Raw genomic sequence first — 52,189 nt, forward strand, 5'->3', positions numbered from 1 at the left:
TGACCCCAGTCCCTTAGAAGTCACATGACCCCAGTACCTTAGAGGTCAAATGACCATGGCCAACCACAGTGGTTCACATGGCTGAGAGCACGTGAACTGAGGGTGAAGGGAAGCAGACAGTGCTAGCAGGCAGCTGTGTAGCAGAGCATCCAAGTCACCTCTAAGAGCAGGTGACAGACCACGGAACCCTTTACAGCACACAGTGTGACATCACTCGCCTGTCAGCACACTTACCTCACAGGAGCACACTTAGGTGAAGTGGGAAAATCAGGCCTGGGCCAGCTTATCCCACAATGGGGCCAGCACCCAGTCAACACCATTGTACAGCGCTCAGACAGGCTGAGATCAGAGGAGAGGCAGACTGTGCTGTCCCAGCACTGACTCCAGGGTTAACCATCAGTCACCACAAGTTACCCCAGGAGGGTCCTGGAGCAGAGCAGGAGGAAGCCAGCAGCCTGAGCCTGTCAGTGAGCAGAGCGCGGTTGTCTCCCTCCTCCCACTCTTGACCGTGACCCTCTCAGGTGTCCTGACTCCCCTGCAGGCCGCCTTCAGGTGATACTGAGCCTAGAGAGAAAGACCCTTGTCTTTGCCCCAACCTAGACTGCCATCCTATGTCACAGTGTGGGGCAGGGTCATTGGGTAGGGCAAGGACCAGTAGTAGGGACAGGAACCGGGAGCAGACTTTGGGGGCCTCAGGCCAGCAACAAACGCGTCACCTCAGGCCTGGTGACAGAGAGGTCAGCTGAGAAGGGGTGGCATGGGCAGCAGAGAGAGGAAGATCCAGTGTCCAGACCTTGCTATGGCTCCATGGTGTGCTCCCCCCTACCTTGCTCCTGCCTCTCTTCTCTTCTGCCTCACTGTAGGGGGCAGCAGAGAGCAAGAGCTGAGCCTGGCCTCCACTGGGACATCTGAGCCTTGATATTCAGAGGTCTGGATCCCCAGAGAGGACAGGGGCAGAACCTTGGCTGACTGCAGTGAGTGAGAGTGGGCACGTGCAGGGTGACCAGCAGTTGTCCTGAGTACATGTGCATTTTGCGTCATTTTTCTGTTTTCTTAATGGATTACATTGGCAGTAGCTGCCTTCCCCCACTGCCCCTCACTCACACACAGGCTGCAGCTGTCTTCCCCCACTGCCCCTCACTCACACACAGGCTGCAGCTGCCTTCCCCCACTGTCCCTCACTCACACAAAGACTGCAGCTGCCTTCCCCCACTGCCCCTCACTCACACACAGGCTGTAGCTGCCTTCCCCCACTGCCCCTCACTAACCACAGGCTGCATGTGTGGCACAACAGATAATTTTACTGCACAACATAATTGTCCACCTCAAAGCAGAGTCACCTGGATATACCCCCTCCATGTTCAGCCAGAAGAACCATTAAGTCAGCTCCTGGAAGGGACTCACTCTCTCTGGCTCCTCCCTACACTTGAACAAACAAAATTTGGCTGGAGCAGAGGACAAAGGGCAGCTCTGGCACTCCTTTATAAGGTAGCAGTATCCAACCTTGGGACTTCTGGTCCTAGGTGTCTGTGGTGAGCGTTGTCCCTTGTTCTTTAGGAAGCCTGGGGAGCAGTGGCGCGCAGCCATGGAGCTGCTGACTGGGACTGGCCTGTGGCCCGTGGCCATATTCACAGTCATCTTCATATTGCTGGTGGACCTGATGCACAGGCGCCAGCGCTGGGCTGCCCGCTACCCACCAGGCCCTGCACTGTGGCCTGTGCTGGGCAGCCTGCTGCAGCTGGACTTGGAGAACATGCCGTATAGCATGTACAAGGTGAGTGACTTAGTGCTGGGAGGTAACAGAGGATGCAGTGTCCATTGGAGCAGGTAGTGTAGTGGGAGTGGAGCCACAGGTTACACAGGGTATTGTGCCCCTGAGAGAACCACCCCTTCCTGGTGGTGGCACTTGGACTTTCTTGGGCAACAGTTTTGAGGCACAAAGTCCAGGAGGTGAGGCAGGATGTGACAGCAGGTTCAAGGGTGATTGGACAGGGCAGCAGTCATAGAGGTCCCAAGTCCCTATGATCCTGTCTGTCATAGGTGAGGTCTTAGCATGGTGCCAGGTCCCAGGTCTAGCACAGCCTGTCAGTCAGCACAGCAAATGGACAGAGGGCTGTGGCTGGTGACTCTTGCTGCTGTGTGCTCTGTGGCCTCACTGCCCATCTAGAGGAACCTGAGTTTCCTCATATGTCGTGAGATGCTAAGGGGCCCAGGACAGTGTTGGGGTCTGGGATGGTCTCAGCTGGGTGATCACATCTACTGTGAGTCCTTTGCTGAACTTAAACAATGAGATGCCAGGCCTGGAGGGTTGACTCTGCTGTTAAGAGCACTTGCTGCTCCTCCAGAGGTCCTGAGTTCAATGCCCAATAACCAAATGGTGACTCACAACTATCTGGAATATGATCTGTTGCCTTATGCTGGTAGGCAGGAAGACAGAGTACTTATTTACGAAAATAAAAACATCATGAAAAAGAAAGAAAAAAGAAAAGAAGGCACAGTTTTAAGATGCCAAGTCTCAAGCTAGGGATGAAAGTAAGAGGAAGAGCATTCTCCCAGGACATATGAAGACCAAACTTCAATAACAAGCAACACACACACACACACACACACACACACAAACTATGCCAATGCTAGTGCAGCGAGCCTGGTTCTAGGCCCCACAGGGACCTACACTTCCTAAGTGCTCTGTCCCTCTGCTTCAGCTTCGAAACCGCTATGGTGACGTGTTCAGCCTGCAGATGGCCTGGAAGCCTGTGGTCGTCATCAATGGACTGAAGGCCGTGCAGGAAGCTCTGCTGACCTGTGGAGAGGACACTGCTGATCGCCCTAAAATACCCATCTTTCAACACTTTGGCCATGGACACAAAGCTCAAGGCAATGGGCTGCTGGGTGGGGGAGGGGAGGCAGTCATAGCATCAGAGCCAGACATGGTGGGTACTGGGCAGAGGAAGGACAGGGCCTGATACAGGTGACAAGCAGTTAGCGACTCAACTAGCAGCCACTGAAATCCATCATGGAGCCTACGTAGCGGGCTAGGAGGTGGTAGACGTGGGTTTTGGAGGAAGGTAGGACGATATAAGTGATGCTCGTCCCAGAGCAGATGACTAATGGTGGGAGCAGTTGATGGCACAGCCAGGTGTCTTTGCTTACACACAGATGTGTCCACAGGTGTGGTCCTTGCACCTTATGGGCCCGAGTGGCGAGAGCAGCGGCGGTTCTCTGTGTCCACCCTGCGCAACTTCGGCCTGGGCAGGAAATCGCTGGAGCAGTGGGTGACAGAGGAGGCTGGCCACCTCTGTGACGCCTTAGCCGACCAGGCTGGTGGGTGACTGGTGGGGTGTGCGCATGGGCACAGCGAGATCGCACTGAGAACATGACTAACTGGCATCTCCGCTCCCAGGGCGTCCCCTCAGTCCCTACATGCTCCTCAGCAAAGCCGTGTGCAATGTGATCGCGTCCCTCATTTACGCCCGCCGCTTTGAGTATGGAGACCCTTCCCTCATCAACATGCTAACAACATTGGAAGAAAACATGGGAGAGAATATTGGCTTGCTTCCCGAGGTAGGGGGCTTGGGGCAGCCTGCGGAACCACTTCTGTGCCATCCATCCTCCCAGAGGAGCCTTAGGCAGGGGATTTGGAGAGCAAGACTTCTAGAAATGTCTACCACAGGAATAAAAGCATAGAGCTTGACAAACCTGGGACAAACGCAGGGAAAATGTGGGCCAAGGTCAGGTGTCCAGAACAGGGACAGCCGGCGCCCTCTGTCTATATGGAAGCTACAAAAGCCTGGGGAAGGTTCAGAGTAGAATATTCCTTCTGTTCACCCTGGGAACCAAGAGTCTGAGGCTGGAACTAAAGAGGAGACAGGAGATGAGAGGAGCGCACCGGGCCTTGTGGGAGAGGCTGGAAAGTGAGACTGCTTGAGATCAACATTGAGCAGAGGAACCCAGGGGCCAGAGAGATGCACAGTGGGTAAGGGAGCTGGCCAAGCAAGCCTGGCACTTGAGTGCAGTTGTAAGGACACAAGTGACTCTGTTTGTTTTCCTCTGACCGCAACATTCTTGTCGTGGCCACAACACTCTCCACATCATGCATATACAAGCACACATTGAAATAATAATGATTATCATTATTATCATTAATAGAAATCTTATTTACTTCACACATTAAATTAAAAGGCAACAATACCGCCCAGCACCTTGTCTGTGTGTGTTACAGGTTCTGAACACGATCCCAATTCTCCTGCGCATCCCGGGGTTGGCCGACAAGGTCTTCCCTGCACAAAAGACATTCATGACTATGGTGGATACGCTGCTAGCTGAGCACAGGAGGACCTGGGATGTTGACAAGCCACCTCAAAGCCTAACTGATGCCTTCTTGGCTGAGATGGAGAAGGTGAGAGATGGTGAGCTGTGGTGTCCAGCATGTCGTGGCTAACCCAGTGACCCCCAAGCGTGGCCTCCTGCAGACACTGGCTGGGTATCATGGGCCTTTTCCCTCTTTGCTCTGAGTCCACTGTCTCTCTCTGGCCCAGGCCAAGGGGAACCCTGAGAGCAGCTTCAATGATGCCAATCTACGTCTCGTTGTCTCTGATCTGTTTGGTGCTGGGATGGTGACCACGTCAACCACGCTGTCCTGGGCCCTGCTGCTCATGATCCTGCACCCGGATGTGCAGCGTGAGCCTGGCTGGGCTGGGAAGAAAGGAGGAGGAGGGACGAGGCAGTGTCCTTAAGCTTCCCTGGGACACTTGTGACTCCTGGCCCAGGATTGCCCCAGACTCCAGCCCGGGTGATGGCCATCTTTCTCTCATGGACCCAGCCCTTAGCAGAGAGGAAGTAGAGGGACAAGGGGAATCTCCCTGGGGCTCCTTCACTGAGGGGATGCTGTCCTTCCAGGTCGTGTCCAGCAGGAGATTGATGAAGTCCTAGGGCAGGCGCGGCGCCCAGAGATGGCTGACCAGGCCCACATGCCCTACACCAATGCTGTCATCCATGAGGTGCAGCGCTTTGCCGACATCATCCCATTGAATTTGCCACACATGACGTCACGTGACATTGAAGTACAAGGCTTCCGCATCCCGAAGGTAGGCATGGGCCCTCCTACCAATAGCATGGCCACTAGCAAACAAAGGAAGGAAAGGCCAAATCTCATGCGCCCTGGATTTCCATGTGGTGCTGCAACCATCCTGGGTGTGAGTATGCTGCAGCCGTTCCTGGGAGTCCTCGGGGAAACTGGGTGTCCAATGAGATGATCCACGGTGGAGAATGGGAGCAGACGTGGATGAAGCACTAGTTTCCAAGGTCACCCATCACCCATGAAGGAGCTGCGGTACTCTGACGAAGGGACTCAGTGTGTGGAGGTGGAAGAGGTTGTGCATGCAAATTAGGGGCCCCACCCCAGTCCATACTGACATAGTGTCTCCCGCCAGGGCACGATGCTCATCACGAACCTGTCCTCGGTGCTGAAGGACGAGACCGTCTGGGAGAAACCCCTCCAATTCCATCCTGAGCACTTCCTGGATGCCCAGGGACACTTTGTGAAGCCTGAGGCCTTCATGCCATTCTCCGCAGGTGCCCGCGGGGTGCCTGGCTCCCTGTGTCTTCCCAGGGTGCCTCTGAGGGTGGAGATCCTACCAGGACCCAGACTAACCAAGCCTCTCTCCCACCCTCAGGCCGCCGCATATGCCTGGGGGAGCCCCTGGCCCGCATGGAGCTCTTCCTCTTCTTCACCTGCCTCCTGCAGCGCTTTAGCTTCTCCGTGCCCGATGGACAGTCCAGGCCCAGCGACCAAGGCATCTTTGCACTGCCAGTTACTCCAAAGCCTTACCAACTCTGTGTAGCCCTGCGCTAGCAGGGCCAGTAGCTCCACCTTCTGCTCAGCTTGGGCTGATTGAATGTTCAATAAACAAGTTCTGTGGCTGCACCTCAGACTCCTGGTCCAATTCCCATCCTTGTCTCAACTGTGTCCCAAGTCTTCAGTCCACAGACAGACCTGCCCCTCTATCTGGTCAGCCCAACCTAGGAGCAACCTTAATGTTGTGAGAAGAGAGATTCTTGACACAGAACAGTGGCCTTCAGTATCCAGTGTGGGCGGATGAAGCAAGAAGGTTGCAAGTTCAAGGCCAGCATGGGCATTCTAGCCTAGACTACTTTGAGATGCTTTCTCATAAAGGGGGTGGGGAGCTAAATAGTCACAGGAAGTGATGAAGGAAGGAGGAGGAAATGAGAGGGAGGAGGCACGAACTAACCCAGACTCCAGCAACAATCAGAGACGAACTTTCTCGCTTGGACTCAATCCTTACTTTCGTTGTTACACAGAGGCAAAGGGCAGAGCTTCACTGAGGGGACGCTGTCCCTCCAGGCATAGTCCAATGAGAGATTGATGAAGTCAAAGGACAGGGGGGGGTGACCCGAGATGGCAGACCAGGCCCCCATGTCCTACACCAATGCTGCCATCCATGAGGTGCAGCGCTTTGGGGACATCGCTCCATTGATTTTTCCCCGCCACACATTCCGTGACATTGAAGTCCAGGACTTTCTCATCCCCAAGGTAGGCATGGGCCCCTCTGCTCTGCATCCCCAAGGTGATGTTCCTGCCACTGCCTCCTAAGGGCTAGGATTACAGGCATGCACCACCACACCTGGCATTAATGTCATCTCGGCTTTATTTTGTTAAGGCATCACTAATACCCACAAACCTTGCCATTATTGTTGTGCTTGGAATCGAACCCAAGGCCTTATGCATACTCAGCACACATCAGTGTACCACACTCCAGAGTGTATGTGTGCATGTTGATTTGTGTTCTATGTAGGCACATGTGTGTAGTGTAGGCTTAGGCATGTGTAAGGAGTGTTGGCATGTGTGTGGTGTTTAGGCAAGTGTGTGGTGTGTAGGCATGTGTGTGGTGTGTAGACATGTGTGTGGTGTGTAGGGTGTGGTGTGTAGGCATGTGTGTGGTGTAGGCATGTGTGTGGTGTGTTGGCATGTGTGTGGTGTGTAGGCACGCGTGTGGTGTGTAGGCATGTGTATGGTGTGTAGGCATGTGGGTGGTATGTAGGCATGTGTGTGGTGTGTAGGCATGCGTGTGGTGTGTAGGCATGTGTGTGGTGTGTAGGCGTGTGTGGTGTGTAGGCATGTGGGTGGTGTGTAAGCATGTGTGTGGTGTGTAGGCATGTGTGTGGTGTGTAGGCATGTGTTTGGTGTGTAGGCATATGTGTGGTGTGTAGGCATGTGTGTGGTGTGTAGGCATGTGGGTGGTGTGTAGGCATGTGGGTGGTGTTTAGGCCTGTGTGTGGTGTTTAGGCATGTGTGTGGTGTGTAGGCATGTGTGTGGTGTGTAGGCATGTGTAAGGAGTCTTGGCATGTATGTGGTGTATAGGCATGTGTGTGGTATGTAGACATGTGTGTGGTGTGTAGGGTGTGGTGTGTAGGCATGTGTGTGGTGTAGGCATGTGTGTGGTGTGTTGGCATGTGTGTGGTGTGTAGGCATGCGTGTGGTGTGTAGGCATGTGTATGGTGTGTAGGCATGTGGGTGGTATGTAGGCATGTGTGTGGTGTGTAGGCATGCATGTGGTGTGTAGGCATGTGTGTGGTGTGTAGGCATGTGTGTGGTGTGTAGGCATGTGGGTGGTGTGTAGGCATGTGTGTGGTGTGTAGGCATGTGTGTGGTGTGTAGGCATGTGTTTGGTGTGTAGGCATGCGTGTGGTGTGTAGGCATGTGTGTGGTGTGTAGGCATGTGTGTGGTGTGTAGGCATGTGTGTGGTGTGTAGGCATGTGTGTGGTGTGTAGGCATATGGGTGGTGTGTAGGCATGTGGGTGGTGTGTAGGCATGTGGGTGGTGTACAGGCATGTGTGTGGTGTTTAGGCATGTGTGTGGTGTGTAGGCATGTGTGTGGTGTGTAGGCATGTGTAAGGAGTCTTGGCATGTGTGTGGTGTATAGGCATGTGTGTGGTGTGTAGACATGTGTGTGGTGTGTAGGGTGTGGTGTGTAGGCATGTGTGTGGTGTAGGCATGTGTGTGGTGTGTTGGCATGTGTGTGGTGTGTAGGCATGCGTGTGGTGTGTAGGCATGTGTATGGTGTGTAGACATGTGGGTGGTATGTAGGCATGTGTGTGGTGTGTAGGCATGCATGTGGTGTGTAGGCATGTGTGTGGTGTGTAGGCATGTGTGTGGTGTGTAGGCATGTGGGTGGTGTGTAGTCATGTGTGTGGTGTGTAGGCATGTGTGTGGTGTGTAGGCATGTGTTTGGTGTGTAGGCATATGTGTGGTGTGTAGGCATGTGTGTGGTGTGTAGGCATGTGGGTGGTGTGTAGGCATGTGGGTGGTGTACAGGCATGTGTGTGGTGTTTAGGCATGTGTGTGGTGTGTAGGCATGTGTAAGGCGTGTTGGCATGTGTGTGGTGTGTAGGCATGTGTGTGGTGTGTAGGCATGTGGGAGGGATTTCGGCATGCGTGTGGTGTGTAGGCATGTGTGTGGTGTGTAGGCGTGTGTGGTGTGTAGGAATGTGGGTGGTGTGTAAGCATGTGTGTGGTGTGTAGGCATGTGTGTGGTGTGTAGGCATGTGTTTGGTGTGTAGGCATATGTGTGGTGTGTAGGCATGTGGGTGGTGTGTAGGCATGTGGGTGGTGTGTAGGCATGTGGGTGGTGTACAGGCATGTGTGTGGTGTTTAGGCATGTGTGTGGTGTGTAGGCATGTGTGTGGTGTGTAGGCATGTGTAAGGAGTCTTGGCATGTGTGTGGTGTATAGGCATGTGTGTGGTGTGTAGACATGTGTGTGGTGTGTAGGGTGTGGTGTGTAGGCATGTGTGTGGTGTAGGCATGTGTGTGGTGTGTTGGCATGTGTGTGGTGTGTAGGCATGCGTGTGGTGTGTAGGCATGTGTATGGTGTGTAGGCATGTGGGTGGTATGTAGGCATGTGTGTGGTGTGTAGGCATGCGTGTGGTGTGTAGGCATGTGTGTGGTGTGTAGGCATGTGTGTGGTGTGTAGGCATGTGGGTGGTGTGTAGGCATGTGTGTGGTGTGTAGGCATGTGTGTGGTGTGTAGGCATGTGTTTGGTGTGTAGGCATATGTGTGGTGTGTAGGCATGTGTGTGGTGTGTAGGCATGTGGGTGGTGTGTAGGCATGTGGGTGGTGTACAGGCATGTGTGTGGTGTGTAGGCATGTGTAAGGAGTGTTGGCATGTGTGTGGTGTGTAGGCATGTGTGTGGTGTGTAGGCATGTGGGAGGGATTTCGGCATGTGGGTGGTGTGTAGGGTGTCGTGTGTAGGGCGTGGTGTGTAGACATGTGTGTGGTGTGTACACATGTGTCATGTGTCAACATGTGTGCTGTTGTGTAGGTTTGTGTACATGGGCAGCAGGTAGTACAGAAGCCTCTGCAGAAGCAGTTCTCGCTGCTTCTACAACATGTCAGCCTGTGTGGTGGGGCTCACATCCCTGCATGCACCTCTTCAACACCACAGGAAGTCACAAAACCAAAGCCCATCTATTTGGGGAGATCTCTCATGACGGAACCAGCTCTAAGTGTGCTCAATGTCTCAAGGTGGTCTCCTCAAATAAGGTGAGGAGTTCTCCTTTGATGAATGTGAGGTGTCATTCCCCATTTCTTTTCATTAATTTTGGTAAAATGTGAGGAGTTTTAAAGCTCAGATCACGAATGCAAAATTGTTAGGATCAGGCGCCCCAATTCTTAGAAGAGATTCTTGTCTCTTCCAAGTCAGTTTCTGCCTGGGACCTGACTGATACACTGCTGTTGCACCTTGATTTCCTTTTCCATTCACTTTTGTCTTTTCAATATTTTTCTCATTTTTTTACTTGAGTTTTCAATCAAAAGAATTACAAATTCTGTGTTGCACACCAAGTGTGCATCATCTCAAGAAACAGTTCAGTGGCTTTGGATTGCATAGGTAACATCCTATCATAATTGCCCATAGTTCTGAGGAGGCCTCACACCATGAGGGGTACAGTAACCATCTGGGAAGGGAAGCTTCACCAACCCTAAGCAACCTCCAGTCTCCATTACCCAAACTAAGCCTTCCCAAGGCAGCACCCAGATGTCACTGTCCTCCCAGTGAGTGAGGTCATAGTACCCAGGCTGACTGGGTTAGCACTTCCCACCATGCCTAGGAAGAGGAGAAGAACCTGGGAAGGGCTCTTAGACTCACTGCTGGTCTTCACAATGAAGCCAGCACAGGGAAATGGCTCACAGGACAGAGTCCAGGAGACACCTGCCCAGGGTCCATTTGTCCAGTTCCTCTGGAGGACAGAGGACAGAGATTAAGTATGTGTTGCCTGTGTACAGAGAACTGCAAATCTGGGAGCACCAATGACCCCTGATGGCCAGGGACTCAGCTCCAGCTTCCTGTGGCAGAACTGGCTCACCAGTGCAGCTGGCATGAGAACAGAACCCAAGCCCCCTAGAAGTCACATGACCCCAGTACCTTAGAGGCCACATGACACTGGCCAACCACAGTGGGTCACATGGCTGAGGGCAAGTGGACTGGGGGTGAAGGGAAACAGACAGTGCTAGCAGGCAGCTGTGTAGCAGAGCATCGAGGTCACCTCCCAAGCGTAGGTGACATACTAGGGAACCCTTTACAGCTGAGGATTACATTGGCCCCAGCTGCTTTCACCCACTGCCCCTCACTCACCACAGGCTGCAGCTGCCTTCCCCACTGCCCCTCACTCACCACAGGCTGCAGCTGCCTTCCCCCACTGCCCCTCACTCACCACAGGCTGCAGCTGCCTTCCCCCACTGCCCCTCACTCACCACAGGCTGCAGCTGCCTTCCCCCACTGCCCCTCACTCACCACAGGCTGCAGCTGCCTTCCCCACTGCCCCTCACTCACCACAGGCTGCAGCTGCCTTCCCCCACTGCCCCTCACTCACCACAGGCTGCAGCTGCTTTCCCCCACTGCCCCTCACTCACCACAGGCTGCAGCTGCCTTCCCACACTGCCCCTCACTCACCACAGGCTGCAGCTGCCTTCCCCCACTGCCCCTCACTCACCACAGGCTGCAGCTGCCTTCCCACACTGCCCCTCACTCACCACAGGCTGCAGCTGCCTTCCCACACTGCCCCTCACTCACACACAGGCTGCAGCTGCCTTACCCCATGGCCCCGCACTCACCACAGCCTGCATGTGTGGCACAACAGATAATTTTACTGCACAACATAATTGTCCACCTCAAAGCAGAGTCACCTGGATATACCCCCTCCATGTTCAGCCAGAAGAACCATTAAGTCAGCTCCTGGAAGGGACTCAATCTCTCTGGCTCCTCCCTACACTTGAACAAACAAAATTTGGCTGGTGCATAGGACAAAGGGCAGCTCTGGCACTCCTTTATAAGGTAGCGGGATCCAATGCTGAGACCTGTAGTCCTAGGTGTTTGTGGTGAGCTTCTCACTTGTTCTTTAGGAAGCCTGGGGAGCAGTGGCCCGCAGCCATGGAGCTGCTGGCTGGGACTGGCCTGTGGCCCGTGGCCATATTCACAGTCATCTTCATATTGCTGGTGGACCTGATGCACAGGCGCCAGCGCTGGGCTGCCCGCTACCCACCAGGCCCTGCACCGTGGCCTGTGCTGGGCAACCTGCTGCAGCTGGACTTGGAGAACATGCCGTATAGCATGTACAAGGTGAGTGACTTAGTGCTGGGAGGTAACAGAGGATGCAGTGTCCATTGCAGCAGGTAGTGGGAGTGGAGCCACAGGTTACACAGGGAATTGTGCCCCAAGAGGGACCAGTTTCCTGCTGGCCTACACTGGGACTTTCTAAGGCATAAATTTGAGGAACAATGACCAGAGGGTGAGGCAGGATGTGACAACAGGTTCAGGTCTGGTTAGACAGGGCAGCAGTCATAGAGGTCCCAAGTCCCTATGATCCTGTCTGTCATAGGTGAGGTCTTAGCATGGTGCCAGGTCCCAGGTCTAGCACAGCCTGTCTGTCAGCACAGCAAGTGGACAGAGGGCTGTGGCTGGTGACTCTTGCTGCTGTGTGCTCTGTGGCCTCACTGCCCATCTAGAGGAACCTGAGTTTCCTCATATGTCGTGAGATGCTAAGGGGCCTAGGACAGTGTTGGGGTCTGGGATGGTCTCAGCTGGGTGATCACATCTACTGTGAGTCCTTTGCTGAACTTAAACAATGAGATGCCAGGCCTGGTGGGTTGACTCTGCTGTTAAGAGCACTTGCTGCTCCTCCAGAGGTCCTGAGTTCAATTCCCAATAACCAAATGGTGACTCACAACTATCTGGAATATGATCTGGTGCCTTATTCTGGTAGGCATGAAGACAGAGTACTTATTTACGAAAATAAAAACATCATGAAAAAGAAAGAAAAAGAAAAGAAGGCACAGTTTTAAGATGCCAAGTCTCAAGCTAGGGATGAAAGGAAGAGGAAGAGCATTCTCCCAGAATACAGGAAGACCAAACTTCAATAACAAGCAACACACACACACACACACACACACACACACACACACACACACACACAAACTATGCCAATGCTAGTGCAGGGAGCCTGGTTCTAGGCCCCACAGGGACCTCCACTTCCTAAGTGCTCTGTCCCTCTGCTTCAGCTTCAAAACCGCTATGGTGACGTGTTCAGCCTGCAGATGGCCTGGAAGCCTATGGTCGTCATCAATGGCCTGAAGGCCATGCAGGAAGCTCTGCTGACCTGTGGAGAGGACACTGCTGACCGCCCCGAAATACCCATCTTTCAACACATTGGCCGTGGACACAAAGCTCAAGGCAAAAGGCTGCTGGGTGGGGGAGGGGAGGCAGTCATAGCATCAGAGCCAGACATGGTGGGTACTGGGCAGAGGAAGGACAGGGCCTGATACAGGTGACAAGCAGTTAGCGACTCAACTAGCAGCCACTGAAATCCATCATGGAGCCTACGTAGCGGGCTAGGAGGTGGTAGACGTGGGTTTTGGAGGAAGGTGGGAGGATACAAATGATGCTCATCCCAGAGAAGACGAGGAATATGGGAGCAGTGGCCGGCACAGCCAGGTGTCCTTGCTTACGCACAGATGTGTCCACAGGTGTGGTCCTTGCACCTTATGGGCCCGAGTGGCGAGAGCAGCGGCGGTTCTCTGTGTCCACCCTGCGCAACTTCGGCCTGGGCAGGAAATCGCTGGAGCAGTGGGTGACAGAGGAGGCTGGCCACCTCTGTGACGCCTTAGCCAACCAGGCTGGTGGGTGAGTGGTGGGGTGTGCGCATGGGCACAGCGAGATCGCACTGAGAACCTGACTAACTGGCATCTCCGCTCCCAGGGCGTCCCCTCAGTCCCTACATGCTCCTCAGCAAAGCCGTGTGCAATGTGATCGCGTCCCTCATTTACGCCCGCCGCTTTGAGTATGGAGACCCTTCCCTCATCAACATGCTAACAACATTGGAAGAAAACATGGGAGAGAATACTGGCTTGCTTCCCGAGGTAGGGGGCTTGGGGCAGCCTGCGGAACCACTTCTGTGCCATCCATCCTCCCAGAGGAGCCTTAGGCAGGGGATTTGGAGAGCAAGACTTCTAGAAATGTCTACCACAGGAATAAAAGCGTAGAGCTTGACAAACCTGGAACAAACGCAGGGAAAATGTGGGCCAAGGTCAGGTGTCTAGAACAGGGACAGCCAGTGCCCTCTGTCTATATGGAAGCTACAAAAGCCTGGGGAAGGTTCAGAGTAGAATATTCCTTCTGTTCACCCTGGGAACCAAGAGTCTGAGGCTGGAACTAAAGAGTAGACAGGAGATGAGAGGAGCACACCGGGCCTTGTGGGAGAGGCTGGAAAGTGAGACTGAGTGAGATCAACATTGAGCAGAGGAACCCAGGGGCCAGAGAGATGCACAGTGGGTAAGGGAGCTGGCCAAGCAAGCCTGGCACTTGAGTGCAGTTCCAGTAATGACACAAGTGACTCCGTTTGTTTTCCTCTGATTGCAACATTCTTGTCGTGGCAACAACACTCTCCACATCATGCGTATACAAACACACATTGAAATAATGATTATCATTATTATTATTATTAGAAATCTTATCCACTTCACACATTAAATGAAAAGGCAACAAGACCGCCTAGCACCTTGTCTGTGTGTATTGCAGGTTCTGAACACGTTCCCAATTCTCCTGCGCATCCCGGGGTTGGCCGACAAGGTCTTCCCTGCACAAAAGACATTCATGAGTATGGTGGATACGCTGCTAGCTGAGCACAGGAGGACCTGGGATGCTGACAAGCCACCTCAAAGCCTAACTGATGCCTTCTTGGCTGAGATGGAGAAGGTGAGAGATGGTGAGCTGTGGTGTCCAGCATGTCATGGCTAACCCAGTGACCCCCAGACGTGGCCTCCTGCAGACACTGGCTGGGTATCATGGGCCTTTTCCCTCTTTGCTCTGAGTCCACTGTCTCTCTCTGGCCCAGGCCAAGGGGAACCCTGAGAGCAGCTTCAATGATGCCAATCTACGTCTCGTTGTCTCTGATCTGTTTGGTGCTGGGATGGTGACCACGTCAACCACGCTGTCCTGGGCCCTGCTGCTCATGATCCTGCACCCGGATGTGCAGCGTGAGCCTGGCTGGGCTGGGAAGAAAGGAGGAGGAGGGACGAGGCAGTGTCCTTAAGCTTCCCTGGGACACTTGTGGCTCCTGGCCCAGGATTGCCCCAGACTATGGCCTGGGTGATGGCCATCTTTCTCTCATGGACCCAGCCCTTAGCAGAGAGGAAGTAGAGGGACAAGGGGAATCTCCCTGGGGCTCCATCACTGAGGGGATGCTGTCCTTCCAGGCCGTGTCCAGCAGGAGATTGATGAAGTCCTAGGGCAGACGCGGTGCCCAGAGATGGCTGACCAGGCCCGCATGCCCTACACCAATGCTGTCATCCATGAGGTGCAGCGCTTTGCCGACATCACCCCATTGAATTTGCCACGCCTGACGTCACGTGACATTGAATTACAAGGCTTCTGCATCCCTAAGGTAGGCATGGGCCCTCCTACCGATAGCATGGCCACTAGCAAACAAGGGAAGGAAAGGCCAAATCTCATGCAGCCTGGATTTCCATGTGGTGCTGCAACCATCCTGGGTGTGAGTATGCTGCAGCCGTTCCTGGGAGTCCTCGGGGAAACTGGGTGTCCAATGAGATGATCCACGGTGGAGAATGGGAGCAGACGTGGATGAAGCACTAGTTTCCAAGGTCACCCATCACCCATGAAGGAGCTGCGATATTCTGACGAAGGGACTCAGTGTGTGGAGGTGGAAGAGGTTGTGCATGCAAATTAGGGGCCCCACCCCAGTCCATACTGACATAGTGTCTCCCACCAGGGCACGATGCTCATCACGAACCTGTCCTCGGTGCTGAAGGACGAGACCGTCTGGGAGAAACCCCTCCAATTCCATCCTGAGCACTTCCTGGACGCCCAGGGACACTTTGTGAAGCATGAGGCCTTCATGCCATTCTCCGCAGGTGCCCGCGGGGTGCCTGGCTCCCTGTGTCTTCCCAGGGTGCCTCTGAGGGTGGAGATCCTACCAGGACCCAGACTAACCAAGCCTCTCTCCCACCCTCAGGCCGCCGCATATGCCTGGGGGAGCCCCTGGCCCGCATGGAGCTCTTCCTCTTCTTCACCTGCCTCCTGCAGCGCTTTAGCTTCTCCGTGCCCGATGGACAGTCCAGGCCCAGCGACCAAGGCATCTTTGCACTGCCAGTTACTCCAAAGCCTTACCAACTCTGTGTAGCCGTGCGCTAGCAGGGCCAGTAGCTCCACCTTCTGCTCAGCTTGGGCTGATTGAATGTTCAATAAACAAGTTCTGTGGCTGCACCTCAGACTCCTGGTCCAATTCCCATCCTTGTCTCAACTGTGTCCCAAGTCTTCAGTCCACAGACAGACCTGCCCCTCTATCTGGTCAGCCCAACCTAGGAGCAACCTTAATGTTGTGAGAAGAGAGATTCTTGACACAGAACAGTGGCCTTCAGTATCCAGTGTGGGCGGATGAAGCAAGAAGGTTGCAAGTTCAAGGCCAGCATGGGCATTCTAGCCTAGACTACTTTGAGATGCTTTCTCATAAAGGGGGTGGGGAGCTAAATAGTCACAGGAAGTGATGAAGGAAGGAGGAGGAAATGAGAGGGAGGAGGCACGAACTAACCCAGACTCCAGCAACAATCAGAGACGAACTTTCTCGCTTGGACTCAATCCTTACTTTCGTTGTTACACAGAGGCAAAGGGCAGAGCTTCACTGAGGGGACGCTGTCCCTCCAGGCATAGTCCAATGAGAGATTGATGAAGTCAAAGGACAGGGGGGGGTGACCCGAGATGGCAGACCAGGCCCCCATGTCCTACACCAATGCTGCCATCCATGAGGTGCAGCGCTTTGGGGACATCGCTCCATTGATTTTTCCCCGCCACACATTCCGTGACATTGAAGTCCAGGACTTTCTCATCCCCAAGGTAGGCATGGGCCCCTCTGCTCTGCATCCCCAAGGTGATGTTCCTGCCACTGCCTCCTAAGGGCTAGGATTACAGGCATGCACCACCACACCTGGCATTAATGTCATCTCGGCTTTATTTTGTTAAGGCATCACTAATACCCACAAACCTTGCCATTATTGTTGTGCTTGGAATCGAACCCAAGGCCTTATGCATACTCAGCACACATCAGTGTACCACACTCCAGAGTGTATGTGTGCATGTTGATTTGTGTTCTATGTAGGCACATGTGTGTAGTGTAGGCTTAGGCATGTGTAAGGAGTGTTGGCATGTGTGTGGTGTTTAGGCAAGTGTGTGGTGTGTAGGCATGTGTGTGGTGTGTAGACATGTGTGTGGTGTGTAGGGTGTGGTGTGTAGGCATGTGTGTGGTGTAGGCATGTGTGTGGTGTGTTGGCATGTGTGTGGTGTGTAGGCACGCGTGTGGTGTGTAGGCATGTGTATGGTGTGTAGGCATGTGGGTGGTATGTAGGCATGTGTGTGGTGTGTAGGCATGCGTGTGGTGTGTAGGCATGTGTGTGGTGTGTAGGCGTGTGTGGTGTGTAGGCATGTGGGTGGTGTGTAAGCATGTGTGTGGTGTGTAGGCATGTGTGTGGTGTGTAGGCATGTGTTTGGTGTGTAGGCATATGTGTGGTGTGTAGGCATGTGTGTGGTGTGTAGGCATGTGGGTGGTGTGTAGGCATGTGGGTGGTGTTTAGGCCTGTGTGTGGTGTTTAGGCATGTGTGTGGTGTGTAGGCATGTGTGTGGTGTGTAGGCATGTGTAAGGAGTCTTGGCATGTATGTGGTGTATAGGCATGTGTGTGGTATGTAGACATGTGTGTGGTGTGTAGGGTGTGGTGTGTAGGCATGTGTGTGGTGTAGGCATGTGTGTGGTGTGTTGGCATGTGTGTGGTGTGTAGGCATGCGTGTGGTGTGTAGGCATGTGTATGGTGTGTAGGCATGTGGGTGGTATGTAGGCATGTGTGTGGTGTGTAGGCATGCATGTGGTGTGTAGGCATGTGTGTGGTGTGTAGGCATGTGTGTGGTGTGTAGGCATGTGGGTGGTGTGTAGGCATGTGTGTGGTGTGTAGGCATGTGTGTGGTGTGTAGGCATGTGTTTGGTGTGTAGGCATGCGTGTGGTGTGTAGGCATGTGTGTGGTGTGTAGGCATGTGTGTGGTGTGTAGGCATGTGTGTGGTGTGTAGGCATGTGTGTGGTGTGTAGGCATATGGGTGGTGTGTAGGCATGTGGGTGGTGTGTAGGCATGTGGGTGGTGTACAGGCATGTGTGTGGTGTTTAGGCATGTGTGTGGTGTGTAGGCATGTGTGTGGTGTGTAGGCATGTGTAAGGAGTCTTGGCATGTGTGTGGTGTATAGGCATGTGTGTGGTGTGTAGACATGTGTGTGGTGTGTAGGGTGTGGTGTGTAGGCATGTGTGTGGTGTAGGCATGTGTGTGGTGTGTTGGCATGTGTGTGGTGTGTAGGCATGCGTGTGGTGTGTAGGCATGTGTATGGTGTGTAGACATGTGGGTGGTATGTAGGCATGTGTGTGGTGTGTAGGCATGCATGTGGTGTGTAGGCATGTGTGTGGTGTGTAGGCATGTGTGTGGTGTGTAGGCATGTGGGTGGTGTGTAGTCATGTGTGTGGTGTGTAGGCATGTGTGTGGTGTGTAGGCATGTGTTTGGTGTGTAGGCATATGTGTGGTGTGTAGGCATGTGTGTGGTGTGTAGGCATGTGGGTGGTGTGTAGGCATGTGGGTGGTGTACAGGCATGTGTGTGGTGTTTAGGCATGTGTGTGGTGTGTAGGCATGTGTAAGGCGTGTTGGCATGTGTGTGGTGTGTAGGCATGTGTGTGGTGTGTAGGCATGTGGGAGGGATTTCGGCATGCGTGTGGTGTGTAGGCATGTGTGTGGTGTGTAGGCGTGTGTGGTGTGTAGGAATGTGGGTGGTGTGTAAGCATGTGTGTGGTGTGTAGGCATGTGTGTGGTGTGTAGGCATGTGTTTGGTGTGTAGGCATATGTGTGGTGTGTAGGCATGTGGGTGGTGTGTAGGCATGTGGGTGGTGTGTAGGCATGTGGGTGGTGTACAGGCATGTGTGTGGTGTTTAGGCATGTGTGTGGTGTGTAGGCATGTGTGTGGTGTGTAGGCATGTGTAAGGAGTCTTGGCATGTGTGTGGTGTATAGGCATGTGTGTGGTGTGTAGACATGTGTGTGGTGTGTAGGGTGTGGTGTGTAGGCATGTGTGTGGTGTAGGCATGTGTGTGGTGTGTTGGCATGTGTGTGGTGTGTAGGCATGCGTGTGGTGTGTAGGCATGTGTATGGTGTGTAGGCATGTGGGTGGTATGTAGGCATGTGTGTGGTGTGTAGGCATGCGTGTGGTGTGTAGGCATGTGTGTGGTGTGTAGGCATGTGTGTGGTGTGTAGGCATGTGGGTGGTGTGTAGGCATGTGTGTGGTGTGTAGGCATGTGTGTGGTGTGTAGGCATGTGTTTGGTGTGTAGGCATATGTGTGGTGTGTAGGCATGTGTGTGGTGTGTAGGCATGTGGGTGGTGTGTAGGCATGTGGGTGGTGTACAGGCATGTGTGTGGTGTGTAGGCATGTGTAAGGAGTGTTGGCATGTGTGTGGTGTGTAGGCATGTGTGTGGTGTGTAGGCATGTGGGAGGGATTTCGGCATGTGGGTGGTGTGTAGGGTGTCGTGTGTAGGGCGTGGTGTGTAGACATGTGTGTGGTGTGTACACATGTGTCATGTGTCAACATGTGTGCTGTTGTGTAGGTTTGTGTACATGGGCAGCAGGTAGTACAGAAGCCTCTGCAGAAGCAGTTCTCGCTGCTTCTACAACATGTCAGCCTGTGTGGTGGGGCTCACATCCCTGCATGCACCTCTTCAACACCACAGGAAGTCACAAAACCAAAGCCCATCTATTTGGGGAGATCTCTCATGACGGAACCAGCTCTAAGTGTGCTCAATGTCTCAAGGTGGTCTCCTCAAATAAGGTGAGGAGTTCTCCTTTGATGAATGTGAGGTGTCATTCCCCATTTCTTTTCATTAATTTTGGTAAAATGTGAGGAGTTTTAAAGCTCAGATCACGAATGCAAAATTGTTAGGATCAGGCGCCCCAATTCTTAGAAGAGATTCTTGTCTCTTCCAAGTCAGTTTCTGCCTGGGACCTGACTGATACACTGCTGTTGCACCTTGATTTCCTTTTCCATTCACTTTTGTCTTTTCAATATTTTTCTCATTTTTTTACTTGAGTTTTCAATCAAAAGAATTACAAATTCTGTGTTGCACACCAAGTGTGCATCATCTCAAGAAACAGTTCAGTGGCTTTGGATTGCATAGGTAACATCCTATCATAATTGCCCATAGTTCTGAGGAGGCCTCACACCATGAGGGGTACAGTAACCATCTGGGAAGGGAAGCTTCACCAACCCTAAGCAACCTCCAGTCTCCATTACCCAAACTAAGCCTTCCCAAGGCAGCACCCAGATGTCACTGTCCTCCCAGTGAGTGAGGTCATAGTACCCAGGCTGACTGGGTTAGCACTTCCCACCATGCCTAGGAAGAGGAGAAGAACCTGGGAAGGGCTCTTAGACTCACTGTTGGTCTTCACAATGAAGCCAGCACAGGGAAATGGCTCGCAGGACAGAGTCCAGGAGACACCTGCCCAGGGTCCATTTGTCCAGTTCCTCTGGAGGACAGAGGACAGAGATTAAGTATGTGTTGCCTGTGTACAGAGAACTGCAAATCTGGGAGCACCAATGACCCCTGATGGCCAGGGACTCAGCTCCAGCTTCCTGTGGCAGAACTGGCTCACCAGTGCAGCTGGCATGAGAACAGAACCCAAGCCCCCTAGAAGTCACATGACCCCAGTACCTTAGAGGCCACATGACACTGGCCAACCACAGTGGGTCACATGGCTGAGGGCAAGTGGACTGGGGGTGAAGGGAAACAGACAGTGCTAGCAGGCAGCTGTGTAGCAGAGCATCGAGGTCACCTCCCAAGCGTAGGTGACATACTAGGGAACCCTTTACAGCTGAGGATTACATTGGCCCCAGCTGCTTTCACCCACTGCCCCTCACTCACCACAGGCTGCAGCTGCCTTCCCCACTGCCCCTCACTCACCACAGGCTGCAGCTGCCTTCCCCCACTGCCCCTCACTCACCACAGGCTGCAGCTGCCTTCCCCCACTGCCCCTCACTCACCACAGGCTGCAGCTGCCTTCCCCCACTGCCCCTCACTCACCACAGGCTGCAGCTGCCTTCCCCACTGCCCCTCACTCACCACAGGCTGCAGCTGCCTTCCCCCACTGCCCCTCACTCACCACAGGCTGCAGCTGCTTTCCCCCACTGCCCCTCACTCACCACAGGCTGCAGCTGCCTTCCCACACTGCCCCTCACTCACCACAGGCTGCAGCTGCCTTCCCCCACTGCCCCTCACTCACCACAGGCTGCAGCTGCCTTCCCACACTGCCCCTCACTCACCACAGGCTGCAGCTGCCTTCCCACACTGCCCCTCACTCACACACAGGCTGCAGCTGCCTTACCCCATGGCCCCGCACTCACCACAGCCTGCATGTGTGGCACAACAGATAATTTTACTGCACAACATAATTGTCCACCTCAAAGCAGAGTCACCTGGATATACCCCCTCCATGTTCAGCCAGAAGAACCATTAAGTCAGCTCCTGGAAGGGACTCAATCTCTCTGGCTCCTCCCTACACTTGAACAAACAAAATTTGGCTGGTGCATAGGACAAAGGGCAGCTCTGGCACTCCTTTATAAGGTAGCGGGATCCAATGCTGAGACCTGTAGTCCTAGGTGTTTGTGGTGAGCTTCTCACTTGTTCTTTAGGAAGCCTGGGGAGCAGTGGCCCGCAGCCATGGAGCTGCTGGCTGGGACTGGCCTGTGGCCCGTGGCCATATTCACAGTCATCTTCATATTGCTGGTGGACCTGATGCACAGGCGCCAGCGCTGGGCTGCCCGCTACCCACCAGGCCCTGCACCGTGGCCTGTGCTGGGCAACCTGCTGCAGCTGGACTTGGAGAACATGCCGTATAGCATGTACAAGGTGAGTGACTTAGTGCTGGGAGGTAACAGAGGATGCAGTGTCCATTGCAGCAGGTAGTGGGAGTGGAGCCACAGGTTACACAGGGAATTGTGCCCCAAGAGGGACCAGTTTCCTGCTGGCCTACACTGGGACTTTCTAAGGCATAAATTTGAGGAACAATGACCAGAGGGTGAGGCAGGATGTGACAACAGGTTCAGGTCTGGTTAGACAGGGCAGCAGTCATAGAGGTCCCAAGTCCCTATGATCCTGTCTGTCATAGGTGAGGTCTTAGCATGGTGCCAGGTCCCAGGTCTAGCACAGCCTGTCTGTCAGCACAGCAAGTGGACAGAGGGCTGTGGCTGGTGACTCTTGCTGCTGTGTGCTCTGTGGCCTCACTGCCCATCTAGAGGAACCTGAGTTTCCTCATATGTCGTGAGATGCTAAGGGGCCTAGGACAGTGTTGGGGTCTGGGATGGTCTCAGCTGGGTGATCACATCTACTGTGAGTCCTTTGCTGAACTTAAACAATGAGATGCCAGGCCTGGTGGGTTGACTCTGCTGTTAAGAGCACTTGCTGCTCCTCCAGAGGTCCTGAGTTCAATTCCCAATAACCAAATGGTGACTCACAACTATCTGGAATATGATCTGGTGCCTTATTCTGGTAGGCATGAAGACAGAGTACTTATTTACGAAAATAAAAACATCATGAAAAAGAAAGAAAAAGAAAAGAAGGCACAGTTTTAAGATGCCAAGTCTCAAGCTAGGGATGAAAGGAAGAGGAAGAGCATTCTCCCAGAATACAGGAAGACCAAACTTCAATAACAAGCAACACACACACACACACACACACACACACACACACACACACACACACAAACTATGCCAATGCTAGTGCAGGGAGCCTGGTTCTAGGCCCCACAGGGACCTCCACTTCCTAAGTGCTCTGTCCCTCTGCTTCAGCTTCAAAACCGCTATGGTGACGTGTTCAGCCTGCAGATGGCCTGGAAGCCTATGGTCGTCATCAATGGCCTGAAGGCCATGCAGGAAGCTCTGCTGACCTGTGGAGAGGACACTGCTGACCGCCCCGAAATACCCATCTTTCAACACATTGGCCGTGGACACAAAGCTCAAGGCAAAAGGCTGCTGGGTGGGGGAGGGGAGGCAGTCATAGCATCAGAGCCAGACATGGTGGGTACTGGGCAGAGGAAGGACAGGGCCTGATACAGGTGACAAGCAGTTAGCGACTCAACTAGCAGCCACTGAAATCCATCATGGAGCCTACGTAGCGGGCTAGGAGGTGGTAGACGTGGGTTTTGGAGGAAGGTGGGAGGATACAAATGATGCTCATCCCAGAGAAGACGAGGAATATGGGAGCAGTGGCCGGCACAGCCAGGTGTCCTTGCTTACGCACAGATGTGTCCACAGGTGTGGTCCTTGCACCTTATGGGCCCGAGTGGCGAGAGCAGCGGCGGTTCTCTGTGTCCACCCTGCGCAACTTCGGCCTGGGCAGGAAATCGCTGGAGCAGTGGGTGACAGAGGAGGCTGGCCACCTCTGTGACGCCTTAGCCAACCAGGCTGGTGGGTGAGTGGTGGGGTGTGCGCATGGGCACAGCGAGATCGCACTGAGAACCTGACTAACTGGCATCTCCGCTCCCAGGGCGTCCCCTCAGTCCCTACATGCTCCTCAGCAAAGCCGTGTGCAATGTGATCGCGTCCCTCATTTACGCCCGCCGCTTTGAGTATGGAGACCCTTCCCTCATCAACATGCTAACAACATTGGAAGAAAACATGGGAGAGAATACTGGCTTGCTTCCCGAGGTAGGGGGCTTGGGGCAGCCTGCGGAACCACTTCTGTGCCATCCATCCTCCCAGAGGAGCCTTAGGCAGGGGATTTGGAGAGCAAGACTTCTAGAAATGTCTACCACAGGAATAAAAGCGTAGAGCTTGACAAACCTGGAACAAACGCAGGGAAAATGTGGGCCAAGGTCAGGTGTCTAGAACAGGGACAGCCAGTGCCCTCTGTCTATATGGAAGCTACAAAAGCCTGGGGAAGGTTCAGAGTAGAATATTCCTTCTGTTCACCCTGGGAACCAAGAGTCTGAGGCTGGAACTAAAGAGTAGACAGGAGATGAGAGGAGCACACCGGGCCTTGTGGGAGAGGCTGGAAAGTGAGACTGAGTGAGATCAACATTGAGCAGAGGAACCCAGGGGCCAGAGAGATGCACAGTGGGTAAGGGAGCTGGCCAAGCAAGCCTGGCACTTGAGTGCAGTTCCAGTAATGACACAAGTGACTCCGTTTGTTTTCCTCTGATTGCAACATTCTTGTCGTGGCAACAACACTCTCCACATCATGCGTATACAAACACACATTGAAATAATGATTATCATTATTATTATTATTAGAAATCTTATCCACTTCACACATTAAATGAAAAGGCAACAAGACCGCCTAGCACCTTGTCTGTGTGTATTGCAGGTTCTGAACACGTTCCCAATTCTCCTGCGCATCCCGGGGTTGGCCGACAAGGTCTTCCCTGCACAAAAGACATTCATGAGTATGGTGGATACGCTGCTAGCTGAGCACAGGAGGACCTGGGATGCTGACAAGCCACCTCAAAGCCTAACTGATGCCTTCTTGGCTGAGATGGAGAAGGTGAGAGATGGTGAGCTGTGGTGTCCAGCATGTCATGGCTAACCCAGTGACCCCCAGACGTGGCCTCCTGCAGACACTGGCTGGGTATCATGGGCCTTTTCCCTCTTTGCTCTGAGTCCACTGTCTCTCTCTGGCCCAGGCCAAGGGGAACCCTGAGAGCAGCTTCAATGATGCCAATCTACGTCTCGTTGTCTCTGATCTGTTTGGTGCTGGGATGGTGACCACGTCAACCACGCTGTCCTGGGCCCTGCTGCTCATGATCCTGCACCCGGATGTGCAGCGTGAGCCTGGCTGGGCTGGGAAGAAAGAAGGAGGAGGGACGAGGCAGTGTCCTTAAGCTTCCCTGGGACACTTGTGGCTCCTGGCCCAGGATTGCCCCAGACTATGGCCTGGGTGATGGCCATCTTTCTCTCATGGACCCAGCCCTTAGCAGAGAGGAAGTAGAGGGACAAGGGGAATCTCCCTGGGGCTCCATCACTGAGGGGATGCTGTCCTTCCAGGCCGTGTCCAGCAGGAGATTGATGAAGTCCTAGGGCAGACGCGGTGCCCAGAGATGGCTGACCAGGCCCGCATGCCCTACACCAATGCTGTCATCCATGAGGTGCAGCGCTTTGCCGACATCACCCCATTGAATTTGCCACGCCTGACGTCACGTGACATTGAATTACAAGGCTTCTGCATCCCTAAGGTAGGCATGGGCCCTCCTACCGATAGCATGGCCACTAGCAAACAAGGGAAGGAAAGGCCAAATCTCATGCAGCCTGGATTTCCATGTGGTGCTGCAACCATCCTGGGTGTGAGTATGCTGCAGCCGTTCCTGGGAGTCCTCGGGGAAACTGGGTGTCCAATGAGATGATCCACGGTGGAGAATGGGAGCAGACGTGGATGAAGCACTAGTTTCGAAGGTCACCCATCACCCATGAAGGAGCTGCGATACTCTGACGAAGGGACTCAGTGTGTGGAGGTGGAAGAGGTTGTGCATGCAAATTAGGGGCCCCACCCCAGTCCATACTGACATAGTGTCTCCCGCCAGGGCACGATGCTCATCACGAACCTGTCCTCGGTGCTGAAGGACGAGACCGTCTGGGAGAAACCCCTCCAATTCCATCCTGAGCACTTCCTGGACGCCCAGGGACACTTTGTGAAGCCTGAGGCCTTCATGCCATTCTCCGCAGGTGCCCGCGGGGTGCCTGGCTCCCTGTGTCTTCCCAGGGTGCCTCTGAGGGTGGAGATCCTACCAGGACCCAGACTGACAAAGCCTCTCTCCCACCCTCAGGCCGCCGCATATGCCTGGGGGAGCCCCTGGCCCGCATGGAGCTCTTCCTCTTCTTCACCTGCCTCCTGCAGCGCTTTAGCTTCTCCGTGCCCGATGGACAGCCCAGGCCCAGTGACCAAGGCATCTTTGCACTGTCAGTTTTTCCAAAGCCTTACCAACTCTGTGTAGCCGTGCGCTAGCAGGGCCAGTAGCTCCACCTTCTGCTCAGCTTGGGCTGATTGAATGTTCAATAAACAAGTTCTGTGGCTGCACCTCAGACTCCTGGTCCAATTCCCATCCTTGTCTCAACTGTGTCCCAAGTCTTCAGTCCACAGACAGACCTGCCCCTCTATCTGGTCAGCCCAACCTAGGAGCAACCTTAATGTTGTGAGAAGAGAGATTCTTGACACAGAACAGTGGCCTTCAGTATCCAACGTGGGGATGAAGCAAGAAGGTTGCAAGTTCAAGGCCAGCATGGGCATTCTAGCCTAGACTACTTTGAGATGCTTTCTCATAAAGGGGGTGGGGAGCTAAATAGTCACAGGAAGTGATGAAGGAAGGAGGAGGAAATGAGAGGGAGGAGGCACGAACTAACCCAGACTCCAGCAACAATCAGAGACGAACTTTCTCGCTTGGACTCAATCCTTACTTTCGTTGTTACACAGAGGCAAAGGGGAGAGCTTCACTGAGGGGACGCTGTCCCTCCAGGCATAGTCCAATGAGAGATTGATGAAGTCAAAGGACAGGGGGGGGTGACCCGAGATGGCAGACCAGGCCCCCATGTCCTACACCAATGCTGCCATCCATGAGGTGCAGCGCTTTGGGGACATCGCTCCATTGATTTTTCCCCGCCACACATTCCGTGACATTGAAGTCCAGGACTTTCTCATCCCCAAGGTAGGCATGGGCCCCTCTGCTCTGCATCCCCAAGGTGATGTCCCTGCCACTGCCTCCTAAGGGCTAGGATTACAGGCATGCACCACCACACCTGGCATTAATGTCATCTCGGCTTTATTTTGTTAAGGCATCACTAATACCCACAAACCTTGCCATTATTGTTGTGCTTGGAATCGAACCCAAGGCCTTATGCATACTCAGCACACATCAGTGTACCACACTCCAGAGTGTATGTGTGCATGTTGATTTGTGTTCTATGTAGGCACATGTGTGTAGTGTAGGCTTAGGCATGTGTAAGGAGTGTTGGCATGTGTGTGGTGTTTAGGCAAGTGTGTGGTGTGTAGGCATGTGTGTGGTGTGTAGACATGTGTGTGGTGTGTAGGGTGTGGTGTGTAGGCATGTGTGTGGTGTAGGCATGTGTGTGGTGTGTTGGCATGTGTGTGGTGTGTAGGCATGCGTGTGGTGTGTAGGCATGTGTATGGTGTGTAGGCATGTGGGTGGTATGTAGGCATGTGTGTGGTGTTTAGGCATGTGTGTGGTGTGTAGGCATGTGTGTGGTGTGTAGGCGTGTGTGGTGTGTAGGCATGTGGGTGGTGTGTAAGCATGTGTGTGGTGTGTAGGCATGTGTGTGGTGTGTAGGCATGTGTTTGGTGTGTAGGCATATGTGTGGTGTGTAGGCATGTGTGTGGTGTGTAGGCATGTGGGTGGTGTGTAGGCATGTGGGTGGTGTACAGGCATGTGTGTGGTGTTTAGGCCTGTGTGTGGTGTTTAGGCATGTGTGTGGTGTGTAGGCATGTGTAAGGAGTCTTGGCATGTGTGTGGTGTATAGGCATGTGTGTGGTGTGTAGACATGTGTGTGGTGTGTAGGGTGTGGTGTGTAGGCATGTGTGTGGTGTAGGCATGTGTGTGGTGTGTTGGCATGTGTGTGGTGTGTAGGCATGCGTGTGGTGTGTAGGCATGTGTATGGTGTGTAGGCATGTGGGTGGTATGTAGGCATGCGTGTGGTGTGTAGGCATGTGTGTGGTGTGTAGGCATGTGTGTGGTGTGTAGGCATGTGGGTGGTGTGTAGGCATGTGTGTGGTATGTAGGCATGTGTGTGGTGTGTAGGCATGTGTTTGGTGTGTAGGCATATGTGTGGTGTGTAGGCATGTGTGTGGTGTGTAGGCATGTGGGTGGTGTGTAGGCATGTGGGTGGTGTACAGGCATGTGTGTGGTGTTTAGGCATGTGTGTGGTGTGTAGGCATGTGTAAGGAGTGTTGGCATGTGTGTGGTGTGTAGGCATGTGTGTGGTGTGTAGGCATGTGGGAGGGATTTCGGCATGTGGGTGGTGTGTAGGGTGTCGTGTGTAGGGCGTGGTGTGTAGACATGTGTGAGGTGTGTACACATGTGTCATGTGTCAACATGTGTGCTGTTGTGTAGGTTTGTGTGCATGGGCAGCAGGTGGTACAGAACCCTCTACAGAAGCAGTTCTCGCTGCTTCTACAACATGTCAGCCTGTGTGGTGGGGCTCACATCCCTGCATGCACCTCTTCAACACCACAGGAAGTCACAAAGCCAAAGCCCATCTATTTGGGGAGATCTCTCATGACGGAACCAGCTCTAAGTGTGCTCAATGTCTCAAGGTGGTCTCCTCAAATAAGGTGAGGAGTTCTCCTTTGATGAATGTGAGGTGTCATTCCCCATTTCTTTTCATTAATTTTGGTAAAATGTGAGGAGTTTTAAAGCTCAGATCACGAATGCAAAATTGTTAGGATCAGGCGCCCCAATTCTTAGAAGAGATTCTTGTCTCTTCCAAGTCAGTTTCTGCCTGGGACCTGACTGATACACTGCTGTTGCACCTTGATTTCCTTTTCCATTCACTTTTGTCTTTTCAATATTTTTCTCATTTTTTTACTTGAGTTTTCAATCAAAAGAATTACAAATTCTGTGTTGCACACCAAGTGTGCATCATCTCAAGAAACAGTTCAGTGGCTTTGGATTGCATAGGTAACATCCTTCATAACTGCCCATAGTTCTGAGGAGGCCTCACACCATGAGGGGTACAGTAACCATCTGGGAAGGGAAGCTTCACCAACCCTAAGCAACCTCCAGTCTCCATTACCCAAACTAAGCCTTCCCAAGGCAGCACCCAGATGTCACTGTCCTCCCAGTGAGTGAGGTCATAGTACCCAGGCTGACTGGGTTAGCACTTCCCACCATGCCTAGGAAGAGGAGAAGAACCTGGGAAGGGCTCTTAGACTCACTGTTGGTCTTCACAATGAAGCCAGCACAGGGAAATGGCTCGCAGGACAGAGTCCAGGAGACACCTGCCCAGGGTCCATTTGTCCAGTTCCTCTGGAGGACAGAGGACAGAGATTAAGTATGTGTTGCCTGTGTACAGAGAACTGCAAATCTGGGAGCACCAATGACCCCTGATGGCCAGGGACTCAGCTCCAGCTTCCTGTGGCAGAACTGGCTCACCAGTGCAGCTGGCATGAGAACAGAACCCAAGCCCCCTAGAAGTCACATGACCCCAGTACCTTAGAGGCCACATGACACTGGCCAACCACAGTGGGTCACATGGCTGAGGGCAAGTGGACTGGGGGTGAAGGGAAACAGACAGTGCTAGCAGGCAGCTGTGTAGCAGAGCATCGAGGTCACCTCCCAAGAGTAGGTGACATACTAGGGAACCCTTTACAGCTGAGGATTACATTGGCCCCAGCTGCTTTCCCCCACTGCCCCTCACTCACCACAGGCTGCAGCTGCCTTCCCCACTGCCCCTCACTCACCACAGGCTGCAGCTGCCTTCCCCACTGCCCCTCACTCACCACAGGCTGCAGCTGCCTTCCCCACTGCCCCTCACTCACACACAGGCTGCAGCTGTCTTCCCCACTGCCCCTCACTCACCACAGGCTGCAGCTGCCTTCCCCACTGCCCCTCACTCACCACAGGCTGCAGCTGCCTTCCCCCACTGCCCCTCACTCACCACAGGCTGCAGCTGCCTTCCCCACTGTCCCTCACTCACCACAGGCTGCAGCTGCCTTCCCACACTGCCCCTCACTCACCACAGGCTGCAGCTGCCTTCCCCACTGCCCCTCACTCACCACAGGCTGCAGCTGCCTTCCCCCACTGCCCCTCACCACCACAGGCTGCATGTGGGGCACAACAGATAATTTTACTGCACAACATAATTGTCCACTTCAAAGCAGAGTCACCTGAATATACCCCCTCCATGTTCAGCCAGAAGAACCATTAAGTCAGCTCCTGGGAGGGACTCACTCTCTCTGGCTCCTCCCTACACTTGAACAAACAAAATTTGGCTGGAGCAGAGAACAAAGGGCAGCTCTGGCACTCCTTTATAAGGTAGCGGGATCCAACCTTGGGACTTCTGGTCCTAGGCTTTTGTGGTGAGCGTTGTCCCTTGTTCTTTGGGAAGCCTGGGGAGCAGTGGCGCGCAGCCATGGAGCTGCTGGCTGGGACTGGCCTGTGGCCCGTGGCCATATTCACAGTCATCTTCATATTGCTGGTGGACCTGATGCACAGGCGCCAGCGCTGGGCTGCCCGCTACCCACCAGGCCCTGCACCGTGGCCTGTGCTGGGCAACCTGCTGCAGCTGGACTTGGAGAACATGCCGTATAGCATGTACAAGGTAAGTGACTTACTGCTGGGAGGTAACAGAGGATGCGGTGTCCATTGGAGCAGGTAGTGGGAGTGGAGCCATAGGTTACACAGGGAATTGTGCCCCAGAGAAGAACCACCTCTTCCTGGTGGTGGCACTTAGACATTTTTGGGCAACAGTTTTGAGGCACAAAGTCCAGGAGGTGAGGCAGGATGTGACAGCAGGTTCAAGGGTGATTGGACAGGGCAGTAGTCATAGAAGTCCCAAGTCCCTGTGATCCTGTCTGTCATAGGTGAGGTCTTAGCATGTTGCCAGGCCCCAAGTCTAGCACAGCCTGTCTGTCAGCACAGCAAGTGGACAGAGGGCTGTGGCTGGTGACTCTCTTGCTGCTGTGTGCTCTGTGGCCTCACTGCCCATCTCAAGGAACCTGAGTCTCCTCATATGTCCTGAGATGCTAAGGGGCCCAGGACAGTGTTGGGGTCTGGGATGGTCTCAGCTGGGTGATCACATCTACTGTGAGTCCTTTGCTGAACTTAAACAATGAGATGCCAGTCCTGGTGGGTTGACTCTGCTGTTAAGAGCACTTGCTGCTCCTCCAGAGGTCCTGAGTTCAATTCCCAATAACCAAATGGTGACTCACAACCATCTGGAATATGATCTGGTGCCTTATGCTGGTAGGCATGAAGACAGAGTACTTATTAATGGAAATAAAAAATCATTAAAAAGAAAAGAAGGCACAGTTTTAAGATGCCAGGTCTCAAGCTAGGGATGAAAGTAAGAGGAAGAGCATTCTCCCAGGACATATGAAGACCAAACTTCAATAACAAGCAACACACACACACACACACACACACACACACACACACACACACACACACACACACACAAACTATGCCAATGCTAGTGCAGGGAGCCTGGTTCTAGGCCCCACAGGGACCTCCACTTCCTAAGTGCTCTGTCCCTCTGCTTCAGCTTCGAAACCGCTATGGTGACGTGTTCAGCCTGCAGATGGCCTGGAAGCCTATGGTCGTCATCAATGGCCTGAAGGCCGTGCAGGAAGCTCTGCTGACCTGTGGAGAGGACACTGCTGACCGCCCTAAAATACCCATCTTTCAACACATTGGCCATGGACACAAAGCTCAAGGCAAAAGGCTGCTGGGTGGGGGAGGGGAGGCAGTCATAGCATCAGAGCCAGACATGGTGGGTACTGGGCAGAGCAAGGACAGGGCCTGATACAGGTGACAAGCAGTTAGCGACTCAACAAGCAGCCACTGAAATCCATCATGGAGCCTACGTAGCGGGCTAGGAGGTGGTAGACGTGGGTTTTGGAGGAAGGTAGGAGGATACGAGTGATGCTCGTCCCAGAGCAGACGAGGAATATGGGAGCAGTGGCCGGCACAGCCAGGTGTCCTTGCTTACGCACAGATGTGTCCACAGGTGTGGTCTTTGCACCATATGGGCCCGAGTGGCGAGAGCAGCGGCGGTTCTCTGTGTCCACCCTGCGCAACTTCGGCCTGGGCAGGAAATCGCTGGAGCAGTGGGTGACAGAGGAGGCTGGCCACCTCTGTGACGCCTTAGCCGACCAGGCTGGTGGGTGAGTGGTGGGGTGTGCGCATGGGCACAGCGAGATCGCACTGAGAACCTGACTAACTGGCCTCTCCGCTCCCAGGGCGTCCCCTCAGTCCCTACATGCTCCTCAGCAAAGCCGTGTGCAATGTGATCGCGTCCCTCATTTACGCCCGCCGCTTTGAGTATGGAGACCCTTCCCTCATCAACATGCTAACAACATTGGAAGAAAACATGGGAGAGACTAATGGCTTGCTTCCCGAGGTAGGGGGCTTGGGGCAGCCTGCGGAACCACTTCTGTGCCATCCATCCTCCCAGAAGAGCCTTAGGCAGGGGATTTGGAGAGCAAGACTTCTAGAAATGTCTACCACAGGAATAAAAGCGTAGAGCTTCACAAACCTGGAACAAACGCAGGGAAAATGTGGACCAAGGTCAGGTGTCCAGAACAGGGACAGCCAGTGCCCTCTGACTATATGGAAACTACAAAAGCCTGTGAAAGTTTCAGAGTAGAATATTCCTTCTGTTCACCCTGGGAACCAAGAGTCTGAGGTTGGAACTAAAGAGGAGACAGGAGATGAGAGGAGCGCACCGGGCCTTGTGGGAGAGGCTGGAAAGTGAGACTGGGTGAGATCAACATTGAGCAGAGGAACCCAGGGGCCAGAGAGATGCACAGTGGGTAAGGGAGCTGGCCAAGCAAGCCTGGCACTTGAGTGCAGTTCCAGTAAGGACACAAGTGACTCCGTTTGTTTTCCTCTGACCGCAACATTCTTGTCGTGGCCACAACACTCTCCACATCATGCGTGTACAAGCACACATTGAAATAATAATGATTATCATTATTATTATTATTAGAAATCTTATTTACTTCACACATTAAATGAAAAGGCAACAAGATTGCCTAGCACCTTGTCTGTGTGTGTTACAGGTTCTGAACACGTTCCCAATTCTCCTGCGCATCCCGGGGTTGGCCGACAAGGTCTTCCCTGCACAAAAGACATTCATGAGTATGGTGGATACGCTGCTAGCTGAGCACAGGAGGACCTGGGATGTTGACAAGCCACCTCAAAGCCTAACTGATGCCTTTTTGGCTGAGATGGAGAAGGTGAGAGATGGTGAGCTGTGGTGTCCAGCATGTCGTGGCTAACCCAGTGACCCCCAAGCGTGGCCTCCCGCAGACACTGGCTGAGTATCATGGGCCTTTTCCCTCTTTGCTCTGAGTCCACTGTCTCTCTCTGGCCCAGGCCAAGGGGAACCCTGAGAGCAGCTTCAATGACAAGAACCTGCGTGTGGTGGTGGCTGACCTGTTCATGGCGGGGATGGTGACCACGTCAACCACACTGTCCTGGGCCCTGCTGCTCATGATCCTGCACCCGGATGTGCAGCGTGAGCCTGGCTGGGCTGGGAAGAAAGGAGGAGGAGGGACGAGGCAGTGTCCTTAAGCTTCCCTGGGACACTTGTGACTCCTGGCCCAGGATTGCCCCAGACTGCGGCCTGGGTGATGGCCATCTTTCTCTCATGGACCCAGCCCTTAGCAGAGAGGTAGTGTAGGGACAAGGGTCATTTCAGGGCATCCTGAAATGAAGGGATGCTGTCCTTCCAGGCCGTGTCCAGCAGGAGATTGATGAAGTCCTAGGGCAGACGCGGCGCCCAGAGATGGCAGACCAGGCCCGCATGCCCTACACCAATGCTGTCATCCATGAGGTGCAGCGCTTTGCGGACATCGCCCCATTGAATTTGCCACGCCTGACGTCACGTGACATTGAATTACAAGGCTTCCGCATCCCTAAGGTAGGCATGGGCCCTCCTACCGATAGCATGGCCACTAGCAAACAAGGGAAGGAAAGGCCAAATCTCATGTGCCCTGGATTTCCATGAGGTGCTGCAACCATCCTGGGTGTGAGTATGCTGCAGCCGTTCCTGGGAGTCCTCGGGGAAACTGGGTGTCCAATGAGATGATCCACGGTGGAGAATGGGAGCAGACGTGGATGAAGCACTAGTTTCCAAGGTCACCCATCACCCATGAAGGAGCTGCGGTACTCTGACGAAGGGACTCAGTGTGTGGAGGTGGAAGAGGTTGTGCATGCAAATTAGGGGCCCCACCCCAGTCCATACTGACATAGTGTCTCCCGCCAGGGCACGATGCTCATCACGAACCTGTCCTCGGTGCTGAAGGACGAGACCGTCTGGGAGAAACCCCTCCAATTCCATCCTGAGCACTTCCTGGACGCCCAGGGACACTTTGTGAAGCCTGAGGCCTTCATGCCATTCTCCGCAGGTGCCCGCGGGGTGCCTGGCTCCCTGTGTCTTCCCAGGGTGCCTCTGAGGGTGGAGATCCTACCAGGACCCAGACTGACCAAGCCTCTCTCCCACCCTCAGGCCGCCGCATATGCCTGGGGGAGCCCCTGGCCCGCATGGAGCTCTTCCTCTTCTTCACCTGCCTCCTGCAGCGCTTTAGCTTCTCCGTGCCCGATGGACAGTCCAGACCCAGTGACCAAGGCATCTTCGCACTGCCAGTTACTCCAAAGCCTTACCAACTCTGTGTAGCCCTGCGCTAGCAGGGCCAGTAGCTCCACCTTCTGCTCAGCTTGGGCTGATTGAATGTTCAATAAACAAGTTCTGTGGCTGCACCTCAGACTCCTGGTCCAATTCCCATCCTTGTCTCAACTGTGTCCCAAGTCTTCAGTCCACAGACAGACCTGCCCCTCTATCTGGTCAGCCCAACCTAGGAGCAACCTGAATGTTGTGAGAAGAGAGATTCTTGACACAGAACAGTGGCCTTCAGGATCCAATGTGGGCGGATGAAGCAAGAAGGTTGCAACTTCAAGGCCAGCATGGGCATTCTAGCCTAGACTACTTTGAGATGCTTTCTCATAAAGGGGGTGGGGAGCTAAATAGTCACAGGAAGTGATGAAGGAAGGAGGAGGAAATGAGAGGGAGGATGCACGAACTAACCCAGACTCCAGCAACAATCAGAGACGACCTTTCTCGCTTGGACTCAGCCCTTGATTTGGTAGTAAGACAGGGGCAAAGGGGAGCCCCTGTGACTCTTTCACTGAGGGGATGCTGTCCCTTCAGGCTGAGTCTGACAAACAGAAGACTGATGAAGTCACAGGGCAGGCACGACAACCCAAACAGCAGACAATGGCAGACAAGGCCCACATGCCCTACAGCAATGCTGTCAACTGTGAGGTGCAGCACTCAACACCACAGGAAGTCACACGACCAAAGCCCCTTTGTTTGGTGATGTCTCTCATGACAGAACCAGCTATAAGCATGCCAGTAGTCTTAAGGTGGTTTCCTCAACTAAGGTGGGGAGCTCTCCTTTGTGAGTGTGAGGTGTCATTCTCCCTCCCCTTTTTTTTCATTAATTTTCAAAAAATGTGAAAATATTAAAGCTCAGATCACCAATGCAAAGATGGATTGTTGGGATCACAGTGCACAACTCTTTGAAGTGACTCTTTTCTCCTCCAAGTCAATTTTAGTCTGGGACCTGACTGATATACTGCTGTTGCACTTTGATTTCCTTTTCCATTCATTTTTGTCTTTTCAATATTTTTCCTTGAGTTTTAAATCCTGTTAATTACAAATACTGCATTTGATAGCAAAGATTCAGTGGCTTTGGATTGCATAGGTAACATCCTATCATATCTGCCCATAGTTCTGAGGAGGCCTCACACCATGAGGGGTACAGTAACCACCCGGGAAGGGAAGCTTCACCAACCCTAAGCGACCTCCAGTCTCCATTGCCCAAACTAAGCCTTCCCAAGGCAGCACCCAGAAGTCACTGTCCTCCCAGTGAGTGAGGTCACACTTCCCAGGCTGACTGGGTTAGCACTTCCCATCATGCCTAGGGAGAGAAGAACCTGGGAAGGGCTCTTAGACTCACTGTTGGTCTTCACAATGAAGCCAGCAGAGGGAAATGGCTCACAGGACAGAGTCCAGGAGACACCTGCCCAGGGTCCATTTGTCCAGTTCCAGTGGAGGACAGAGGACAGAGATTAAGTATGTGTTGCCTGTGTACAGAGAACTGCAAATCTGGGAGCACCAATCACCCTAGATGGCCAGGGACTCAGCTCCAGCTTCCTGTGGCAGAACGGGCACATATGTGCAGCTGGCATGAAAACATGACCCCAGTCCCTTAGAAGTCACATGACCCCAGTACCTTAGAGGTCAAATGACCATGGCCAACCACAGTGGTTCACATGGCTGAGAGCACGTGAACTGAGGGTGAAGGGAAGCAGACAGTGCTAGCAGGCAGCTGTGTAGCAGAGCATCCAAGTCACCTCTAAGAGCAGGTGACAGACCACGGAACCCTTTACAGCACACAGTGTGACATCACTCGCCTGTCAGCACACTTACCTCACAGGAGCACACTTAGGTGAAGTGGGAAAATCAGGCCTGGGCCAGCTTATCCCACAATGGGGCCAGCACCCAGTCAACACCATTGTACAGCGCTCAGACAGGCTGAGATCAGAGGAGAGGCAGACTGTGCTGTCCCAGCACTGACTCCAGGGTTAACCATCAGTCACCACAAGTTACCCCAGGAGGGTCCTGGAGCAGAGCAGGAGGAAGCCAGCAGCCTGAGCCTGTCAGTGAGCAGAGCGCGGTTGTCTCCCTCCTCCCACTCTTGACCGTGACCCTCTCAGGTGTCCTGACTCCCCTGCAGGCCGCCTTCAGGTGATACTGAGCCTAGAGAGAAAGACCCTTGTCTTTGCCCCAACCTAGACTGCCATCCTATGTCACAGTGTGGGGCAGGGTCATTGGGTAGGGCAAGGACCAGTAGTAGGGACAGGAACCGGGAGCAGACTTTGGGGGCCTCAGGCCAGCAACAAACGCGTCACCTCAGGCCTGGTGACAGAGAGGTCAGCTGAGAAGGGGTGGCATGGGCAGCAGAGAGAGGAAGATCCAGTGTCCAGACCTTGCTATGGCTCCATGGTGTGCTCCCCCCTACCTTGCTCCTGCCTCTCTTCTCTTCTGCCTCACTGTAGGGGGCAGCAGAGAGCAAGAGCTGAGCCTGGCCTCCACTGGGACATCTGAGCCTTGATATTCAGAGGTCTGGATCCCCAGAGAGGACAGGGGCAGAACCTTGGCTGACTGCAGTGAGTGAGAGTGGGCACGTGCAGGGTGACCAGCAGTTGTCCTGAGTACATGTGCATTTTGCGTCATTTTTCTGTTTTCTTAATGGATTACATTGGCAGTAGCTGCCTTCCCCCACTGCCCCTCACTCACACACAGGCTGCAGCTGTCTTCCCCCACTGCCCCTCACTCACACACAGGCTGCAGCTGCCTTCCCCCACTGTCCCTCACTCACACAAAGACTGCAGCTGCCTTCCCCCACTGCCCCTCACTCACACACAGGCTGTAGCTGCCTTCCCCCACTGCCCCTCACTAACCACAGGCTGCATGTGTGGCACAACAGATAATTTTACTGCACAACATAATTGTCCACCTCAAAGCAGAGTCACCTGGATATACCCCCTCCATGTTCAGCCAGAAGAACCATTAAGTCAGCTCCTGGAAGGGACTCACTCTCTCTGGCTCCTCCCTACACTTGAACAAACAAAATTTGGCTGGAGCAGAGGACAAAGGGCAGCTCTGGCACTCCTTTATAAGGTAGCAGTATCCAACCTTGGGACTTCTGGTCCTAGGTGTCTGTGGTGAGCGTTGTCCCTTGTTCTTTAGGAAGCCTGGGGAGCAGTGGCGCGCAGCCATGGAGCTGCTGACTGGGACTGGCCTGTGGCCCGTGGCCATATTCACAGTCATCTTCATATTGCTGGTGGACCTGATGCACAGGCGCCAGCGCTGGGCTGCCCGCTACCCACCAGGCCCTGCACTGTGGCCTGTGCTGGGCAGCCTGCTGCAGCTGGACTTGGAGAACATGCCGTATAGCATGTACAAGGTGAGTGACTTAGTGCTGGGAGGTAACAGAGGATGCAGTGTCCATTGGAGCAGGTAGTGTAGTGGGAGTGGAGCCACAGGTTACACAGGGTATTGTGCCCCTGAGAGAACCACCCCTTCCTGGTGGTGGCACTTGGACTTTCTTGGGCAACAGTTTTGAGGCACAAAGTCCAGGAGGTGAGGCAGGATGTGACAGCAGGTTCAAGGGTGATTGGACAGGGCAGCAGTCATAGAGGTCCCAAGTCCCTATGATCCTGTCTGTCATAGGTGAGGTCTTAGCATGGTGCCAGGTCCCAGGTCTAGCACAGCCTGTCAGTCAGCACAGCAAATGGACAGAGGGCTGTGGCTGGTGACTCTTGCTGCTGTGTGCTCTGTGGCCTCACTGCCCATCTAGAGGAACCTGAGTTTCCTCATATGTCGTGAGATGCTAAGGGGCCCAGGACAGTGTTGGGGTCTGGGATGGTCTCAGCTGGGTGATCACATCTACTGTGAGTCCTTTGCTGAACTTAAACAATGAGATGCCAGGCCTGGAGGGTTGACTCTGCTGTTAAGAGCACTTGCTGCTCCTCCAGAGGTCCTGAGTTCAATGCCCAATAACCAAATGGTGACTCACAACTATCTGGAATATGATCTGTTGCCTTATGCTGGTAGGCAGGAAGACAGAGTACTTATTTACGAAAATAAAAACATCATGAAAAAGAAAGAAAAAAGAAAAGAAGGCACAGTTTTAAGATGCCAAGTCTCAAGCTAGGGATGAAAGTAAGAGGAAGAGCATTCTCCCAGGACATATGAAGACCAAACTTCAATAACAAGCAACACACACACACACACACACACACACACACAAACTATGCCAATGCTAGTGCAGCGAGCCTGGTTCTAGGCCCCACAGGGACCTACACTTCCTAAGTGCTCTGTCCCTCTGCTTCAGCTTCGAAACCGCTATGGTGACGTGTTCAGCCTGCAGATGGCCTGGAAGCCTGTGGTCGTCATCAATGGACTGAAGGCCGTGCAGGAAGCTCTGCTGACCTGTGGAGAGGACACTGCTGATCGCCCTAAAATACCCATCTTTCAACACTTTGGCCATGGACACAAAGCTCAAGGCAATGGGCTGCTGGGTAGGGGAGGGGAGGCAGTCATAGCATCAGAGCCAGACATGGTGGGTACTGGGCAGAGGAAGGACAGGGCCTGATACAGGTGACAAGCAGTTAGCGACTCAACTAGCAGCCACTGAAATCCATCATGGAGCCTACGTAGCGGGCTAGGAGGTGGTAGACGTGGGTTTTGGAGGAAGGTAGGACGATATAAGTGATGCTCGTCCCAGAGCAGATGACTAATGGTGGGAGCAGTTGATGGCACAGCCAGGTGTCTTTGCTTACACACAGATGTGTCCACAGGTGTGGTCCTTGCACCTTATGGGCCCGAGTGGCGAGAGCAGCGGCGGTTCTCTGTGTCCACCCTGCGCAACTTCGGCCTGGGCAGGAAATCGCTGGAGCAGTGGGTGACAGAGGAGGCTGGCCACCTCTGTGACGCCTTAGCCGACCAGGCTGGTGGGTGACTGGTGGGGTGTGCGCATGGGCACAGCGAGATCGCACTGAGAACATGACTAACTGGCATCTCCGCTCCCAGGGCGTCCCCTCAGTCCCTACATGCTCCTCAGCAAAGCCGTGTGCAATGTGATCGCGTCCCTCATTTACGCCCGCCGCTTTGAGTATGGAGACCCTTCCCTCATCAACATGCTAACAACATTGGAAGAAAACATGGGAGAGAATATTGGCTTGCTTCCCGAGGTAGGGGGCTTGGGGCAGCCTGCGGAACCACTTCTGTGCCATCCATCCTCCCAGAGGAGCCTTAGGCAGGGGATTTGGAGAGCAAGACTTCTAGAAATGTCTACCACAGGAATAAAAGCATAGAGCTTGACAAACCTGGGACAAACGCAGGGAAAATGTGGGCCAAGGTCAGGTGTCCAGAACAGGGACAGCCGGCGCCCTCTGTCTATATGGAAGCTACAAAAGCCTGGGGAAGGTTCAGAGTAGAATATTCCTTCTGTTCACCCTGGGAACCAAGAGTCTGAGGCTGGAACTAAAGAGGAGACAGGAGATGAGAGGAGCGCACCGGGCCTTGTGGGAGAGGCTGGAAAGTGAGACTGGGTGAGATCAACATTGAGCAGAGGAACCCAGGGGCCAGAGAGATGCACAGTGGGTAAGGGAGCTGGCCAAGCAAGCCTGGCACTTGAGTGCAGTTGTAAGGACACAAGTGACTCTGTTTGTTTTCCTCTGACCGCAACATTCTTGTCGTGGCCACAACACTCTCCACATCATGCATATACAAGCACACATTGAAATAATAATGATTATCATTATTATCATTAATAGAAATCTTATTTACTTCACACATTAAATTAAAAGGCAACAATACCGCCCAGCACCTTGTCTGTGTGTGTTACAGGTTCTGAACACGATCCCAATTCTCCTGCGCATCCCGGGGTTGGCCGACAAGGTCTTCCCTGCACAAAAGACATTCATGACTATGGTGGATACGCTGCTAGCTGAGCACAGGAGGACCTGGGATGTTGACAAGCCACCTCAAAGCCTAACTGATGCCTTCTTGGCTGAGATGGAGAAGGTGAGAGATGGTGAGCTGTGGTGTCCAGCATGTCGTGGCTAACCCAGTGACCCCCAAGCGTGGCCTCCTGCAGACACTGGCTGGGTATCATGGGCCTTTTCCCTCTTTGCTCTGAGTCCACTGTCTCTCTCTGGCCCAGGCCAAGGGGAACCCTGAGAGCAGCTTCAATGATGCCAATCTACGTCTCGTTGTCTCTGATCTGTTTGGTGCTGGGATGGTGACCACGTCAACCACGCTGTCCTGGGCCCTGCTGCTCATGATCCTGCACCCGGATGTGCAGCGTGAGCCTGGCTGGGCTGGGAAGAAAGGAGGAGGAGGGACGAGGCAGTGTCCTTAAGCTTCCCTGGGACACTTGTGACTCCTGGCCCAGGATTGCCCCAGACTCCAGCCCGGGTGATGGCCATCTTTCTCTCATGGACCCAGCCCTTAGCAGAGAGGAAGTAGAGGGACAAGGGGAATCTCCCTGGGGCTCCTTCACTGAGGGGATGCTGTCCTTCCAGGTCGTGTCCAGCAGGAGATTGATGAAGTCCTAGGGCAGGCGCGGCGCCCAGAGATGGCTGACCAGGCCCACATGCCCTACACCAATGCTGTCATCCATGAGGTGCAGCGCTTTGCCGACATCATCCCATTGAATTTGCCACACATGACGTCACGTGACATTGAAGTACAAGGCTTCCGCATCCCGAAGGTAGGCATGGGCCCTCCTACCAATAGCATGGCCACTAGCAAACAAAGGAAGGAAAGGCCAAATCTCATGCGCCCTGGATTTCCATGTGGTGCTGCAACCATCCTGGGTGTGAGTATGCTGCAGCCGTTCCTGGGAGTCCTCGGGGAAACTGGGTGTCCAATGAGATGATCCACGGTGGAGAATGGGAGCAGACGTGGATGAAGCACTAGTTTCGAAGGTCACCCATCACCCATGAAGGAGCTGCGGTACTCTGACGAAGGGACTCAGTGTGTGGAGGTGGAAGAGGTTGTGCATGCAAATTAGGGGCCCCACCCCAGTCCATACTGACATAGTGTCTCCCGCCAGGGCACGATGCTCATCACGAACCTGTCCTCGGTGCTGAAGGACGAGACCGTCTGGGAGAAACCCCTCCAATTCCATCCTGAGCACTTCCTGGATGCCCAGGGACACTTTGTGAAGCCTGAGGCCTTCATGCCATTCTCCGCAGGTGCCCGCGGGGTGCCTGGCTCCCTGTGTCTTCCCAGGGTGCCTCTGAGGGTGGAGATCCTACCAGGACCCAGACTGACCAAGCCTCTCTCCCACCCTCAGGCCGCCGCATATGCCTGGGGGAGCCCCTGGCCCGCATGGAGCTCTTCCTCTTCTTCACCTGCCTCCTGCAGCGCTTTAGCTTCTCCGTGCCCGATGGACAGTCCAGGCCCAGCGACCAAGGCATCTTTGCACTGCCAGTTACTCCAAAGCCTTACCAACTCTGTGTAGCCCTGCGCTAGCAGGGCCAGTAGCTCCACCTTCTGCTCAGCTTGGGCTGATTGAATGTTCAATAAACAAGTTCTGTGGCTGCACCTCAGACTCTTGGTCCAATTCCCATCCTTGTCTCAACTGTGTCCCAAGTCTTCAGTCCACAGACAGACCTGCCCCTCTATCTGGTCAGCCCAACCTAGGAGCAACCTTAATGTTGTGAGAAGAGAGATTCTTGACACAGAACAGTGGCCTTCAGTATCCAGTGTGGGCGGATGAAGCAAGAAGGTTGCAAGTTCAAGGCCAGCATGGGCATTCTAGCCTAGACTACTTTGAGATGCTTTCTCATAAAGGGGGTGGGGAGCTAAATAGTCACAGGAAGTGATGAAGGAAGGAGGAGGAAATGAGAGGGAGGAGGCACGAACTAACCCAGACTCCAGCAACAATCAGAGACGAACTTTCTCGCTTGGACTCAATCCTTACTTTCGTTGTTACACAGAGGCAAAGGGCAGAGCTTCACTGAGGGGACGCTGTCCCTCCAGGCATAGTCCAATGAGAGATTGATGAAGTCAAAGGACAGGGGGGGGTGACCCGAGATGGCAGACCAGGCCCCCATGTCCTACACCAATGCTGCCATCCATGAGGTGCAGCGCTTTGGGGACATCGCTCCATTGATTTTTCCCCGCCACACATTCCGTGACATTGAAGTCCAGGACTTTCTCATCCCCAAGGTAGGCATGGGCCCCTCTGCTCTGCATCCCCAAGGTGATGTTCCTGCCACTGCCTCCTAAGGGCTAGGATTACAGGCATGCACCACCACACCTGGCATTAATGTCATCTCGGCTTTATTTTGTTAAGGCATCACTAATACCCACAAACCTTGCCATTATTGTTGTGCTTGGAATCGAACCCAAGGCCTTATGCATACTCAGCACACATCAGTGTACCACACTCCAGAGTGTATGTGTGCATGTTGATTTGTGTTCTATGTAGGCACATGTGTGTAGTGTAGGCTTAGGCATGTGTAAGGAGTGTTGGCATGTGTGTGGTGTTTAGGCAAGTGTGTGGTGTGTAGGCATGTGTGTGGTGTGTAGACATGTGTGTGGTGTGTAGGGTGTGGTGTGTAGGCATGTGTGTGGTGTAGGCATGTGTGTGGTGTGTTGGCATGTGTGTGGTGTGTAGGCACGCGTGTGGTGTGTAGGCATGTGTATGGTGTGTAGGCATGTGGGTGGTATGTAGGCATGTGTGTGGTGTGTAGGCATGCGTGTGGTGTGTAGGCATGTGTGTGGTGTGTAGGCGTGTGTGGTGTGTAGGCATGTGGGTGGTGTGTAAGCATGTGTGTGGTGTGTAGGCATGTGTGTGGTGTGTAGGCATGTGTTTGGTGTGTAGGCATATGTGTGGTGTGTAGGCATGTGTGTGGTGTGTAGGGATGTGGGTGGTGTGTAGGCATGTGGGTGGTGTTTAGGCCTGTGTGTGGTGTTTAGGCATGTGTGTGGTGTGTAGGCATGTGTGTGGTGTGTAGGCATGTGTAAGGAGTCTTGGCATGTATGTGGTGTATAGGCATGTGTGTGGTATGTAGACATGTGTGTGGTGTGTAGGGTGTGGTGTGTAGGCATGTGTGTGGTGTAGGCATGTGTGTGGTGTGTTGGCATGTGTGTGGTGTGTAGGCATGCGTGTGGTGTGTAGGCATGTGTATGGTGTGTAGGCATGTGGGTGGTATGTAGGCATGTGTGTGGTGTGTAGGCATGCATGTGGTGTGTAGGCATGTGTGTGGTGTGTAGGCATGTGTGTGGTGTGTAGGCATGTGGGTGGTGTGTAGGCATGTGTGTGGTGTGTAGGCATGTGTGTGGTGTGTAGGCATGTGTTTGGTGTGTAGGCATGCGTGTGGTGTGTAGGCATGTGTGTGGTGTGTAGGCATGTGTGTGGTGTGTAGGCATGTGTGTGGTGTGTAGGCATGTGTGTGGTGTGTAGGCATATGGGTGGTGTGTAGGCATGTGGGTGGTGTGTAGGCATGTGGGTGGTGTACAGGCATGTGTGTGGTGTTTAGGCATGTGTGTGGTGTGTAGGCATGTGTGTGGTGTGTAGGCATGTGTAAGGAGTCTTGGCATGTGTGTGGTGTATAGGCATGTGTGTGGTGTGTAGACATGTGTGTGGTGTGTAGGGTGTGGTGTGTAGGCATGTGTGTGGTGTAGGCATGTGTGTGGTGTGTTGGCATGTGTGTGGTGTGTAGGCATGCGTGTGGTGTGTAGGCATGTGTATGGTGTGTAGACATGTGGGTGGTATGTAGGCATGTGTGTGGTGTGTAGGCATGCATGTGGTGTGTAGGCATGTGTGTGGTGTGTAGGCATGTGTGTGGTGTGTAGGCATGTGGGTGGTGTGTAGTCATGTGTGTGGTGTGTAGGCATGTGTGTGGTGTGTAGGCATGTGTTTGGTGTGTAGGCATATGTGTGGTGTGTAGGCATGTGTGTGGTGTGTAGGCATGTGGGTGGTGTGTAGGCATGTGGGTGGTGTACAGGCATGTGTGTGGTGTTTAGGCATGTGTGTGGTGTGTAGGCATGTGTAAGGCGTGTTGGCATGTGTGTGGTGTGTAGGCATGTGTGTGGTGTGTAGGCATGTGGGAGGGATTTCGGCATGCGTGTGGTGTGTAGGCATGTGTGTGGTGTGTAGGCGTGTGTGGTGTGTAGGAATGTGGGTGGTGTGTAAGCATGTGTGTGGTGTGTAGGCATGTGTGTGGTGTGTAGGCATGTGTTTGGTGTGTAGGCATATGTGTGGTGTGTAGGCATGTGGGTGGTGTGTAGGCATGTGGGTGGTGTGTAGGCATGTGGGTGGTGTACAGGCATGTGTGTGGTGTTTAGGCATGTTTGTGGTGTGTAGGCATGTGTGTGGTGTGTAGGCATGTGTAAGGAGTCTTGGCATGTGTGTGGTGTATAGGCATGTGTGTGGTGTGTAGACATGTGTGTGGTGTGTAGGGTGTGGTGTGTAGGCATGTGTGTGGTGTAGGCATGTGTGTGGTGTGTTGGCATGTGTGTGGTGTGTAGGCATGCGTGTGGTGTGTAGGCATGTGTATGGTGTGTAGGCATGTGGGTGGTATGTAGGCATGTGTGTGGTGTGTAGGCATGCGTGTGGTGTGTAGGCATGTGTGTGGTGTGTAGGCATGTGTGTGGTGTGTAGGCATGTGGGTGGTGTGTAGGCATGTGTGTGGTGTGTAGGCATGTGTGTGGTGTGTAGGCATGTGTTTGGTGTGTAGGCATATGTGTGGTGTGTAGGCATGTGTGTGGTGTGTAGGCATGTGGGTGGTGTGTAGGCATGTGGGTGGTGTACAGGCATGTGTGTGGTGTGTAGGCATGTGTAAGGAGTGTTGGCATGTGTGTGGTGTGTAGGCATGTGTGTGGTGTGTAGGCATGTGGGAGGGATTTCGGCATGTGGGTGGTGTGTAGGGTGTCGTGTGTAGGGCGTGGTGTGTAGACATGTGTGTGGTGTGTACACATGTGTCATGTGTCAACATGTGTGCTGTTGTGTAGGTTTGTGTACATGGGCAGCAGGTAGTACAGAAGCCTCTGCAGAAGCAGTTCTCGCTGCTTCTACAACATGTCAGCCTGTGTGGTGGGGCTCACATCCCTGCATGCACCTCTTCAACACCACAGGAAGTCACAAAACCAAAGCCCATCTATTTGGGGAGATCTCTCATGACGGAACCAGCTCTAAGTGTGCTCAATGTCTCAAGGTGGTCTCCTCAAATAAGGTGAGGAGTTCTCCTTTGATGAATGTGAGGTGTCATTCCCCATTTCTTTTCATTAATTTTGGTAAAATGTGAGGAGTTTTAAAGCTCAGATCACGAATGCAAAATTGTTAGGATCAGGCGCCCCAATTCTTAGAAGAGATTCTTGTCTCTTCCAAGTCAGTTTCTGCCTGGGACCTGACTGATACACTGCTGTTGCACCTTGATTTCCTTTTCCATTCACTTTTGTCTTTTCAATATTTTTCTCATTTTTTTACTTGAGTTTTCAATCAAAAGAATTACAAATTCTGTGTTGCACACCAAGTGTGCATCATCTCAAGAAACAGTTCAGTGGCTTTGGATTGCATAGGTAACATCCTATCATAATTGCCCATAGTTCTGAGGAGGCCTCACACCATGAGGGGTACAGTAACCATCTGGGAAGGGAAGCTTCACCAACCCTAAGCAACCTCCAGTCTCCATTACCCAAACTAAGCCTTCCCAAGGCAGCACCCAGATGTCACTGTCCTCCCAGTGAGTGAGGTCATAGTACCCAGGCTGACTGGGTTAGCACTTCCCACCATGCCTAGGAAGAGGAGAAGAACCTGGGAAGGGCTCTTAGACTCACTGTTGGTCTTCACAATGAAGCCAGCACAGGGAAATGGCTCGCAGGACAGAGTCCAGGAGACACCTGCCCAGGGTCCATTTGTCCAGTTCCTCTGGAGGACAGAGGACAGAGATTAAGTATGTGTTGCCTGTGTACAGAGAACTGCAAATCTGGGAGCACCAATGACCCCTGATGGCCAGGGACTCAGCTCCAGCTTCCTGTGGCAGAACTGGCTCACCAGTGCAGCTGGCATGAGAACAGAACCCAAGCCCCCTAGAAGTCACATGACCCCAGTACCTTAGAGGCCACATGACACTGGCCAACCACAGTGGGTCACATGGCTGAGGGCAAGTGGACTGGGGGTGAAGGGAAACAGACAGTGCTAGCAGGCAGCTGTGTAGCAGAGCATCGAGGTCACCTCCCAAGCGTAGGTGACATACTAGGGAACCCTTTACAGCTGAGGATTACATTGGCCCCAGCTGCTTTCACCCACTGCCCCTCACTCACCACAGGCTGCAGCTGCCTTCCCCACTGCCCCTCACTCACCACAGGCTGCAGCTGCCTTCCCCCACTGCCCCTCACTCACCACAGGCTGCAGCTGCCTTCCCCCACTGCCCCTCACTCACCACAGGCTGCAGCTGCCTTCCCCCACTGCCCCTCACTCACCACAGGCTGCAGCTGCCTTCCCCACTGCCCCTCACTCACCACAGGCTGCAGCTGCCTTCCCCCACTGCCCCTCACTCACCACAGGCTGCAGCTGCTTTCCCCCACTGCCCCTCACTCACCACAGGCTGCAGCTGCCTTCCCACACTGCCCCTCACTCACCACAGGCTGCAGCTGCCTTCCCCCACTGCCCCTCACTCACCACAGGCTGCAGCTGCCTTCCCACACTGCCCCTCACTCACCACAGGCTGCAGCTGCCTTCCCACACTGCCCCTCACTCACACACAGGCTGCAGCTGCCTTACCCCATGGCCCCGCACTCACCACAGCCTGCATGTGTGGCACAACAGATAATTTTACTGCACAACATAATTGTCCACCTCAAAGCAGAGTCACCTGGATATACCCCCTCCATGTTCAGCCAGAAGAACCATTAAGTCAGCTCCTGGAAGGGACTCAATCTCTCTGGCTCCTCCCTACACTTGAACAAACAAAATTTGGCTGGTGCATAGGACAAAGGGCAGCTCTGGCACTCCTTTATAAGGTAGCGGGATCCAATGCTGAGACCTGTAGTCCTAGGTGTTTGTGGTGAGCTTCTCACTTGTTCTTTAGGAAGCCTGGGGAGCAGTGGCCCGCAGCCATGGAGCTGCTGGCTGGGACTGGCCTGTGGCCCGTGGCCATATTCACAGTCATCTTCATATTGCTGGTGGACCTGATGCACAGGCGCCAGCGCTGGGCTGCCCGCTACCCACCAGGCCCTGCACCGTGGCCTGTGCTGGGCAACCTGCTGCAGCTGGACTTGGAGAACATGCCGTATAGCATGTACAAGGTGAGTGACTTAGTGCTGGGAGGTAACAGAGGATGCAGTGTCCATTGCAGCAGGTAGTGGGAGTGGAGCCACAGGTTACACAGGGAATTGTGCCCCAAGAGGGACCAGTTTCCTGCTGGCCTACACTGGGACTTTCTAAGGCATAAATTTGAGGAACAATGACCAGAGGGTGAGGCAGGATGTGACAACAGGTTCAGGTCTGGTTAGACAGGGCAGCAGTCATAGAGGTCCCAAGTCCCTATGATCCTGTCTGTCATAGGTGAGGTCTTAGCATGGTGCCAGGTCCCAGGTCTAGCACAGCCTGTCTGTCAGCACAGCAAGTGGACAGAGGGCTGTGGCTGGTGACTCTTGCTGCTGTGTGCTCTGTGGCCTCACTGCCCATCTAGAGGAACCTGAGTTTCCTCATATGTCGTGAGATGCTAAGGGGCCTAGGACAGTGTTGGGGTCTGGGATGGTCTCAGCTGGGTGATCACATCTACTGTGAGTCCTTTGCTGAACTTAAACAATGAGATGCCAGGCCTGGTGGGTTGACTCTGCTGTTAAGAGCACTTGCTGCTCCTCCAGAGGTCCTGAGTTCAATTCCCAATAACCAAATGGTGACTCACAACTATCTGGAATATGATCTGGTGCCTTATTCTGGTAGGCATGAAGACAGAGTACTTATTTACGAAAATAAAAACATCATGAAAAAGAAAGAAAAAGAAAAGAAGGCACAGTTTTAAGATGCCAAGTCTCAAGCTAGGGATGAAAGGAAGAGGAAGAGCATTCTCCCAGAATACAGGAAGACCAAACTTCAATAACAAGCAACACACACACACACACACACACACACACACACACACACACACACACACACACACAACTATGCCAATGCTAGTGCAGGGAGCCTGGTTCTAGGCCCCACAGGGACCTCCACTTCCTAAGTGCTCTGTCCCTCTGCTTCAGCTTCAAAACCGCTATGGTGACGTGTTCAGCCTGCAGATGGCCTGGAAGCCTATGGTCGTCATCAATGGCCTGAAGGCCATGCAGGAAGCTCTGCTGACCTGTGGAGAGGACACTGCTGACCGCCCCGAAATACCCATCTTTCAACACATTGGCCGTGGACACAAAGCTCAAGGCAAAAGGCTGCTGGGTGGGGGAGGGGAGGCAGTCATAGCATCAGAGCCAGACATGGTGGGTACTGGGCAGAGGAAGGACAGGGCCTGATACAGGTGACAAGCAGTTAGCGACTCAACTAGCAGCCACTGAAATCCATCATGGAGCCTACGTAGCGGGCTAGGAGGTGGTAGACGTGGGTTTTGGAGGAAGGTGGGAGGATACAAATGATGCTCATCCCAGAGAAGACGAGGAATATGGGAGCAGTGGCCGGCACAGCCAGGTGTCCTTGCTTACGCACAGATGTGTCCACAGGTGTGGTCCTTGCACCTTATGGGCCCGAGTGGCGAGAGCAGCGGCGGTTCTCTGTGTCCACCCTGCGCAACTTCGGCCTGGGCAGGAAATCGCTGGAGCAGTGGGTGACAGAGGAGGCTGGCCACCTCTGTGACGCCTTAGCCAACCAGGCTGGTGGGTGAGTGGTGGGGTGTGCGCATGGGCACAGCGAGATCGCACTGAGAACCTGACTAACTGGCATCTCCGCTCCCAGGGCGTCCCCTCAGTCCCTACATGCTCCTCAGCAAAGCCGTGTGCAATGTGATCGCGTCCCTCATTTACGCCCGCCGCTTTGAGTATGGAGACCCTTCCCTCATCAACATGCTAACAACATTGGAAGAAAACATGGGAGAGAATACTGGCTTGCTTCCCGAGGTAGGGGGCTTGGGGCAGCCTGCGGAACCACTTCTGTGCCATCCATCCTCCCAGAGGAGCCTTAGGCAGGGGATTTGGAGAGCAAGACTTCTAGAAATGTCTACCACAGGAATAAAAGCGTAGAGCTTGACAAACCTGGAACAAACGCAGGGAAAATGTGGGCCAAGGTCAGGTGTCTAGAACAGGGACAGCCAGTGCCCTCTGTCTATATGGAAGCTACAAAAGCCTGGGGAAGGTTCAGAGTAGAATATTCCTTCTGTTCACCCTGGGAACCAAGAGTCTGAGGCTGGAACTAAAGAGTAGACAGGAGATGAGAGGAGCACACCGGGCCTTGTGGGAGAGGCTGGAAAGTGAGACTGAGTGAGATCAACATTGAGCAGAGGAACCCAGGGGCCAGAGAGATGCACAGTGGGTAAGGGAGCTGGCCAAGCAAGCCTGGCACTTGAGTGCAGTTCCAGTAATGACACAAGTGACTCCGTTTGTTTTCCTCTGATTGCAACATTCTTGTCGTGGCAACAACACTCTCCACATCATGCGTATACAAACACACATTGAAATAATGATTATCATTATTATTATTATTAGAAATCTTATCCACTTCACACATTAAATGAAAAGGCAACAAGACCGCCTAGCACCTTGTCTGTGTGTATTGCAGGTTCTGAACACGTTCCCAATTCTCCTGCGCATCCCGGGGTTGGCCGACAAGGTCTTCCCTGCACAAAAGACATTCATGAGTATGGTGGATACGCTGCTAGCTGAGCACAGGAGGACCTGGGATGCTGACAAGCCACCTCAAAGCCTAACTGATGCCTTCTTGGCTGAGATGGAGAAGGTGAGAGATGGTGAGCTGTGGTGTCCAGCATGTCATGGCTAACCCAGTGACCCCCAGACGTGGCCTCCTGCAGACACTGGCTGGGTATCATGGGCCTTTTCCCTCTTTGCTCTGAGTCCACTGTCTCTCTCTGGCCCAGGCCAAGGGGAACCCTGAGAGCAGCTTCAATGATGCCAATCTACGTCTCGTTGTCTCTGATCTGTTTGGTGCTGGGATGGTGACCACGTCAACCACGCTGTCCTGGGCCCTGCTGCTCATGATCCTGCACCCGGATGTGCAGCGTGAGCCTGGCTGGGCTGGGAAGAAAGGAGGAGGAGGGACGAGGCAGTGTCCTTAAGCTTCCCTGGGACACTTGTGGCTCCTGGCCCAGGATTGCCCCAGACTATGGCCTGGGTGATGGCCATCTTTCTCTCATGGACCCAGCCCTTAGCAGAGAGGAAGTAGAGGGACAAGGGGAATCTCCCTGGGGCTCCATCACTGAGGGGATGCTGTCCTTCCAGGCCGTGTCCAGCAGGAGATTGATGAAGTCCTAGGGCAGACGCGGTGCCCAGAGATGGCTGACCAGGCCCGCATGCCCTACACCAATGCTGTCATCCATGAGGTGCAGCGCTTTGCCGACATCACCCCATTGAATTTGCCACGCCTGACGTCACGTGACATTGAATTACAAGGCTTCTGCATCCCTAAGGTAGGCATGGGCCCTCCTACCGATAGCATGGCCACTAGCAAACAAGGGAAGGAAAGGCCAAATCTCATGCAGCCTGGATTTCCATGTGGTGCTGCAACCATCCTGGGTGTGAGTATGCTGCAGCCGTTCCTGGGAGTCCTCGGGGAAACTGGGTGTCCAATGAGATGATCCACGGTGGAGAATGGGAGCAGACGTGGAGGAAGCACTAGTTTCCAAGGTCACCCATCACCCATGAAGGAGCTGCGATATTCTGACGAAGGGACTCAGTGTGTGGAGGTGGAAGAGGTTGTGCATGCAAATTAGGGGCCCCACCCCAGTCCATACTGACATAGTGTCTCCCGCCAGGGCACGATGCTCATCACGAACCTGTCCTCGGTGCTGAAGGACGAGACCGTCTGGGAGAAACCCCTCCAATTCCATCCTGAGCACTTCCTGGACGCCCAGGGACACTTTGTGAAGCCTGAGGCCTTCATGCCATTCTCCGCAGGTGCCCGCGGGGGCCTGGCTCCCTGTGTCTTCCCAGGGTGCCTCTGAGGGTGGAGATCCTACCAGGACCCAGACTAACCAAGCCTCTCTCCCACCCTCAGGCCGCCGCATATGCCTGGGGGAGCCCCTGGCCCGCATGGAGCTCTTCCTCTTCTTCACCTGCCTCCTGCAGCGCTTTAGCTTCTCCGTGCCCGATGGACAGCCCAGACCCAGTGACCAAGGCATCTTTGCACTGTCAGTTTTTCCAAAGCCTTACCAACTCTGTGTAGCCGTGCGCTAGCAGGGCCAGTAGCTCCACCTTCTGCTCAGCTTGGGCTGATTGAATGTTCAATAAACAAGTTCTGTGGCTGCACCTCAGACTCCTGGTCCAATTCCCATCCTTGTCTCAACTGTGTCCCAAGTCTTCAGTCCACAGACAGACCTGCCCCTCTATCTGGTCAGCCCAACCTAGGAGCAACCTTAATGTTGTGAGAAGAGAGATTCTTGACACAGAACAGTGGCCTTCAGTATCCAACGTGGGGATGAAGCAAGAAGGTTGCAAGTTCAAGGCCAGCATGGGCATTCTAGCCTAGACTACTTTGAGATGCTTTCTCATAAAGGGGGTGGGGAGCTAAATAGTCACAGGAAGTGATGAAGGAAGGAGGAGGAAATGAGAGGGAGGAGGCACGAACTAACCCAGACTCCAGCAACAATCAGAGACGAACTTTCTCGCTTGGACTCAATCCTTACTTTCGTTGTTACACAGAGGCAAAGGGGAGAGCTTCACTGAGGGGACGCTGTCCCTCCAGGCATAGTCCAATGAGAGCTTGATGAAGTCAAAGGACAGGGGGGGGTGACCCGAGATGGCAGACCAGGCCCCCATGTCCTACACCAATGCTGCCATCCATGAGGTGCAGCGCTTTGGGGACATCGCTCCATTGATTTTTCCCCGCCACACATTCCGTGACATTGAAGTCCAGGACTTTCTCATCCCCAAGGTAGGCATGGGCCCCTCTGCTCTGCATCCCCAAGGTGATGTCCCTGCCACTGCCTCCTAAGGGCTAGGATTACAGGCATGCACCACCACACCTGGCATTAATGTCATCTCGGCTTTATTTTGTTAAGGCATCACTAATACCCACAAACCTTGCCATTATTGTTGTGCTTGGAATCGAACCCAAGGC

General features: G+C 53.6%; 6 protein-coding genes across 6 annotated transcripts; all 6 read left to right on the top strand.

Annotated features, from left to right (window-relative positions):
* Nucleotides 1–1,402: 1,402 nt before the first annotated feature.
* On the top strand, nt 1,403–6,312 carry LOC311578542 (cytochrome P450 2D3-like). The gene is made up of 9 exons (XM_084748450.1): nt 1,403–1,774; nt 2,703–2,889; nt 3,157–3,321; nt 3,401–3,561; nt 4,220–4,396; nt 4,536–4,677; nt 4,897–5,084; nt 5,430–5,571; nt 5,673–6,312. Exons 1-9 carry the CDS (start codon nt 1,586–1,588, stop codon nt 5,849–5,851), a joined length of 1,530 nt encoding a protein of 509 aa, XP_084604576.1. The 5' UTR covers nt 1,403–1,585; the 3' UTR covers nt 5,852–6,312.
* Nucleotides 6,313–11,315: 5,003 nt separating this feature from the next.
* Nucleotides 11,316–15,798, top strand: LOC311579780 (cytochrome P450 2D3-like). The gene is made up of 9 exons (XM_084750623.1): nt 11,316–11,635; nt 12,574–12,832; nt 13,039–13,191; nt 13,256–13,431; nt 14,090–14,266; nt 14,406–14,547; nt 14,767–14,954; nt 15,300–15,441; nt 15,543–15,798. Exons 1-9 carry the CDS (start codon nt 11,447–11,449, stop codon nt 15,719–15,721), a joined length of 1,605 nt encoding a protein of 534 aa, XP_084606749.1. The 5' UTR covers nt 11,316–11,446; the 3' UTR covers nt 15,722–15,798.
* Nucleotides 15,799–23,120: 7,322 nt separating this feature from the next.
* On the top strand, nt 23,121–25,668 carry LOC311579182 (cytochrome P450 2D3-like). The gene is made up of 6 exons (XM_084749501.1): nt 23,121–23,301; nt 23,960–24,136; nt 24,276–24,417; nt 24,637–24,824; nt 25,170–25,311; nt 25,413–25,668. Exons 1-6 carry the CDS (start codon nt 23,161–23,163, stop codon nt 25,589–25,591), a joined length of 969 nt encoding a protein of 322 aa, XP_084605627.1. The 5' UTR covers nt 23,121–23,160; the 3' UTR covers nt 25,592–25,668.
* A 3,937-nt stretch (nt 25,669–29,605) lies between these two features.
* On the top strand, nt 29,606–34,084 carry LOC311579180 (cytochrome P450 2D3-like). The gene is made up of 9 exons (XM_084749499.1): nt 29,606–29,916; nt 30,859–31,030; nt 31,324–31,476; nt 31,556–31,716; nt 32,378–32,554; nt 32,694–32,835; nt 33,053–33,240; nt 33,586–33,727; nt 33,829–34,084. The coding sequence occupies exons 1-9, from the start codon at nt 29,728–29,730 to the stop codon at nt 34,005–34,007; spliced, it is 1,503 nt and encodes a 500-aa protein (XP_084605625.1). The 5' UTR covers nt 29,606–29,727; the 3' UTR covers nt 34,008–34,084.
* Nucleotides 34,085–36,977: 2,893 nt separating this feature from the next.
* Nucleotides 36,978–41,443, top strand: LOC311579181 (cytochrome P450 2D3-like). The gene is made up of 9 exons (XM_084749500.1): nt 36,978–37,351; nt 38,282–38,453; nt 38,748–38,900; nt 38,980–39,140; nt 39,799–39,975; nt 40,115–40,256; nt 40,476–40,663; nt 41,009–41,150; nt 41,252–41,443. The coding sequence occupies exons 1-9, from the start codon at nt 37,163–37,165 to the stop codon at nt 41,428–41,430; spliced, it is 1,503 nt and encodes a 500-aa protein (XP_084605626.1). The 5' UTR covers nt 36,978–37,162; the 3' UTR covers nt 41,431–41,443.
* Nucleotides 41,444–48,836: 7,393 nt separating this feature from the next.
* Nucleotides 48,837–50,722, top strand: LOC311579179 (cytochrome P450 2D3-like). The gene is made up of 4 exons (XM_084749498.1): nt 48,837–49,017; nt 49,676–49,852; nt 49,992–50,133; nt 50,353–50,722. The coding sequence occupies exons 1-4, from the start codon at nt 48,877–48,879 to the stop codon at nt 50,706–50,708; spliced, it is 816 nt and encodes a 271-aa protein (XP_084605624.1). The 5' UTR covers nt 48,837–48,876; the 3' UTR covers nt 50,709–50,722.
* The last annotated feature ends 1,467 nt before the right edge of the window (nt 50,723–52,189 follow it).

This window comes from Acomys minous (assembly GCF_964271855.1).
Source record: "Acomys minous genome assembly, chromosome: 12".
NCBI lineage: Eukaryota > Metazoa > Chordata > Mammalia > Rodentia > Muridae > Acomys > Acomys minous.

Excerpts from the sequence above, each read along its gene's own strand:
- LOC311579179 (XM_084749498.1), top strand. The coding sequence starts at position 48,877 with ATGCTCCTCAGCAAAGCCGTGTGCAATGTGATCGCGTCCCTCATTTAC. Across the intron at positions 49,018-49,675 it reads ATACTGGCTTGCTTCCCGAG|GTTCTGAACACGTTCCCAAT; the intron begins GTAGGGGGCTTG and ends TGTGTATTGCAG. Across the intron at positions 49,853-49,991 it reads TCTTGGCTGAGATGGAGAAG|GCCAAGGGGAACCCTGAGAG; the intron begins GTGAGAGATGGT and ends TCTCTGGCCCAG.
- LOC311578542 (XM_084748450.1), top strand. The coding sequence starts at position 1,586 with ATGGAGCTGCTGACTGGGACTGGCCTGTGGCCCGTGGCCATATTCACA. Across the intron at positions 3,322-3,400 it reads CGCCTTAGCCGACCAGGCTG|GGCGTCCCCTCAGTCCCTAC; the intron begins GTGGGTGACTGG and ends CTCCGCTCCCAG. Across the intron at positions 5,085-5,429 it reads AAGGCTTCCGCATCCCGAAG|GGCACGATGCTCATCACGAA; the intron begins GTAGGCATGGGC and ends GTCTCCCGCCAG.
- LOC311579780 (XM_084750623.1), top strand. The coding sequence starts at position 11,447 with ATGGAGCTGCTGGCTGGGACTGGCCTGTGGCCCGTGGCCATATTCACA. Across the intron at positions 13,192-13,255 it reads CGCCTTAGCCAACCAGGCTG|CATCTCCGCTCCCAGGGCGT; the intron begins GTGGGTGAGTGG and ends CTGACTAACTGG. Across the intron at positions 14,955-15,299 it reads AAGGCTTCTGCATCCCTAAG|GGCACGATGCTCATCACGAA; the intron begins GTAGGCATGGGC and ends GTCTCCCACCAG.
- LOC311579180 (XM_084749499.1), top strand. The coding sequence starts at position 29,728 with ATGGAGCTGCTGGCTGGGACTGGCCTGTGGCCCGTGGCCATATTCACA. Across the intron at positions 31,717-32,377 it reads CTAATGGCTTGCTTCCCGAG|GTTCTGAACACGTTCCCAAT; the intron begins GTAGGGGGCTTG and ends TGTGTGTTACAG. Across the intron at positions 33,241-33,585 it reads AAGGCTTCCGCATCCCTAAG|GGCACGATGCTCATCACGAA; the intron begins GTAGGCATGGGC and ends GTCTCCCGCCAG.
- LOC311579182 (XM_084749501.1), top strand. The coding sequence starts at position 23,161 with ATGCTCCTCAGCAAAGCCGTGTGCAATGTGATCGCGTCCCTCATTTAC. Across the intron at positions 24,418-24,636 it reads CCTGCACCCGGATGTGCAGC|GCCGTGTCCAGCAGGAGATT; the intron begins GTGAGCCTGGCT and ends CTGTCCTTCCAG. Across the intron at positions 25,312-25,412 it reads CTTCATGCCATTCTCCGCAG|GCCGCCGCATATGCCTGGGG; the intron begins GTGCCCGCGGGG and ends TCCCACCCTCAG.
- LOC311579181 (XM_084749500.1), top strand. The coding sequence starts at position 37,163 with ATGGAGCTGCTGACTGGGACTGGCCTGTGGCCCGTGGCCATATTCACA. Across the intron at positions 40,664-41,008 it reads AAGGCTTCCGCATCCCGAAG|GGCACGATGCTCATCACGAA; the intron begins GTAGGCATGGGC and ends GTCTCCCGCCAG. Across the intron at positions 41,151-41,251 it reads CTTCATGCCATTCTCCGCAG|GCCGCCGCATATGCCTGGGG; the intron begins GTGCCCGCGGGG and ends TCCCACCCTCAG.